Source organism: Rhamphochromis longiceps, linkage group LG18 (genome assembly GCF_057381845.1).
Source record: "Rhamphochromis longiceps isolate RC_006_pf linkage group LG18, R_longiceps_female_GT1.1, whole genome shotgun sequence".
Classification (NCBI taxonomy): Eukaryota; Metazoa; Chordata; class Actinopteri; order Cichliformes; family Cichlidae; genus Rhamphochromis; species Rhamphochromis longiceps.
The window spans coordinates 8,265,971-8,338,059 of NC_140574.1; positions in this window are offsets into that span (position 1 = coordinate 8,265,971).

A 72,089-nucleotide genomic window follows, 5' to 3' on the forward strand; every position below is an offset into this window, starting at 1 on the left:
AGAAAAAAGTTGGTACTATTATTTCTAAATACAAAAAATAATCCCACGTTAATTAAAATGCAAAGTAAAGCTTATTTAATAGAAATATTATTTGTTACAACATTTTGTAACAAATAACAAATAACAGTTTTTACACCTGATGCTTAAATCCACAAGCACACCACCTGTTCTCTCGTTTCATGATACACATGGATACTCCTGCCTTTCATTATTCAGAATGACAGATGACAGATGAATAAATCATAGAAATAAAAACAGAGTTTGTGTTTTATAATAAATAATCACCTATCATCTAACCTAGGTTTCTTATATAGATACTGCAGCTTTATATGCACCATACTGCACTTGAGGTTTTGTGGATTGATGTCCAGTTAATTTTTCACTTCAAAAAATGAACAAAAACAAGCCAAATAAAAAAAGAATAAGAAATTGCACATGACCTGCTTATCTCCAAACAGCAGACTGACAGTCAGTAATGAACTGGTAAACACAGCAGAAAATTTGATTATGACAAAGAAAGATATTTTGTTTGACAGACCAAAAAGAGAGACAGGTCTTTAGTGATCCTGGACCTGTTGGGGCCAACAGATTAACTAGAATTACCACTGTGTGTTTGTACAGTTCAATCAACCAGCAAAAATATGAATACTTTACACACGTCGTCATCCAATCAAAATCACAATCAAAAACCAAGCCAAAAAGAAAAATAGTCACAATCCCAATGTTATGCTGTTAAATAATGGCTAATGGCTAAAACTGCTTTGCAAAACATGACTTCAATATGACACGATGCAATAGTGGTATATAAATGTTATAGAGCTTACTGCAAGGATTATTTAAAAAGGAAAACTTGAAGCCTAATCTGAAGTAATGTGTGCTGAAAACAAAACTAAGAGTTGGTTCACAGGAGAGGAGCCTGAGAGCCTGAAGGCTCTGAGGTCCAATATGAGCATAAAATGCTCTTACTGGAGCCACTATCTGAACAATATCACGTTCAGATAGCGGCATTCCATTGAGGCAAGCAGTGCTTGTCCAGTGAAATCTAAAATGTAAGCAATTAAAACATCAACTCAACATTACAAAAGTTAAAGTATTCCCTCTATTTGGATGTCAAACAGAATTCTGTAAATTAGTGCCGTCTTGTGGTCACACTTGGCTATTGTCTCTGAAAGCAGGTTTGACTCTGCTTGACTCCGATTCCATTGAAAGCTGTAGGATCTGACTTCTTTTTGTCGCTTCACAAACAGTTGCTCTGTAAAAGTCAGTGCCTGTCACTGGATAAAGGACAGATGGAAGTCACTGAGACATCCTAGGTCAACCCCTGTGTTAAAAGATGTTCACTGTTGACACTCTGTGGTATTCTGCACCTTTTGTGCAATAACTTGACGTAAAAGGGAAAAAAAAAATCAAGCTACAGTTTAAACACTGACAGAAACCCCAGAAACTATCAATGAGACCATCTCTAGTACCAAAGCTCATAAATGTAGTGTTGAAACACAGATCAGTAATAGAAGGCACAATATCAGATCAGTGCTAGCATTTCTTCAGCTTGCCTGAGGGTGCAGCTGTCTCCATCAAGGACGAATGGAGGCAAATAATGGAGCAAAATTTGTATAAAGTGTCAGGCTGAGCTCAGGGATTTGTTGCCACACAACTCCTGCACACTCTTTGCAGTAAATTTAGATATTCTGTGCATAAAATAGCACAAGGAAAAACACATCCTGAAACTTGCTTCAAGGTTGAATGTGCTGTTTTCTTTTTGTTGTTATTTTTTAAGACACTGGGAGCAGATAACCCTCCATTTGAATTTATTCGTTACTAAAACCTGTGGATTGTGGCAACATCTGTGAACACAGCATGCTTGTTTAGATCTGTGAGCTTCCTGCTCCACAGGGACACTGTTGCACAAAAGCAGGACGAATGCTGTGTTGCAATTTTACATGCTCAGTTAGGTTTGTCCACCGTGTCAGCTTTGAGCTTTTCTGCTATGCCTGATTACTTTCAACAAGTTCCACTTCTCCAGTCATTTGATGTTGACAAGTTCCAGTGGAAAACATCACATGCTTTGATTTCTCGATTGATTTGCATAATAGCTGCCCTCTCTGTCACTTTTCTCTTTACTGTAATTTCTGAGGCCCTCAGACTTAGTGAAATAGAGGAAAGGACATTTGATAAATTTAACTACCATTTTTTTCTGCACTTTAAGGCGCACTTAAAATCGTTTTCAATTTTCTCAAAAATCAGCAGTGTGCCTTATGTGTGAATTCTGGTTGTGCTTACTGACCTTGAATTGATTTTCTATGCTACACGGCACTCAAAAATCTGTTAAAAAATGTTTTAGTACGACTTTGGTAAGCTACGAAGCCGCACCGCTTGATGGATTGTTGGAGCATTACGGCTACTGTAGTGAGGAGCCTCGCGGAGTAATCTGGGTCCAAAACTCCGTCCTCTTCAGGTCCCAAATGTCAAACGAAAACTGGGGCACCACTGAGAGTTAAAAACTGTCTAAATTCTTTAATCTTTAATAAAATGATCAGTGTTGCTGCCTTACCAGGTGTAACAATTAAGTTTAACATCCAGGCATCCATGAAAACAGATTTATTAAATTTAAGAGAGTTAGAAGATAGCAGGAAGTTAGCTCGCTAGTTTCCACCTAAACATGATATACCACGTTCTGACTGAGAGATTTCTGAAAAAATTAAAATGTACAGCTCTGCTGTCACTTCCAACATAAATGAAGACAGAAAACTAAACAGCAGTGACTTTTGTAGGGGTACTGAAATTGGACTAGCAGGTATATAATGATGTGCTACGTAATCGCGACACAGCTATGTTAGCATAACATAAACGCAGTGAAGCTGGAGGATGAAAGCTAACTTTTTTCCACTGGTTAAAAGTTAACCTGAGGGCTCCCGATGGTTAGGGACAAATGCAATCGCATGGCAGGATGCTGTACGCGGACCAAACTTCAGTCAGGAGAACAACTGAGATAATCCATCCACAATGCGAGGTTAGTCATTAATATACTGCAACAATATGGGAATAGAGCAGCTGCAAGAGAATTCAACATAAATGAATTAATGGTACGGAAGTGCAGGAAGCAAGAAGAATGAGTTAGTCAAACTTTACCTGTTTTGTTTCGCTTAATGCACCTCATGTATGAAAACAGACCCGTTCATCGACAGTGCACCTTATGGTCCGAAAAATATGGTAATGAGAAATCCAGTGTGAAACCTGTTGCCTGTGAGGAGAGAGGAGGTGTGCTGGCAGGGACAGGAAATGTTTGTGTTGAGCTTCTTTGGAAGGAGAGAAAAATGTGTCTTCATGTTTGCGCCAATAATTATTGCTTGACTCAAACCTGCAACAAAAAAAATCAAGAGACCTGGAAATCACTTCAGTGTGAGTTACCGTGATAAAAGTAACAGGAACAATAATGCAAGTTAACAGGTTTCACTGAAGCTGGGAACAGCTGCAGGATTCCAAGAGAGAAAAATAAAAAGCCGAGATGTAGAAAGAGAGAGACAGGCTTTCACTCTGAGTTATATAAATTTCCAGAAGTTGTTTCCAGTAATCGTTTCCATTGTAGATTGTGGTGTAACTGTGCTGCTGTTTACTGCTGATAAACCTTTGGAAGAGTCCAGTCTCCACTGGATTCTATCGAGGGCTGTCAGACAGAAAGTGTTGGCTGCACCAGGCAGCACAGGGCGTTTATTTTGGGTAGCAGTAGCTTTTACTCTTTGTCTCAGCAACAGGAAAATGATGCAGCATGTAAAGAGAAGACAGAAGCAGCAGACGGAGACGAACATCGACACCTCCGTGTCATCATATGCACATGCAGCTCGCTGGACGCTCTTATCTGCTGCAGCTGGCAGTGCTGAGAGTGCACAGCCTCTCACTTTGAATGGTCCCAGTGGAAATAAAACCACTGACTGTGGAGCAGCTTCTCCACTCGATGAACTTCGCAGGACTTCTGTTTGTGTTTCTCTGCTGTCCGTAGCCACGTCAAAAACTTTTTTGACAGTTTGCCCAGCAGTCACTCATCAACACTGAGGAGATAGAAGAGGCAAAGTTGGGACAAAATTTAAATGTATTTATTATATATGAAACTATAATAACTAACAATTCATTGAAATTCTTCTCATTATTAGCTATTTCATGCATATAAGCTGGATATTTCCCTCAGCAATGGCATAACACAAAGTGACAGATGACCATTCGAACTCACATTCACACCTTTAAATCAATTAAATTAATCCGATGTATGTGTAGCCCAGATGAAAAAAATCATACTTATTCTCTTTATATTAACTGTCCACATCAACAAGCGTCGTATTTCCTATGACCATTGAATGCACCTCTCAGTTCACCCCACGTGAGGGCACCTAGCTCAGCAACCAATCAGAGCCTACCCAGGCCGCATTGACCCTGTCAGCCAGGAAGTGAGGTGGAGGTGCATGGTGTCCCGGGTTTTTCTTATCTCAGCAAGCGGAGTGGAGGCATCTGCTACTCAAACCGAGAAATCCACGGACAAAAGAGAGGAAAACTCAGGATTGAGAGGAAGGAAAGCCAGCCTACTTACCTGCTGGAAGTCCGGAGTCGAGTGGCTGGATGAAGGAGAGAGGCAACGTCGGCTAACCACTCACCTTTCATCCGGAGAGCTGCTGCAATTCCAACGCCAGTGTGTGTTGGGCTTTTGTGAAACAGAGCAACGGTCAGGTTTTTTGGAGAGGACGGAAAAGTCCAAGGACCAGGACGATATTCTGGTTGTGATAGATGGCGAGCCAACCACTTTGAGGACGATCTACCCCAAAGAAGATACACACCACACACTCATACATTCCAGTTACACTCACAAGGACCTTTGAAGTTGGCTATCGCCAGCTTAACTCTAAATTCTTAAAGGGCCCCAACGAGTACTTTTATTTTGTTGAGTGTGCACACTATTTATTTTATTTTATACTTTATCTGTACAAATTGGACAAATACCTGTTATACTTTGTAACAATACAAGAGTGGCTACTCAAAAGTTAACATTGTGTCCAGGTCATTATTGCTGCTCAATACTTTGGCTCCATACGAATTTGGTGTCTTCTGATTCTGGCCAGGGTCTTATTACGAGCCCAAGTAATTATTGCGCTGTAATTCACCTTTATACCTTAAAGTTGGTTACATATGTCTTTGGACTACGTGAGAAAGGCAGATTACCTGGAGAGATGTGAATTCTGATGTTGCTCTATATCCGTTTGATGTCTTACAAGCATTTTCCAGAATGTTTTGCCATCAACTTTGTAAAATTTGCCAGTTTTATAATTAAAATTTGTTGCATTGCTCCCTGTAGGAAAAAACAAAACAAATCTTATAACGGATTTTTATGCAACATCATGCGCTAGGGATGGGTACCGGTATCTGACATAAACAGTAGTATCAGGTGGAATATTATTTCAGTGTCTCTGTGGTATTATTCACACTCAGTATTATTGCTCTTGCATCACTTATGGTTTATCATTTATCATTTATGGTTATAGAAGAATCCTGCATTCCAGGTTTAATTATATCCTTGTTAATCTGTCTGGTTAACCAGACCGAAAAGCAGCGCATATTTCGGTGCTTTTTTTTTCCCTGAGATGTCACACACTTTGGATTCCAGCCAATCGTTTTACCTTTGCGAGCGTAGTAGGCGGGCCCAGGTTCGTAGTTCTTTTGGAGCAGAACTACAGATTAAAAATGCCCAAAGCGAAGCGGTCAAAGTCTGGCTGTACTTCACAGCAAAAGATGCAAACTCAGCAGCCTGCAACAAGTGCTTTAAGGTGATACTGTGCAAAGGAGGTAACTCCTCGAATCCGATGAAACACCTGGCGACGTATAGCATTTTGTTAAAAGCCGAGAAATGCGCCGTATTTGATAGCTTGCTGCGAGACCTCACACCGTGCACATCTACTGCGCGTGGGTTTCCTGTTATCGGACCCGGAGTTAGCAACATCCCCCAAAAACCCGAACAGGAGAGTCCTGGCCCCTAGCCCTGCCAGTGTAGCAGAAATGATGACGGATGATGATGCAGCAGCAGCCGTTCTTCTCTGCGTGAGTAGCTTAATGTTGTTCGTGTGTAATTTACGTTGAGTAGGCTAACCACGTTATTACATGTAAGGTGAACTAGCAAACACCATCATAGCTATATGCGGCTGTCTTCTTGTTTGATGGCAGATGCTCCCTTCACCCTGGCCAAAAAGGCTAAAATGACCAAAGAAAAAAGTGGAAAACAGTTAAACATGAGAGGTTTTTGGACAAAGTTTGTTTTTTCCATTGTTTAAGCACTGCTTCCAGCCAAGAGTGATACCATAAATCCCCTATAGCTGCAGAAAAGGCTAAAATTGTTATCTTTTTACAAAAAAACAGCTAAACATGGGAGGTTTTTGGACCAATTTTGTGTTCTCCATTCTTTAAGCACCGGCACCGTTTCAAAAGTGCCGGTTTGGTACTGGTATCAGATAAAACCTAAGCGATACCCATCCCTATCATTCGCACATTGCTCAAGAGTTGTATGCTATATTTGATGTAATGCAACTAGTGAGTGACAATGCCAGCTCCTACTAACACCTAAGACAGAGGTTAAGATCAAAGGTCACATCACTTAGATTCATGCCAGCCATTACAAGAGGAAAAAAAAGTTGACACTGAGGGAGACAACAAAGGTGTACGGCGTGCTCTGTCCTTTCAACCTACAGCTGCGTTGGAACGGAAGAGTGAGGGTGAAAAAGCACCCTCCTCCAAAAAGAGCGTGCCAACCCTCGACTAAGTGACGGCAGAGTGAGGCTCTGTGTCACCCATGAGGAATCAAAGATGAAACGCAGACAACAGCCAGGCTGGTGTGTGCGTGTTTTGTCAAAATGGCCTTCATTGCCTGTTTGTGTGTGTGCTAGTAGGCTGGTTAATCCCCTCTCTGTCTGTGTGTCTCTGTTCTTTTACCGCTTCTCGACCTCTGCCCTGAGTCAGACAGCCTCAGTTTTTTGCTTTTTCAGGACAATTATTACTCGGTGTTCTGTGTCCTAAACTAAAAACAGCCTTCATTCATTGTCCCTCCATGTTCACTTCTCCCTCCACCTGTCCTGCTGTCTTCCTCTCTCACATCCTGCAGTAGTTAATGTTTGTGACACGTACATTGTCAGCTGTGCCATGGGGAGTTTTGCTTCAGTTTTGTCTGTTATTTTTCCAGCGTGGAAGCCCTTTCACTGCTCTTTCTTGAAGTTGAACTTCCAAGTTTGGTGATTTGAGAGGCATCTCCTCATCCATGCTTTGACTCTATTTTCTATCAGACAGTTTAAATAGTCCATGTCTGTCTCATTTTCCTATTCCACACAGGTAGACAGTCCCAGTCTGGGATATTAATGTCAACGCAGTTTCTCTGGAAGCGTCTTGTGCAGGCTGGAGGAGGTTGCTTGATGAAGCATTTTTTTCAGGGTCAGAGTAGGGTGAAGGTGAAGCTTTGTAATATTTAGCCAATACTGGCCCTGGATATAGGGCTGATGATTTTGATAGTGTTAGGCACTTTGCTCTGGCCTCTGTGCTCATGGAGGCTGTTGTTCTACCTGCTTTTGACACACTGAGAAATTTGATTAGTATCACTTTTCATCCCTGCCTGTCAACACTTTCTTTTTCTTTTCACATTAATTTCTCTTATACATACAGAAATACACACTTTTTTGGAAATATAAGTTCATTTATTCACAGATTTTAAGGCTGCTATGTTTTTCAAATAAACTGGACATTTTGACTTTTTTAGATCGTTAATTTTAAACAGCTTTCTGTTTTGGACTTGACCTCCTCATATTAGTTCCTGCTGGTAATGACGTTTAATCTTAGAGACCCAATTATTTCTAATATTCTCACTGACAACCAATGTGTATTTGTGAATTCAGACTCAGTAAGTCATCACTTATGTAACCCACAATAACCTGTGTCTGCCTGTGGTGATCAGTCTAAACTAACTGTCTTAATTTGTGTCTGCCGGTGGCGATCAGCTCCAGTTAACAGTGCTGATTTTCGTCTGCCTTCTGGCTGTCAGTCCAAACCAACTGTGCTCACAGAAATTTTCTGAGAATGGTGAAAACAGAATTATTTCAAATTCCTAAAACGTGTCCCTAAAAATATACAATACAATTAGAAATTCACGTTGGTCTTAGCTGCTCTCCATTCGGGGCTCTTTATTAATCTGGATTTCAGCTGTGAATCTATCTGCTCTCAGTTGTCAGGCACTTGTCTCTTCAATAATTTACTTTTAGGTAACCACTCTTTCAGACTCAGTGGGTCTACCTGCAGGTTTTCCTGAATCAACATGAAAGCAGAGAAGAAATAACTTGAGAAAACCCATCCTCGTCCCCACGATTGTTGTGGAAAAATAAACCAAGCATCGAAACCAAAAAGATTTTCTAAGATTTATTGAAAGAAACCTTTGAAATGGGATCAATAAAGCACGAACAGTATCTGTACAAGCATTAACAAATAGCAGCTTCTTTATGCCCATTATGTGCATACAATCTTTGTCCACTCAGCGGTCGGGAGTTTGGGAGAAACTCTCACCAATGAAGTTCATCTGTCAGAACTGCATTTTTAAATCATTTTTTATAGCAGCTGTCCACTGATTCACGAGTCCAGAGCTCCAAATAATAATATTTTATGGAAAAGTTTAATTAATTTTAAAAAGTTAGAAAAACAAAAATGTCTTTGTATGTTTACTTATTGAATAATGTCACGGTATGGCATGGCACACCGTGGAAGGAGTGGGGAAGGAGGACCCAGGCGCGGTGCTCTATGTACAAACAGTGTTTATTTACAGAGTGAAAACAACGTAACAATAAATCCCCGTGTTCTCCCAGACTCCCGTGTCGTGTCTCCCGTGAATAGTCCGTGTGCTCTCTGCTCCCGTGTCAGCACCCCCCGGTGCTCGCTGCTCTCCGTGCCTTCCACGCTCTTCCTGCGGGAAACAATAGCGCAGGCATACACTTTCTGACTAAACTTAGACAAGGTGACTAACGTGGAGTCTCATACAATGATCCCGCGTCGGTGGGAGCTCCAAGACTCTCTTAAGTAGCTCCCCCGACGAGGCCTGATCAGCAGCAGGTGTGTGGCTTCGGGTGTGGCCAGTCCCCTTGCAGGGCCACACCCTTCAGGCCTGACGCCGCCTATAAACAAGTGCTCAGCCACCCACACACACATATACACAAGCACAGGGAAGGGGGAGCAACACCAAAATACACAACAATAATAATAATAATAATATAATACATGACTGCTCAGGGATCCTGGGTCGCCCAGTCCCAGGACCCTGACAAATAATTTTCCTGTTTTAATTTAAAATGAGTATTTGCATATTGCATCATCATGTTCTGTGCATGGATGTTTTCCATCACTATCGTTACTTCTGCAATATTTTATTTAAATACAGTAGCCTTATTTCCAGTATATTTATGTAAGTAAGTATGTGTTTTTGGAATCTAAGGAGGCATGGCAATGAAAACACATTTATTTGTCTGCCAAAGAACATAATTTTTTTAAGTGTCATTAAACTCGACAATCACGCCTGAAATTTGCCAAGAGAGAGACAAAATGATGACTGCTGCCTTGTCACCGGTTATGATTTTAGTTTAAGGGGTCCCTTTTGCCCCCACGCAGTGATCATAGGTGAAAGTGAGCCTTACATCATTATGACCTAATTAGAGAATTTATCATATACAACGAAGAACAATGTGACATTTAAAGTGGACTACTGAGGCAGTTTCAGTCCATGCAGAGTCCTCAAAGTTTGGCCATCTGGTCTTCTAAAAAGTGACCTGCCGTCATTGTGTTTACAAAATGTAAATGTTACAAATATATATATTTAGAAATGCTAATGAATCCTTATTTATTCTTACAGTGTCGTTCTGGAACATTTTAGATGATACGATAAATGAAATATATAAACAAAACAAAAAATCCTTAAAGTTCACATGGTTGAAATCTCAGGTGGATGCAACGTTGATGGTTTTTTATCCCAGTGTCAACCATGGGCAGTATGTTTATGGACTGAGACCATAACAACCATAACCATAATCTGCTAATAAAGCTACCTAACGTTTGGCTCCCAAATGTGTCAAAATGTGGACAAATAATTATGTTGTATAGGTTGTTTAACATTAGTAAAACATGCATGTAGTGAAAAACTGTATTTTTGAAGTTATTAAAGGGAAGTGCCAATTATACCTGTAGTGATAACAGCAGGTAAATCTTGTAATTCATGATGCAAATCTTGAGTGGAGCCAACCAAGTGGAACCAAAGTACTCTAAAGTGTTGCACCTGGACTTCTTAAGGTGAAGGACCCCGCCCTCCCCTCAGATGAAATTTGGGAAGCAACATAAGTGTTTCTTTTTTTGTTATTCTCTTTTTATTAAACAACCTATATAAACACAAATAATCCAAAATAAACATATAATCAAGAACAGACGTAAATAATAAAAAAATAAATAAATAAAAATAAGAAAAACAGACGGGTGTACCCTCTAGTGTGTATGTACTCGCACACACATATTCACTCACACACCCATATTCTTAAGCATACATACACATACCTACTTACATATGTGTTCACTTGTAGTCTCATACATACTAACATATACATATAAACACATAACGATTCAGAAATGTGGCATATATAGTTACAGAGATTCAAACAAGATCGGGTCTCCTTAACCGGATGTAGTGTTTCCATTTACCCCAAATTTCACTAAATATATCAAACTGGAGTCTTTTAATGAAGGTAATTCTTTCCATTTTAAACATCCCATGTACAGTCTCATGCCAATCACCCAGTGATGGAATTTTCACACTAAGCCATTTCTTGGTAATAATTTTACGGGCAGCCAAACTCAGGATACCATACAACTGCTTAGACATTTTATCTACATTTACTGAGTATAAATATCCAAACAAAAGTTCGTCCCAATTAAAGGGAAGCTGCATACCAAAAATAATCTGCAACTCAGAGTGGATCAATACCCAAAAAATGTTGATCCTTGGGCAAGACCAGAACAGATGAAAATGTTTTACTCCTTGGGCCCCACAATTTCTCCAGCAATTAGAGTGATTAAAATAATGTTTACTTTGTGCAGGGGTAATAAAAAACCTACAGATACTCTTCCAACCGTAACATCTCCATGTATTAGAACTAGAAATTCTCCACTGAAAAGCGCACTGCTCATACCAAATGTTATCTGATATTGCTATATTTGTTTCATTAACATAAGTGTTTCATGTCTTCTGTTTCATCTGTGATTTCAGGTTAGTACACTATGAAACTACACAAAAATCTATCAGTGTATGCTAAATTTCGAACACCACTATTTCAGTTTCACTTTTATGGACATGATTGTTTATTTTAGTTTAGTTTTGGCATCATCATCACTGTGTTATGAACAATGCATTTTTTTTTTCTAGGCTTTGAAATGTGTTGAGGCCCAAGGTTTAACATGTGATTCAGATCTTTGTAATGTCTAAATTCATAAGCAGTCTTGTTGTGATGTGGTTAATAATCTCTGATTAGAAAAGTAATAGGTTACCAAAATATCTCCAGTTTGCGAGGGTGTGATTTATGCCTTTAAGTGAGATAAATAATTTCTAACTGGCTGAATTGTTTTGTGTGACTGAAGCCATGATACCTTGAAGTTTTGACTCACCTGAATTGATGTCAATGATCATTTAATTCATACAGTTTGAAACTGAAGACGAGTAAAACCTGTCATTGACGTACAGCAAGTGAAAACACAGGGAAAGGGAATATTTGTGCATTCATTTAGTTTTTATGAGTCTTTGTAATATGAGGAAATTTTACTGTGATACAACCAGTTTTGGGACCCGTAACATGAGCAAGTGGTAAAAAAGCAAAACAAAGTAAAAAAACACAGAGGTCTCGACAGGATAGATACCAAACCTGCAACCTCCAACCGTTTAACCACAGCCAGTGCGTCTTATGAAAGAGAAGTGCCCCAAGATAAGAACAGGTTGGCTATTGAAAGCATTCTGAACTACTGGAGAACATTGACAACCTGACCAAAACACACAATGCCATAACCAGAGTTGACTTGGAAATGCTCCCGTCGCTGGTACATGTCTTTGTCAAAGGTCTTTATAACTAAAGAATTTGGTTTCTCTGGTTGAGGGAAAATCAGAAAGCCCAGGTCCAGCTAAGGCTGCGTTCTGCCATCGTTGCTTTCACTAATGTAGAAGGTGTTTCTCTTGTTCTTGTTATATGTACATATGTAGTATATATAGAAGCAAGGCCAAATGTTCACATTGAGGGACTTGCATGCTCTAATGTGCATAATAAACCTAGCTCAAACAAATTGAAAACATTAATGAAAAAAGTTAATTAACCTGTATTTAATTCACACTGAACAGTGAACCACAGCATCCTCAGAGTCTCCTCTTCAGTCATTTCTTTAATCCAACATGCTTTAATCAGTGGTTTTAAAAGAAAATCCTCCTGACCAAATAAGTTCAGTTTACTCAGGCATTGTGCAGAGGACCATGTACTTTGATGACTTGGTGGCGTTAAGCCATTTCCAGATGAATACTTATAATTACTCCAAAGGACCAAAGAGATTTGAAAGGCTCCTAATTACACAATGAAATAAAGTTTTCAGAAATATGATCTAAGAGGATTTGCTCACGGTATTTAAAGTTGATGCAGCTCAATGAGACAAAACAGAGAATTAGTCTATACACAAACACATGGAAAGAATGAATCACACATTACTTACCCAAAGGCAGTTTTATGTGGTCTACATAATGTATAAGCAAGCATTTAAAATACAAATTAAACTAAAAACAACATTCAGATTTAAGAAGAAGAAATGAGATCCAAAATGAGGCAGAGGTGGATGCCTAAAAGTTGCCTCAGGCTCTAAAGGAGAAGGCTGGATGTTTAATGAGATTTTCTTTTCTTTTTGCCATTTTGTGTCTTTACAGTCATAGTGTATCAATTTGATGTTTCCTCCAAAACTCTCAAGAAACTCAAAAGGCATTCTTGTATAATACTAATCTGAATAAAGATATGCTCCATGTGTTGCAGAGCCACTCCTCATTTTCTGCAGGAATACATCCACAGAAACATAAATGTGCAGATTTCAGACCCCACGTGGAGAAGCTTAGAAACTTCTCAGCCGGGGAAAGTCAGTGAATCACTTCAGAGGACAGACAGAAGGCTCTTATTATCCAACACAGAGAGACTATTAGCAACCCACCCAGTTGGGTGTGAGTATAGGCTGATTGGATCAAAGCTGCCACTCCCGCAGTGTAGAGGCTAAAATAATATGAGCTCATTAAGAGTGTAATTTAGGATAATTAATGGCAACTAATAAACTCTCTCTGATCCTCAAGTAAATCAGTTTTACACTTTTTATCTCACTCTACAGTCACAGTCACTCTGGGCAATCAAAGTGAGAGCGTGCTGAACAAGCTCAGCAGGTATTTTTTGACAAGTATTTGTGATTTTAGGTTCGCAGCTTTTGAGGGTTGTACCTGTAAGGATTCTTGAGATGGTGGCCTTTTAAAGTGGCTTTAATAAATATTTTTTACAATACCCTATAAAATGACAGTGTAACGATGTTGTGTGAAGTCACCTACCGGCGTAATTATTACCTAAATCCGCTCCTCCCCACGTTTCAGCTGTGTGGAAACGCAACAGTTTTTGCTCATGTCGTATTGCTGCCCCAGCAGGCAGCTGCTTTTAGAGTAAAAGCCCTAAAATACAACCTGCTCAGTATCAAATGTCAGACAGACACTATCAGGGGCCAACTGGCGAATAAAAGCCATTATAGAGACACATTTCTCACATGGCTAGAGACCAAACAAAGTGTTAAAAGGGAGGGTTTAAAGGTTTAGGGCTTACATATGTCAGCTGGACACAAAGACACCAAACAAATAAAAAAAGAAGACCAGAAAGCTTATCATTTCCCTCCAGCAGCTCTTAGAATGCTGTTTCTAACTGTATTAAGGTCAAAGGTCAACTACAGTGTATGTATGGCTAACTCAGGAGACTTTTGGAAACATGGTAGTGCACTAACTGGAAGGTTGGTGGTTCGATCGCAGGCTGTGGTGTTATTAATATGTGGGTGACATCAAATACAATGGTAATACACTCATTTAATAGTGATATGATAAAAGTTGAGATTTTTGTAGCACAAAACGTATGACTCCAGGAAGCAGGCAGTAATAGGTGGCAGTTATGCAAGGCAAATGGATGAAGGTGAAGCCAGGATAAAATAATTCCAAAGGCCCTGGCCATAAAGGGATGTGATAAAACATGGTGTCGAAAGGTTGTGTCATGGAAAGTGGTGGGTCAGAAGATGAATCTGTTGACTGACCTGGGCCAAATCGTTTTGAATAAATTGGAAAATTTAGCAGTATTATTTTATCATCTTTTTCAGCATTTAAATATTTGTGTCCAGCATGCGGTGACTTGGGGAGCTGTATTGTACAAAGCTTTGCTTAAAGTGATGCTACATATGGGCATTGCTAATAATTAAAGCTGTGCAACAGTAGAGTGCACAGGACGCTAAAGCGTTTAAGATTCATGCCTATTCAACAAATGAGGGTCAATGCACTGCTGGCTGTTACAAAGGCAACAGTCTGGACCCCCCCTTTCATAGTCTTTTTTGGAAAATACCTAAACTTTATAGTATTATACCAGAAAATGGTCTTCTGTGTATGTTTTTGCATGCTTTCCTTTTTTGATTTCATTCCAAACTCTATGTAAATTCCCAGAATGAAACTGCATATATTTTAATATAGTTTAACTGCGCCATTGTCACTTACACATACTCTGGGGGTTGTGAGTCTAAGCAGATTTCTGAGACGCTTCAGCACCATGGACAGAGACAGAGCTGACGCCATTATTAACTATCACCTGCCTCCCATTATCTGTTAAGCTGATAATGATGTCGTTAGGGAGCATGATTGGCAGCTAATGGAGCAGCTGTTTCACCCAAGTACTAAACACCACACCTGCATCTCAAAAGTTAAAGCTGAAAAAGACGGTGGATGTCGGGCTCTCTGAGGAGTCTTTGCTACACCTGAATGTTGACAGCAAGCATTAAAAAGCTTTGTTTCCAATTCTCCGTGCACTGAAAGTCCAAGGTCATTTCACACTCGGAGCAATAAGAACAACAGGGGTTGTTTTTGTCCTGTGGGAGTTAGACTTGTACTGCGACTGGAGCTTGTTGGAGCGGACGGATGTCCTTGGCTAAACTCCAGCTCCACTGTCTGAGCAAATAGGATGCACTCTGATAAAAGACAAGCTGGCTGAATTTAAAAGTCAGTTAACGTTCATATGTGCACCAAGAAAAAAGTATTCTGAACACAAGATCACTTTAATCTTTATTCAGTGCATTTTTAGAACTTTAGTTGCAGACCAAAGCCTTTTTTTGCTCAGAATCAGTTTCACTTTGCTGCAAAGTGAAACGGATTCTGCAGCCCCGGAGAACAGACGGAGGATGGTAACATATCCCAGACCTGCTGTCTGCCTAGAGGAAGCCAGAGGCATGTTTCTGTTTACTGCAGGGCAAAGTCATTATTTCATAATTACTTAATGTGTAAAAATGTGTCGACCGCTGCAGTGATCTAAAATAAAGAAGAAGAAAAAAAGACTTACAGAAAAGGCTAAGCATGTGAAATTAAAAACCACGAAGTGCTGCAATTTCAGGTTTGAATTAAACATCACTTAGATTGGAGAGTGGGTGGAAAGGGTTCAGCTTTTGGAGGGAGTGCTCAAAGGAAAGATGAGGAGGTTATTGTAGGGTTGAGAGGAAGCTGCAGCAGTAGCAGTGTGCTGAGCAATGGTGAATTTAGATTATGCAGGTCTAGTTAAACTCAGAATATCTCAAAAACTTCTGAACGAGTTGTCTTAGCAGACGTTTGTAGTCTCAGAGGAAGAATCCTCAGTGACTTTGGTGATATTGTGACTTTTCTCTAGTGCCATAGTTAATATAAGCAGTCATGCATGTTCAACATATAAACAAAATGTGACAGAATACAAGCAAAACAAAGCTGCAAATAATAAAGTCAGCATATGTACAAATAATCACTATCAGCCAAAAGCTCAGGCTTCAGAGCTGCAAGTGAGAGCAATAGTTGACTTCTAATTAGATGCACTTTTTGTAAGCTGTATCAAGTTATAGATGAAATTTTTAAAAGTAACATTTTGATTATTACAGCCAATAAACCGTAATACCATAATCAGACGTGCTTTATCAAACTTTTGTAGTTGATTTAAAATTAACTGACTACAGAAATTTAAAACATCCACAAAAGTATTCTTCACCTTATTTTGGTGATTTGCAATTTGGCAACAATTACAACTTTGAGTCTTCTTTGATAAGTCTCTTAAAGCTTTGCATAACTGGATTCTGGCACTTTGTCCCATTTTTCCTGGCAGATCCTTTCAAGCTTTGTCAGATTACATAGGAACCATCTGTGAACTGACATCTTCTGGTCTCTCCACATTTCTTCTTGAAGGTTTAAGTCTGGACTTTGGCAGGTACACTCAAGGACAATCTGACTTTCCTTGAAGCCACTTCAGTCGAGGTCTTTCCTGTGCAACTTTCTCAGCTCGGAGTGACTCAAATACTTTTTTATTTTTAATACCTTCGCAGCATTTGTATAAACTAATGTGAACGAAGGGGAAAAATTGAGTTTTTATCGCGAAATGAACAATATTACGTGTACACAATTTAAAACAGTCTGAACACTCTTTGAAGTCAGCTTACCTTGAATATGAATTACATTTCTGCTAACTTTGATTGATCTATGATAGGTTTCTGTTGAAGGAGTGACATTGTTTTTCTCTTTCTCTCTATCTGTTCAACATGTCTGCATCCCCTGAACTTAAAGAAGTATATCTGCAATCTCCAGCTGCACATGTACAGTGGGGCAAAAAAGTATTTAGTCAGCCACCGATTGTGCAAGTTCCCCCACTTAAAATGATGACAGAGGTCAGTAATTTGCACCAGAGGTACACTTCAACTGTGAGAGACAGAATGTGAAAAAAAAAAATCCATGAATCCACATGGTAGGATTTGTAAAGAATTTATTCGTAAATCAGGGTGGAAAATAAGTATTTGGTCAATAACAAAAATACAACTCAATACTTTGTAACATAACCTTTGTTGGCAATAACAGAGGTCAAACGTTTACTATAGGTCTTTACCAGGTTTGCACACACAGTAGCTGGTATTTTGGCCCATTCCTCCATGCAGATCTTCTCGAGAGCAGTGATGTTTCGGGGCTGTCGCCGAGCAACACGGACTTTCAACTCCCGCCACAGATTTTCTATGGGGTTGAGGTCTGGAGACTGGCTAGGCCACTCCAGGACTTTCAAATGCTTCTTACGGAGCCACTCCTTTGTTGCCCGGGCGGTGTGTTTTGGATCATTGTCATGTTGGAAGACCCAGCCTCGTTTCATCTTCAAAGTTCTCACTGATGGAAGGAGGTTTTGGCTCAAAATCTCACGATACATGGCCCCATTCATTCTGTCCTTAACACGGATCAGTCGTCCTGTCCCCCTGGCAGAAAAACAGCCCCACAGCATGATGTTTCCACCCCCATGCTTCACAGTAGGTATGGTGTTCTTGGGATGCAACTCAGTATTCTTCTTCCTCCAAACACGACGAGTTGAGTTTATACCAAAAAGTTCTACTTTGGTTTCATCTGACCACATGACATTCTCCCAATCCTCTGCTGTATCATCCATGTGCTCTCTGGCAAACTTCAGACGGGCCTGGACATGCACTGGCTTCAGCAGCGGAACACGTCTGGCACTGCGGGATTTGATTCCCTGCCGTTGTAGTGTGTTACTGATGGTGACCTTTGTTACTTTGGTCCCAGCTCTCTGCAGGTCATTCACCAGGTCCCCCCGTGTGGTTCTGGGATCTTTGCTCACCGTTCTCATGATCATTTTGACCCCACGGGATGAGATCTTGCGTGGAGCCCCAGATCGAGGGAGATTATCAGTGGTCTTGTATGTCTTCCATTTTCTGATGATTGCTCCCACAGTTGATTTTTTCACACCAAGCTGCTTGCCTATTGTAGATTCACTCTTCCCAGTCTGGTGCAGGTCTACAATACTTTTCCTGGTGTCCTTCGAAAGCTCTTTGGTCTTGGCCATGGCGGAAGTTGGAGTCCGACTGTTTGAGGCTGTGGACAGGTGTCTTTTATACAGATGATGAGTTCAAACAGGTGCCATTCATACAGGTAACGAGTGGGGGACAGAAAAGCTTTTTACAGATGACGTTACAGGTCTGTGAGAGCCAGAGATTTTCCTTGTTTGAGGTGACCAAATACTTATTTTCCACCCTAATTTACGAATAAATTCTTTACAAATCCTACCATGTGAATTCATGGAATTTTTTTTCACATTCTGTCTCTCACAGTTGAAGTGTACCTCTGGTGCAAATTACTGACCTCTGTCATCATTTTAAGTGGGGGAACTTGCACAATCGGTGGCTGACTAAATACTTTTTTGCCCCACTGTACTTGCAATCTATAAATTTTGGCCTTTAGTTTGGTTTTTTTATAACGGCATTAAGAAAAGATTTTTATTTTGCATTCCGTAAACAGAAATCTCAGAAACACAACGAGATGGTGGTGAGGTGTGTGTTGTAGGAGTGACAGATGGGTTCAAGGTGGGGGTAGGATTACATCAGGGATCAGCTCTGAACCCCTTCTTGTTTCTGATGGTGATGGACGGCTGACAGATGAGGTTAGGTGGGAGTCTCCGTGGACTATGATGTTTGCAGTAGCAGAAGTAGTGAAGGTAGAAGAGTTTAAATACCAGGGGTCAACAATCCAAGGCAATGGACAGCACACAAGAGAAGTGAGGAAGAGATTGCAGGCATGGTGAGTGGGTGGAGACACGTGTCAAGGTCTACAAAATGGTAGCGTGAATCACAGTGATGTATGGTTTGGAGACGGCGGCACTGATAAACAGACAGGAGGTGAGCTGGAGGTGGCAAAGGTGAAGACAATCAGAGGCACAGCTCACTGTTACGGATGACTCTCTAGTTGGTTGTGATCTGTTCCTGAGTTCACAGGGGTCACCCTCTGATGATAGGTGCAGGACATGTGTGAAGTATAGGGGGTGTGGCCTCCTCCATACCCCTGCCCCTCTCCGTTGGCCTCACTTTTGCTGCCCAGCCTTTGTGCTTGGTCTCTATTCTTTTTTTGGTTGCATGTTTTCTTCCTTTTGTTTGTAAAACGTACAGCTTATTGCACCAGCAGCATCTGCTCTTATATAACTATCATTAGCTTACAGCTTTAAGTGTTTAAGGTCTGTGCTAACTAAAAATAAAGACAAGATGATAGTTTATTAAATTTTAATGAAATTTGCAGATTGGTTCAGTGAAGTTTAATAAACTCCTTGCTATCTAAAATATAACAGGACACTGGAGTAAATTCTGGAGCATCTCACACTTCTGATAATCAGCTGTCTGCTTGACGTTTATTCAGCTGTGTAAAAACTATAACTTTAATCTCAGCCAAACCGATTTACTCAGGAACAAATAAAATACTAAAAAAAAGCCAAACAATAACATTGTTAAGTTATCTAAGTGACTTGTATATATTTAACCTGAGTAGCGAAAGACGGCGGTGGGTTTGAAAACGATCTGCCGGGAGTCCGGTGTTCTCACGGCTCTAGTTAGCCTTGCCCCCGGCTCGCTATCGAGCTAGTGGGTAACAGACGTCTCCGAAAACGTCGGAGCGCTTTTGAAAATATTTGGTGTCTTGATAAACTGAGCAGATATTTGAGGTTTACACAGCTACATTCTCGCCTGAAAATATGTTAAACGTTTATTTTGTAACCCAGAAAGAATAATAAGAGTAAAATTAAAACTAGCTAGCTGCCGCCATTGTTGGAAACTGAGCTGGGCTGCGCTATGAATTCTGGGACACAGTTTCTTCTTCTTCTTCGGGGTTTAACGGCAGCTGGCATCCTTGTACATGCAGTGCTGCCATCTTCTGTTTCAGTCCGTTATTACACTCTTAAATCCTACTACTTATTCCTGCGTCTTTTGGGATCTTACAAAGCTTCAAACGACGCGTCGACTATTAAATCAGTCGTCGACGATTTTGATAGTCGACGTAATCGTGACTAGTCGACTAATCGTGGCAGCCCTAATAGGAATGACCAAATACTCTCCACTGCCAGACTATAAAACTTGTCAGATGATCCTTTCAAAGTTGATCTCTTTATCTCCAAGTGTACGAACTGCATTAGGTCTCTGATCCATCAGTGTAGCAAAGACCATCTGAGACCTCGGCTCATTTTCTAACATAGTCATATTTTAATGCTTGCCAATTTGTTAAATATTTGGTAAATATTCTATTTACTTAAAGAACAAAAGTCCCCAAAATACTGAGTAAGTGAGCACTATAAAAGGTAGACAAAGGCACTCACGGATTCTTCACTGAGTGAGCTGCTGGTGATGTTTATTTATCCTGGTTTAGCCAAGTGATAGCACTCCTGCTATGAAGGGAGCATATGCCATCAAACAAGAAGACAGCCGCATGTAGCTATGATGATGTTTGCTAGTTCACCTTACATGCATTAATGTAATAACGTGGTTAGCCTACTCAACGTAAATTACACTGGAACAACATTAAGCTACTCACGCAGAGAAGAACGGCTGCTGCTGCCATCATCATCCGTTATCATTTCTGCTACACTGGCAGGGCTAGGGGCCAGGACTCTCCTCTTCGGGTTCTTGGGGGATGTTGCTAACTCCGGGTCCGATAACAGGCAGTAGATGTGCTTGGTGTGAGGTCTCGCAGCAAGCTATCAAATACGGCGCATTTCTCGGCTTTTAAAAAAACGCTATGCGTCTCCAGGTGTTTCATCAGATTCGAGGTGTTACCTCCTTTGACAGTATCAGCTTAAAGCACTTGTTGCAGGCTGCTGAAATTGCATATTTTGCTGAGAAGTACAGCCAGACTTTGGCCGCTTCGTCTTGGGCGTTTTTAATCTGTAGCTCTGCTCTAAAAGAACGGACGTACCCGGGCCCAATGATTGGCTAGAATCTAAAGTGTATCACAGCTCAGGAAAAAAAAATCACAGAAATAAAGCACCGAAATGTGCGTTGCTTTTCGGTCTGGTTACTACTGTTTATGTCAGAACCTAGTCCTTATACCTGAATATCTTCAGGTTTTTGTTTGTTAAGCCACTTAATGCTGACACATGAATCTTTTTAAGCATGAAAACTGCCTGAGTCAAGGGATAAACCAGTATTGTCTACAGAAAGTAGACAACTTGGCAAAAATCACTTTTAAACTGTATCTTTAGGCAGCCTGTCTGAAAAACACGTGATTTTTTTTTAGTTAACCTAGAGCTATTAGTTAACACAGGTTGACACATGTAAAATAGCATTTTTACACCAACAAGATAATTCCCACAGAATTATAATCCATGCATACAGTACTATGAAAAAATACTTCTCATACTATAATGTCTTAATGTTTAACCATATCAGTCTAAGCATCCCTAGAGTCTAGACCCTGACATTGTTGAAGCAATGTTGGGTCATCTTGACAAAAAATGGATCAAAAGGCAGCCTACATCCAAAGAAGAGCTTTGAATGTCCTGCAAGCCTGGAGAACTCTTCCTTTCTACTACTAGCCAACGGTAGAGTAATTTCAAGAAAGTTTGTTGAAGAATAAATGTGGTCATATTAAATAATGAATTTCAAGCTTAGTAGAGTTGTGCAAAGTGTTTGTTGCCTTATATACTGTATTTCCATGTATGTTTGCGCGTTTCAAACAGAGAAAAGAGGTGGCTTAAGACTTTTGCACAGTATTGAAAAATTTCATTGAATACTAGATGTCTGTTTTCCTCTAGCTTGTCTAGTACGTTAAGGTTTGAAGCTTTGAGTGATACGTCCTGACGGCTTTGCAGGAAACAAACTGAACCTTAACTTGAATGCAGTGCGTCTAGTGTGTGTACCAGCAGGCTCATATCTGCTTGTTTCACTAGTTCCCTGCTGAATATTTGGCAGTGTTACTAAACCTTCCACCTGACAGGGAGATGCTATCATTATGTGTTGGAGGTATGAACATTTCACCCCAGAAATTTCTAACTTCACTTTTCACACTGCATTCTGTGAGGTTTTATCTTATCAAATGTTTCTTATTCTGGGATTTTGGGTGGGTCACTCTTGTCTGATTTACCATTTTCGCTGCTAAATCTCAGTTATTGGCTTGCTCTGTTTCCATGGGAACCATGAATGGACAGGAGCATGGCCAGAGGACCTTTCCTTCTTCTCCTCCTTTCTTTTGTGGTGGCAGATTATTTTTATCATGTCATGGGCTCGCCAATCTCATCAAGTAATAAATAAATCATCGTTTATATTTCATCCCTGTGTTGAACATTGCACTTCTTCCCTCTGTATCATCCTTTTTCTCGTGCTTTGAAGTTTAAAGCCAAGACAAGCGACCACATACTACGTGAATTAGATATGCCCCAGTTTAGCCTACAGCCTGAGTTTCCACCCACATTTTCTTTAACCACGTTTTCCCACTGGGGCTGCAGATCTCTTTCATCTGCCATCAACATAAGCGGGAAGATGACACATGTGCAGCATGCAGCAAATCACTACGGGCAATCCAAAAAATTCATATTCAGTACTTAGTAATTTAGCATTTGAAAATAAGTTTGACCAGCCAAGTGGTAGAATCAGTGGTACAATCTTCTGTCCTTTATTTCCCCTGATGTTGAACATGACAAAAACAAGCCTTGTTTCCTTGTTTTACACATTTTAGTCCCGCATCTGCTTCACGTTTAATATGATGAATCAGCTGAGAGCCGGCAGGAAAGAGCTGAAACGCTGCCTGTGATTAAAGCAGTTTATTTCAGGTCTCACAACTGCTTAGAGTAGTATAACAGTTGATGTTAAATGGTTATGCGCTGCACGTGAGAGGCTTTGGAGATTTGATCAGTCAGTTTTAAACATGCTGGTGAAGTATTCTTGGTGTTGGGTGCTGCAAATACCAAAGCTGCTGTTATGGATAACACTATGACCTTTTCATTGCAAACAGGAAAATTTGGAAAAAAAAGAAAGAAAAGGAAAAACTGCTGTTAAAGATGTTTCAGAAGCTTTGTAGATAAATGTTTTCTGTACATGTAGGGTCAAGCAAGAGGTATACACTTCCAGGATAAGAATTTTATTGTCACTGGAATTACTTACAGAAAAGCAGGATGCAGGGGACAGTGACTGATAAGAGCACAAATGTCTTTGGCACCTTGAGAGTTATTATTATTCCAAAGGAGATGTAAGAGGTGAAAGAAGAAAGAAAAACAGCAACACAAAATGTACGCCAGCAAACAAGATCAAGCAGAGGGAACGTGGCCAGCAATGCGTGTGCCGCCAACACAGTCTTGTATCCAAATGTAAGAGCTACATGACTCCGAAGTTTTTTTTTTTTCTTTCGTTGCAAAAAGAAAGTGAGCAACAGATTTCACATGATGAGTAATTGAGGCAAAAAGTGTGGGACCATTATTTTTTATAATTTCTTAGATTTGTTTTTGATTTCTGCATAGCGTGTATAAAACCTTGATGTAACACCCACTGAAGTCGCCCACTGGTTTTGGTCTCAGGATTTTGAACCAACCTTAGTGATTCGGCTGCACGAGTGGTGGAGTGCTCAGCTAAAGTTACGGAGCTTGGTTAGCAAGTTACATCCATAAACTGTGTGGGGCAATGCACAGAGAAACACACCGCCTAATTAGCTAATTAACTGAAAAGCATAAACTTCTTGGATGGTCTGCACCTCAAAAACAACCGACAGTATGGCCCAGCAGGTACTAATCAGTAGACTGTTGGAAAACCTGTAACCCACCTTTTACATTGACTTTGTTTGTCACCTCTGCTTGGTATTCAGTAACTCTTTAGTTAGGCACAAAGATTTCACCAAGAAAAGGGTATGAATGGACTCAAATATATCACATTAGTCACCTCTGTTTTCCACCCCAACTATATGCCCAGAACAAAAGCTGTGTCGCACATATATTCAACCATATCTGTTTCCACCATTGGCAAATAACCATTAGGCCTGAGATACACTGCTTACCTCGTATATGAGTGACATTCAGGCTTCATGCTTTTTATTTCAGCATCCATGTGCACAACCTTTGTTGAGCAGGACGATGACGCTTCACCACATGTAATTAAAATCTTTATTTTAACCTGTAGTGCCAGTAGTATATTTCATCTACCCTAACACTGGAAACAATGGTAGAAACAGACGCACAGCAGCATGTCATTATTTGTCTCACATCTCAGTGATCAAAGGGAGTTTTCGTTCTCGATCCTGCAGCATAAATGACCAGGACATACGCTAAAAATGTCCTTCACACCTTCTCATCTTAATGCTCTTCAGTTTTGTAGGTCATTAAAAAGTTTTTCAATGTGTGTAATTTCGTAATTCGTGCCCACCACTCGGTTAACACTGGCTTACAAGTGAACTATATGAAACCTTTTTTTTGACTTTTGCACAGAAAGGAAATGTCATGGTTTGCATATAGCTGGTGTAAATCTCATTAGGTCGCATTGAAGTGGCTTCACTACACTGTTCTCATACAAAAAAAGCATTGGATACTACACAGTAACACCTCAGCTGAAGTAAGAAAGCTATGACGATGAAAGGAATGGATTTTATTTCTATCTACAATATCAAAGGTAGTAGTGGCTTGATAACAGGATAGTTCTTCCAATCTCAAAATGTGATCTTCTCCTACTTAAGTCATAAATTTGGCCAAAAAAGACAAAACAAAATTATACTACTGCGGGATGAAAAGCAAATTTTCTCTGCCAACATGTCCTGATGATTGAAGTGTCAGATTTGAAATTGTGTCATTCTAGAAGAAATGGACAAACAGTGTTTCTTGTTCAATATAAACGGCTTGTTTGCAGGAAAGTGGCAGAAACAAGTTGGCATGAAGGTATCAGCAGAGCGGTGGTGCTAATTTTTAAGTTATGAAGATGTCTCTGTACACCTGCACCAGAAGAATAGTTTCATGAATAACAAAATGAGAAAAGAAAAAAGGTGGGGTGGACAGACGGAGTTAGGCTGAAAATAAAAGAAGAGATAGGAGAAGAAAGAACAAAACGGCAACGACTGAGTAGGACGAGTGCACAGTGGGAGGTGATGAGGAGAGTAGAAGCAGCATGTTGACTCCAACCCTCTCATTATAAAGGTCATTAGTGGTTCCACTGCTCCGGGTGGTGATTTATAACATAATTTAGATCAAAAGGCTGTTTAACTGAAAACCTCTGAATTATAGTTTAGAGAAAATAAGGTCATCAGAGAGCGAAGCAGAGTTATGAGGCAGTTCTTTCCCTGCAGTGAGCATAGCTTTCTACTCTTGAATTTAAAAAAAGCTTTTATCTTCAAACAGTCAGATTTCCAAATGTCTGAAGCTACATAATTACAAAACTATCGACTGTGTTTAATCAGTTGGAGCCTTTGTAAAACCCAGACACTTAAAACGAAAAACAATTGTACAAATGTCTGTGAAGGTTCTCAGTCATCCAGGTCATCGTAGTCAAAGGAGCTTGCAAAGAAAAGCGTCTGGACTTCTTTAAGTTGCTTGAAGACGTTTCACCTCTCATCCGAGAAGCTTCTTCAGTTCTAAGGTCAAATGGTGGAGAGTCCCAGATATAAACCTAGTGGGAGTGACCCCCCACAGAGGGACAAAAGGACCCCCTGATGATCCTCTAATCGCCTGAGCCAAGGTGGGAAACTGGGCGTGGGTCCCAATCAGCCAGAGTTTCGGGTGTGTTCATTGTGAAACCTGGCCCCACCTTATCATGCGAATTCCTGAGGTCAGATGGCCCAGGATGTGAGTGGGCGTTAAGGCGTCTGGGAAGGGATCTCAAAACTGGATTATAGATGGCAGAGAGTTGGTGTCATAAACCCCCGCCTCTGTTCAAAGATGGTCGCTCACAGTGGACATAGATGGCTTCTTTCACTCCTCTTTCAAACCATCTGTCCTCTCTGTCCAAAATGTGAACATTGGCATCCTCGAAAGAGTGTCCTTTATCCTTAAGATGCAGATGGACTGCTGAGTCTTGTCCTGTGGAGGTGTACAAATGTTTGAATTAGAAAGCAGCCAACTGCTCTTAACTACACTAAACATAAAGAGAAATTTTCTTTTGTGTTCTCATCTCTTTGTTTCCATCACCTCTGCTATCTGATCTGGAACCAGCCATTGATGAAGAGAAATTGAAATTCATAAAGTGTCAGGCCAATTCCCACCTCTCTTCAGTGTGATTATTTATTCAGTCCCACCTCTTGGTCATGCTTTCTGTCTAATTTCATAAACTTGGCAACACATTTGACTCTTTCCCTCATTCAGCAGTTCACCTGCCTCACTTTAAATGTTAATTTCTCCTCTTGGCAGCGTTCATTATGTGTGTAATTGTCCTGTTTCTTTATTGACTGACTTTGCCTGCAGCTCAGAGAGCAGAACGGAGCTGCGGTGGAGTTGTTAATGACAGCAGAGAAGAGCCACACGACTGAAGGTTCAGTCGGCTCGCTGATAAACTGCTGTTAGCTAGCGCACTGATGTAATCAGCCATAATAGATCCAGATGTTTCAGCACGCTTTTTCATGCTGCACTCCTCAATGCATGAACCTTTATTCCCATTATCCTCTTCTGCTTCAACCAAAGCTTTTACACATTACAGCAATTCTTTGTAGAAAAAAAGAAATGTGGCATTTCTGACACAAGATTCAAGAAAACTTTCCAGGTGATAAACAAAATATAAGCCAGCAAATTAGGGTTTCTTTGTTTTGTTTTGTTTTGTTTCTTTTTGCAACATAAAGTTAGTTAAAGCCATTAAAAGTTTTGAAATGTATATGTATTTAAAGAGGGGGGAAAAAGGAGATGAAACAAATGAAACGCAGCAGCCAAAAGGCAACATACCGTTTGCTGATCATATGTGAGGCTTGAATTATGCAAACTGAATAATTTATATTATTCAGACAACAAGAGAAAACAATAAAAATGCATTCCAGTTTTTTTTCAGTGTGAATAATAAATGCACAATATTTTACCACACTCATCTTTCGAGTTCATGACAAATCAAACTATGACATGGATTTAACAACCACGAGTGGGACATCTAATCTGATGTATTTACACTGTTTGATGATAATACCCAGTGAAAACCAAGACGCACAACTGTTCTTTCTTTGCCACTTGTTTTCATGCCACTTCCTCGTGTCAGCTCGTGGACATATTGTCATGGTCCCTCCTGACCTCCAGGTGCAGCGCCTACCTTTCTCCTTTCTCCTTCCTCTGACTGCTGTTTCTCTCTCCTGTCTGTGAGTGTGGGCGTGACTGGAAACTAACCAGTCTCTTTTGGTGGTTAGCGTGGTCTTGAGAAACCCTCAAGCCTGCACACTTCATCATCCACAGTTTCCTGCCAGATTGGTAATCTATTCACCCGCGATCTAGAAACAAAGATGTTTGAATTAGTACATTCCAGAAAAAGTAAGGAAAAACAGGATTTGTTTTGGTTTTTAAGCTAGTTAGAGTCATTTATCTATCGATAGCAATACAGCGTAATACGTGGTTTTGTGTTTGTGTGTGTGTGTGTGTGTGTGCTTAAAACAACAGTGGGATGGGACAGGCGTGGAGGCTTAGGGGTTTGGGGGTGCTCCGCCCCCAGGCTGGGGCTCTGGCTGGGCCTTGGGTCCTGGTTGCTGTGTCACCGGGGTTGTGGGCGGGTGGGTGCATGGGGGCTCAGCCCCGGTGCGGGGGACCTCTGGTGCATCGGCCCAACTGGAGGGCTCGCTAACTGGTGGGGAGGCTGTTACATCTCTACAGGAGCTCACTCTGCAGGTGGGGGAGATATAGGAGAGGTGGAGAATGAACTCAACCTGGGTGTCTAATGTCTTGTGTAGTTTGGGAGATGATTGGATGATGGGGTGGGTGCAGTTTTCTCTGCGGTGGGGTCGGGTGGGCTGCCCCGAACTCTGTGGGGCGGGGTGGTGCTGCTGCTGTGGGCGCCGGGCCGGATGGGCCCGGGCCCCTTGCCCTGGTGGGATCCAGAGTGTGGGGGTGCCTACTGGTGTCAGCGGGGGAGCTGGCCCCAGGGAGGGGTCACTTGCCCCTCCCTCTCTTCCCTCCCCATCCTCAGCTGCCTCCCTTTTCCGGCTCCATCACACCCACACACACACGCAGTGCTTGGGGTGCAGGTGTGTCACCAGGGTGCAGGGGAGGCACTCCCCCTCTGTCCCCTTCTGGCCACCTGTGCCTCAATTTTATTCCGCAATCTAGACATTCATATTACTCACACTCTCATAACATATACATATAGGGCCTTGGGGGTGGGCACATTATACAGCATCCAGAGGATGGTCTGTGTATTCAAACCCACCTCTGGCGCTGGTGCCCTACCCTCAATTTAAAATGCATATAGACACTGAGGGTTTTTGGGTGGAGCCGTGCTGCTCTCTGGCAGGAAGCACCATGCCCTCCTGTGTTTTAAATGCACTTTAGAACAGCACGCAGCAACACTACATATGAGCGGGCGGAGGGAGGTTTGGGGTCTTCACTCACCCCTATTCTGTTAACTGTCGGGGCTGGGAGGAGGTGCTGGCCATTAGATTGGGGTCTGGGATGCGGGGCCTCCCTGCTACTGCAGATAAGGAGGCGGTCTGCTTTCCTCCACCCCAGAGAGAAGGGTTACATCTCCTGGGTCCGGGTACGGTTTGCTCCTCTGGGGGCGGGGGTACCCGGACCTGGGATATGGAGTGTGAATGTGTGTACAGTGTCTATTTGTGTCTGTCTCCACGTCGGGTGAGTGCTGAGTATTTGTTTGTGTATATGGGGGTGGGAATGCACGTTTGTGTCTGCGTGCACCTGATTGTCTGTGTCTATATGTCAGCTTGGGTCTTAGACTCCACCTCTCTGGGAACATCTCAGGCTCTCCGAGGTATAGAGACCTATCTCCCCTCACCACACTCCCTGCCGGTGGCTGATGCCCTCAGACGTTGGTGTGTTGGTGGTTCTTGGTGTCTGGGGCTGGGCGCTCATGTATATACCGACTCATTCCTGGTGGCCGATTGGCGGGGCCTGGCGCCTGTGGCCCAGCTGGGCCCCTTCCGGTGGGTGGGGTGCCCTCAGGCCTCAGGGCCTGTTTTGCTTTACTTACCTGCTTCTTTGAATCTTCATGAGACTTGTACTTACTCCTCCTTCTTCTGGATAGTCTGTCTCATGGTTACCTGCATACCTGCTTGACTGCTGAATAACTTATCTGCTCACAAACTAAAGACCCTAGGAAACAGAGGAAAACTGTAACTGCATCCAAGTTAACCCCCTTACCTGGAAAATTACTTATCCACGTATCTGTGAAATCAGGTCCGGATCCCAACAATTTCTGAACTGAAGGCTAACTGTAAACAATACTTACCTGATCCAAATCCCTGTTGTTGTGCTACCTGATAATTTTCCTTGCCACTGTTCATCAAAGATGTGTATTAAAACTACATTTGAGTATTTCAGGCGAATCTTGACACATTTATTACAAACAAGCTTTTGGTGCCACGCCTCACCTAGAGTTTTTCCTCAGAACTCCAAACGACTTGACGAGCACACCATTTTAATGTTGCATTCCCAGCAGTGCCAAAGCAGTAGCGACATTGTGAGGTACCCAGCCTTAATTTACTGAGCATGTTGCAAGACAATTACAACAACTGACTTTAATCCTCTCTCACTGTGTGATGTAGAACCACCATGTTGATTGCCAGATTGCTACAGTTATTTAGTCATATCTCATCGAAGTTAAAGCAAAACTGCTAGTGTACAGCCAACATTAGGGGGTCGAGTGGTTCAGCTTTTTTCCTTATGTTGTTCAGCATAAAAACAGTTGGGTTATAGTAAAGGACATGTCCTTTGTTTAGTTGCCAATCAGTAAGCTGTAGTGTAGTGAAACTCAATTCCTTCTGATTTTTCTTCTCTTTCTTGTTTCTCCTAAGTTATTTCATTTATTTATTCATTCATTTATTTTTGGAGCTGAGCATGTGTTCTGAGAGTCTGAAAGCTGTGAAAAGCTTAAAAGTGCTTAATGGGATCACAAAAAAAGCCTGACTTGATGTGGAATTGAAGAAAAAGAGAAACAGCATGTGTTGGAGCAGGTGCAGTGAAACGCTTCATATTCAACACATCATATTAGCAGCGAGTTTGGCTCTGCTTTCACTCCTCATCTCGAATTCTCGCCTTTCCCCGCATACCGTTTAACGCCTCAACAGTTATGAAATCATTAATTAAGCCTGCATCAAATCGACTCCCTCAGAGCCCAGGCTGCGTGTGAGTGCTTGTGTGTACGGACTCATGTGTTCTCATTTGTGTGCTCACGGTTGTGGCTGTGTGCTGGGCCCTGCAGCTGTGAACATACAGAAAGTTCTCCATGTTGAGGTCTGGTGTTCAAAGCTCATTGACACAAAGCTTGACTCCTCTGAGGGGGAAATGCAATTAAATTGTTTTATACTATGAGCTGAATTAAACATGACAAGGAGCTGTTTCTGACTAAATGACAACAAACACATAAATCACTTCTTTGTACTGACAAGCAGTAGGAGATCAAACAGACCTTTATGATGGCAAAATATGACCTTACCTTCAAAGCTGCTTCACGTTCAGACGATTCACTAGACTCCTTGTAGATTTATGTTGGCCTTTTATGGCTTAAACCAGACCAGGCCTCAATCCAAATAGGTCATCTGTCAGAGAAATTGGCTAACATGATACCACAAGCTAAAGAGACACTTGGAAACCGAATCTACCTCTAACAGAGTGCTGAATCTGGATCAGCGGTAGGGAGACAGTTTGTTGGACTGTGTGGGAAGTGTCTAATGAGTCAATAGCAGAAAGTTGGTGCTTTAAAAAAACAAAAACAAAAAAAAGTGCGTTGTGCTTGGTCTAGATCCCACAAATGGTAAAAAACAACAAAACAAAAGCATCAATCAAACATTTTATGATACATCAGATTATAAGTACAGCAAATTTGTACAGATATGAATGCAGTTGTGGAAAGTATTAAACCATTTATTACGTATTTTGTATAGATATTCATTATTTTCACACCAATCCAACTGCTTTTGGGCCAGATGATTAGCAGGTCTTAATGCTCAATTCCGATTTTTTGATCAAATCCGATTTTTTTGTCTGCTTGTTCACACTACAAATAAAATGCGACAGCAAACGCGCTCTAGTGTGAACCCTCAAAGCGGCCCGCATGCGCAAAAGAAGACGTCACACACAACGTGCTCTGTTTAGACCCAGAGCAAACAATAATGTTTGACTGATGGCCTTAATATAAAGACTTCGGACTTTACATTTCCCAATTTTGCTTTAAGTTATTTTGTTATTTACATAATAATGTAAATAACCTAATAATGATCCTTATTGCTGTTTTAGAGAGGAGCGGTGCTTCAAAGGATAGCTGCAGATTTCTGTCAAAATCTGCAGATTATACAGTACAAATAAAATGTTCACGTTTCTCCAACGTTGTCTTCCCAACAGTTTCACTGACATCTACATTGGATGGCCAGGAAGCGTTCGCGATGTCTTCTCGGGCGCTTCTCCGGCACTGATAATTGGCGTCTGTCTTGTGTCAGTGACGTAAAAGACGGATTTAATGCGACCTGACCGTTCAAACAGCAGTCGCTTTCTAAAACATCGGATATGTATCTGATTCAGTACCACATACGAAAGGGACCCATATCGGATTTGAAAATATCGGATTTGTGCCGTTCACACTGTCATACCATGATCGGATATGGGTCGCATAGGGTCAAAAAAATCGGATTTGATGCGCTTTCGCCTGCAGTGTGAACGTAGCCTCAGTGTCTAAGGGTTATCTGCCATGAAACATCCAAAACATTTGTTTTGGACTATTTATCTTAACATGATGCAGCTCTATTACCTTTGTATTTTGTATTGTGAGTTCAGCACTATGAAGCATTGAGATGTAGTCATTAACTCTGCAGATTTAAAGAAACTTGTCTCGGTAAAAAAGCATGGAAATTATTACAAAAAACCCCCACTTCCAATTGCTTTGATTAAGGTTTTGCCACCTTGTTGTTAAGTCAGTGATTCATTCAAACTTAAGGGGATTAACTGAAAAAGAACCATATTCCCCCAAACCACAAACATTCATCTGTCAGCATAATAATTAATTGGAAAGTAAAGAGCAACAGTATTTGGACCATTTCAGATTACAGCTCTGTAAGAGAGCTGTTTCAGCAGGAAATGTGTTTCTCCTCGCTGCCTCACAGATGCTGCACGCAGAAAGTGTCATGCTTCAACAGACCACGCAGACATTCTGTCAACATGCTGGTAAGCAGTGCTCAAACTGAAAACATCTGTCAACACGGCAATAAACAAACTCTCACTGATTCACTTTTAGCCTGAATCTCTGTCATCTGACTGGATGTAGTAAGATGCTAAAGTGGAAGATAATTATGAGCTTTGGTGTAATGATGGATATATATATATATATATATATATATATATATATATATATATATATATATATATATATATATATATCTCCAGCTGCTTATGTCCTCCATTCCTGTGCAACAACATTTATGTAATAGAGGGTATATAGAGAGGGTAAATCATATGCAGTTTTTACACCATTGTTTGTTTGTGGTTGCAATTGATCTTTTATGTGATTCTTTTTCCCCTGACTGCTACATCACAGTAGTTTAAGAGATAATCAGGTAAGTTTGGGTATAAATAGTAACCCTAACAAGCAGCTATCAGGGTCAAAGAGTTAAAGAGATTAAAAAGAAAAATACATGTTGGCTTTAGCTATAATCTAACGGAGGTTACACAAAAGCAAGTACAAGTTTTTTTTGTTTTTATTAAAACCCTGAATGTGTCAGCTTGCCACAGCATGAAGATTATTTGCAGTGAGCTTGTCTCACTAGCTGTCAGTTTACTCAGTATTAAAAAAAAGGATGCTTTTTCCAGGCTTTTTTTCCCCTGACTTTAACAAATATCGTGCTAGGTATACGAAATTCACAGACACTAAAAGAGCTGTCATATCCAGCAGATTGCCCTCAGATTCGCCATGTTTTATTAAAATAAAGGAGGCTGAACTTATTTTTTGTATGATATTGTTTTATTTTTCAATAAAATCCATTTCATTTTTACACTTTTTTTACAAGTAAACTCTCTTTCAGTTTAACTTAAGGACACAAGATGTCTTCATTATAAAGTAAAGTGATGCAGTAGCTCGAAGTCAAAACAGCCGTGTATAACCTGTAATATCATGTATTTTGCATGTAACAGTAAGTAAAATCTGTGTGTGGGGAAGGCTTAATGTCAAACAGGGTGGTAAAGCTGGTGCAGGTGTCAGAATTTAACACTAGAATTCAAAGTCAAAGCTTGAAAAGCAAGCAACTTAAAGAAGTCCAGACGCTTTTCTTTGCAAGCTCCTTTGACTACAATGACCTGGATGACTGAGAACCTTCACAGACACTAGAATTCAAAATTTTTATATGGTGCAGATAAATCTGTCTTTGAACCACATGCAAAATTGTGGTGGTCATTTCATTGGATAATAACAATTTGCAGAACAGTTAAATTCATATTAGATTCAAGCTATTTTTATCTTTCAAAAACATTTAATTAAGAATCAAACCCAAGTTGGCTTAGTTATAACTTATTAATGTAAAATCTATCTGAACTGGTCTTGTAGTTTAATATTCGATCCCATCACAATATCCCTTTTCTCAACCATAACCATAGTGACCACATTACCACAGCCTTGCATGCACATTTATTGTAAAAGTGTAAGAATGGTCGACTGTGGTGGACCTGTTCCCATTAATAATTAATTGTGTTAGTTGTGTAATAATTTAAACCTTCAGCCCAAGAGGGCAGTGAAACCCTTCTTTCAATATTACTACCATCTACATATCAAAGTGACACATTTTACTGTTGATACGCGGCAATATGATAACACTCTGCCTTAAAGAAGGAAAGCTCAAAAGGTGTTGCTTTGAACGAAATAAGACCAGACTGACTAAAAGTTTTCATCAAGCTTAGGATTATGCTGATTATCTTTGCTTTCCAATAATGCAAATCAGCATTTCTGAAATTTTGCCTGGATGGTGAATACCCATGCCATTAAAACTCAATTTGCACAGATTTGAAGACTTTAAAATTAAACCTGAGAGAATCTTGATGACAACATCAAGGTTATTTTTCAGGCTGAGTGGCGATCCCAATCACGGGTTAACCGAACTGCTTGTCTATAATCGGTGGAGGGTCCTAAGAATCTAACAAGAGATGACGAAAATGATGAAAGAAAGTTTTAGCAATCAGAGAATCTAAAAATACTTAAATCTACAATAAAATCACAAGCACAACTCAGAGCAGCTTCTTTTTCAGTAGCACACACTGCAGATTTTTTTTTTTTTTTCTAAAATGTAATCAGAGCTCTTTGATTGAGCCAAACCTCTAAACTGACACAGAGCCTCTTCTGTCTCAGAGGACAGAAACTGAATGTTAAACTGCCAAACAAAAGGATGCCAGCAACCATTCAACACAAAGGGGCAAGGACAAAGAAGGGAATGATGTCAGGAACAGGTGGAAAAAGATTTTTTTTGCATCTGAAAATATTTTTATGCATTAAACAAGATCGGAGAAAATCTGTTAGGACTCTGTCATCACATCCCAAAGTGAGGAAATGGACACAAATGGTCCAGTGGGAGCTTTTTGTGGAAGCTTTGGCCATTTCACAGTGAATGAAGAGTGAAAAGTGTAGAAAGCATTTGCGTGTTTCTCCAGGTTCACCCTGAATGAAGCCATCATAAGGATTCCTAGTCAACAGAGAGCCCTTGAAAGAGGCTTTCCTCTATAAAATTAGACACTGGTGGGGCTTGATCCCACAACCTTTAAGTGACATCTCAGGTTGTCAACTAGAAGGCCAATGCGACATCCATTACGCCACAGAGCCAGTTGGCCCAGACAGCCAGGGCCAAAAAACACTGCTGTATGACTCTAAACCCCAGACTTAGCATTTTGTTTTTTTTTCAGTTCCTTAGAATCAGTTTTTAAGTAAGATGTTTGTGCTGTATATGAGCTTTTGAAATTCTCACATTTTGTTGTAAAATTAATTATTCATAATAATGAAGAAGCAAGTTCAATAACAAAGATCTGTATTTACTCATTTCGTTGCTTTCTTGAGCGTTCAGGCTGCTGGTTTATTCTTTACATGACTTTTAGTTTGCCACACTGTCAGACTTAGTAGTCACATGATTAGTCTAGTCCAATCTTCTTTTTTTTTGCTTGCCTTCTGTGAGCTACTCATCTTCTCTTTTGTGTTCTTTAACTCTCAGTGCTCTTCTACCATTCTGCCTTTCAGCCCACCTCCTACCCATTTCCACCTCACCTTGCTCTCTCAGAGCCTCATCTAAGTCTCCATCTTTATCTTCACAATCACCAGCATCTAGACTCCGGGGGGTCCTGTCTAAATTCCTGTTATTGTTGGAGTGAGCCCTTCTGTGGTGGTTCCCTTGAGTCTAATCCCAACAAGCTTTTACTTGGATTCTGTATCTCAATAGAGCATGCTTATTTTATTCAATTTATTTGCATTTCATTAAGGAGCAATCTTGAATTTTGAAGCTATTATGTGTCCCAGAGAAGGCATTTGATTAAAACAAATAGGACTATAGAAGTTGTCAGGTATCAGACGATGTTGGTTGCGAGTTGTCACTGTCCTTGTCATTCTTACACACTGTCTGTCTCTACGTGCTAGCTCGGAGATAGCCTGCTTACCTGTCCAGAGCATCCCCCGTCTCTTGCTAAGATAGACTCCAGCCTCACTGGGACCTTTAAACGGATAAGTAATTAACAAAACTGAAAGATGGACATTGCTGCACATTTATGTAAATAAATCAGACACATCATCCGATCCTCTTTTTTTAAAGCTCTTGTAGATTCTTTCGTGTTAATGGTGAGTCAGATTTCACTGAAAGGCTATCTCATGTAACTGCAGTCGGTAATGTGTTTACAGTAAAAGTGTTTATAGCAGCAGACTGTCTAGACTCGGTGAGATCTCAGGTCTTTTCACTCCAACACAATCACTGCCTTGCTTCTGGGTTCACGGGGAGCTCATCAGAGGATTAGATGACTGAGATGTGACCTTGATAAACGTGAGAGAGAAAGAGAATAAATGTGTGTGTGATCTCCCCGTGGAACTCCATTCACCAGCTGAACACACAGCTCCAGTGTCCTGTCTCACTTCATTGACCTCCTGCCAACAGATGAAATCTGCTCAGTCTTTTATTTCCAAACAGGCACCTTGAAGGCTGATGTGTCGCACAAAAACAACCTTTATTCCTCTCCTTCTGTCTCTTCTCTGTTTCTGTGACTCTTTCATCCTGTTCATGTTGTAATATATTAAAGGAAAGTTGGCTGAATGTTGTCCTTTTGGTGTCTATTTCTTTCTCTTATTACCTGAAATCTGTGCTTCATCTCTTTCTTTCTCTACCTTTATCATTTCCTCTGGTTGCAAATCCATTATTATACCTGAAAGCAGTAGGAGTGTGATAGAGTTGTGGGGCCACGGCTGTTATAACCCACATTAGACACACATGTTAAAAAAACATATTTGTGAATCTGCTAAAATGTCTTAAAGTATACCTCACTAGAGTTTGGCAACAATGTTACATGTCCCACTCAAATTAGCCACTTATCGGCAGATTTGATTTGATTTTTAATGATGAATTAACTTCTTTTGTATTCTTGAACAATGAAAAGGAAAATGACACATATATACTGCAACATGGAGTACTACATCTTAATTTGACACCAGTATTAAGTTATTTAAAATGATATCACACTGCAGTGACTGAATAATATAATGACCAGAAGTGTAGGGTATAGTTGATCTTCTTTCCAGTGAAAAAACAAAGTTGTTTGATAAAATGCCAAATAAATACCGGCTCCAAAATACAGCCTCAACAAAAACACCTAAGTACACCTGTCATTTGCTATTTGTTAACACAAAATTCTAAGCAGCTAATCAGACGTATTGCAGCAGCTCGGTGCATTCATGGATGTAGACATGCTCAAGGCAACCTGCTGAAGCTGAAACAGGGAAACAGGCTGATAAAGAAAGTTGATTTTAGAAACTTTGCGAGTGGCCTGATTGTTGGTGCCACAAAGGTTGATCTGAGTATTTCATAACTGCTGATGAGCAGTTTCTCTGTTAACTCTAATCCACCTCTAGGGTTTACAGAGAACGGTCCTAAAAACGAGAAAATATCCACTGAGCAGCATTTTTGTGAGAGAGAATAAGTTGTTGATACCAAAGATCAGAGGAATAACTTCCAGACTATATAAAGCTGATAGGAAGATAACAATAACAACTCAAATAACTACTTACTCCAATGGAGGCATACAGAAGATGAACTTGGAATGCCAATCTGGACCGGTAAGAACAGGCTCACTAAAATTAAAGAATAAAACATTGCCTGGTCTGATGAGTTTCAATTTGTGCTGCATTCGGAGGGCAGGTTCAGCATTTTGGTGTAAAGAACAAGGGAGCATTGATCCCTCTCACTGTATCAGCTGTCCATGCTGCTGGTGGTGTAATGCTGTGAAGGATATTTCTGACCCCGTAGGTAGGTTGTGGCATTTAAATGATGCTCAGTTGAAACTGAGTATTGTTGCTGACCACTTCCATCCTTTTGTGACCACACTGTGGTCACCTTCTGATGGCTGCTTCCAGAAGAATACGCTCAAAGCTCAAATCACCTCAAATCAAATGGCCTTCACAGTCAGCAGATCTAAAGGCCCCTCTGTGATGTGGTGGAGCGGGAGATTCATATGATGAATGTGCAGCTGACAAATCTGCAGCAACTGTGTAAAGAGGAATATTTCCATCACCTTGTTGAATCTATGCCAGCAGTTGCCAACCCCCGGCCATGGACCGGTACTGGTCCGTGAGTTGTTTGGTACCGGACTGGGAGAGTTGAGGCTGGGTTTTAGGGATTTTATCGTTAACTCTGTTTCCCTGGGTCTTTTCCAACTCGTGTTGTAGTTGTTTGTCTTATTTTGAAAGAAATATTCACAGGTTACCATAGCAACCAGAGAGCATTAAGGGCCAGAGAGGAGGATGTTGTTGGCGCATTTCAGGAAGACACTGCTAATAAAGTTACACAATAACACAGTGAATTCGTGTTTATTATTATATTTACAAAATACCACAGTTTTTGTCTTGGTCGTATCATTTTATTTCGTTGTATTTATCCGCGACACCTTAATGGCTGGTCCGTGAAAATGGACATGAAAAAATGTGCAAAAAAGGTTGGGGATCGCTGATCTATGCGATGAAGAAGTAAGTGTAGATTTTAAAACGGCATCACTGCTTTTCTGTGATTGTTGCAGTGTGTTTGGAGTCTTTCACATGCCAAGCGTCTTCAGACTGGAAGCCTGTTCTCTCCTATTTATTAATGTCATCTCACCAACACCCCATTTATTCAGACAGGCTCGCATGTGCACACACTCCTGCTTCAAGATGATGCCACTGCGGTGGTCACGGCCGGGTCCGTGCCATCACTGAACCCCATTTCATGCTAGATTTTTGTTTCCTCTGTCCAAACATAGTGCTGTCAGTATTCATCAGGCTTCTTTTCATGTTTTCCAGTTCATATTGCACTTTTGTGACCAGTGTTTTTCTTCTTTGACATTATCTGCAGACCTTGTCCTTGTAGCTTGTCATTCACAATGACCAACCAATAAAACCCAAGTTTCCACTGACAGTATTTGTGGCAACGAAGAGCACTTACAGGTTTTTTAAATCCCAAAGGTTCATAGACGGCACAATGTTTTCAGAGTGGTAAATCTAAATTCTAATCTTGGAGATATGGCTCTTCTTGCAGAACCACTGCTGCAGCTCTGTTTTAGCTTATGTTTGAAAGCCCTGTCATTCTCAGACAGACTGTCCCATCTTTATCAAGTATCTCACTCTGGTTTAAATCTTGTTCAGGAAGTTCCTTAACATGATGAATTACGTTCCTTTAAAAGCAACATTAAGTTTTTTTATAGCCTTGCTCGTGCATTCATTCTTAATTGCAAATCATCTGTTTTGACCCTCTGATGTTGCATTTGTGGGTAAATATTTTATAGCTGTTTATTTACATTTAAGATCAAACATTCCATACTTCAGCTTATAAATAATACAATTGTAAGATGATTCAATTTTGAAGATGATGTTGGTACTTTAGGGGGAATAAATCTAGTATTGTTGTTTATGCAGTATTATGTTTTTTTACCAAAGCAATTTCCAACAAGTTCCATATGTTTTTATGCCAGAACTGTTTCACTCTAGAGTTAAATGAAGCTCCTCATCTCAGTCTTAACAAAAACAACCAAATAATGTCATTTAAAATGTATTTCCATTTTTCTAAGTTTCTGTTATACATATATTCAGCATGTCCCAGTGTTTCAAACAATGAGATCTTTTTATGTACTAAAAGCTCGGAATCGAAGCTGCTCTAAATGCTCTGTCTGCAGCTTGTTTGTCTACTCTTAGATGTGTGTGATGTCACTGAGAAAAGATACTTGCCATGGGCTCAGTGTTGTGTTTTGTTCTCCTTTTTTATGGCCCAAACTGCTGGACAATGCTCAAACGTTCTACACAGAAAAATGTAGTGAAATGTTGTGCACTACTTCCAGATTTGATGGCTTCTGTTTTAAAACTTACGTTTTGAGGGGTAGCCAGTCAGATGAAAGTTGTTTTAAGGGTGGCTGTAAAGGAAGAAGTGCTACAATCGCTCATTTAAGATGATCTGAGGGACTACACCAACACCTAGTGTAATGGCGTTTGCAATAAGAGTTTTTCTACTCTGGCCCAAATCAGATGATGAGTTTTTAATCTTGTTGTTTTCCCCTCTCATTTGGTTTCTTTTCACACAGAGAAAATTCAAAGAATATTCAGTTCGCTTATTGGCCAGATGAGTCTTTGGTGGGAGCAACAAAAGCCCACAAAGGGGGAAAACAAACCAGAATTTGATTTAAACGGACTAAACACTACAGGTGTGAAAATACTCTTAAGATAAATATGAAGCAGTGTATGATGCAAAGCTAATCCAGTAGAGTTCCAAAATAAATATATGGCTCTACAATGAGCACAATAGGTCCTCTTTAAGAAGCTAAATCTCAATTTGCAAGTAAAAAATCATAAACACTTTGTTTTGCTGTCAAAGAAGGGGCTGAGTTTTGTAAGAAAGTACAGCAAAAGCACCAGCATCAAATGTACATTCCCTTATCCTGTACTTATCCACAACTATTAAACTCTGCACAGGAGATAGAAAAAGAAAGAAAGCCACCTTTACAATGGCTTCAATTTGATTCTCCACTCTTTGCCCGGTCTGTTTCCTGCCCCTCTTCACGTGTGGAAAACTTCTGGTGTCAGATTTAATCGCTTCTGCCTTCAGACAGATGGTTGGACAGAGAGACAGTGCTGTGTAGGCTGGAGCTTGGTGGATAAAGGTCATGGTTGAGATGAAGATGTAATGATTTTGTTTTGCTTCTGTACCACATTCTGCTTGTCTGGGATTTATTTTAATTCCTCACACAGTATTGGTTGTCTGTCTTTTCAGCACTGCTGCAAACTCTTCTGCGCTTTAATTGGAAAGAGACAGACATTTGTCTGGCTTAAAGTCTGTTCAATCCTGGCATAATCTCTTCTTATAATTTTAATTGTGCTTCAGTGTGTGTGTCTACATCATCTGTTTGCATTAAATTTAATTTGTCAGTTAGGTTTTTGGACTTTACTAAAATTAATTTGTTTTTTTCCCCTTTAAGTTTAGTCCCTCAGCATCTGAAGTGTTGCATAATCACTTGTTTATTCTTGTCAGCTCAGTGCTGATGTTCAAGGCAGGTGAATGTGTTTATGTCAAAACTGGGGTGTATTTATGTCCATCGGTTGGATATGCTTACTGTATACTGAATCCTGTAGAATTTATTTCAGCGCACACTTAACACCTCTCTGTGAGGCTGTTCTGAGCACAGATCAGTCTGAAACCACACAACTGACAGTGTAAACAACAATAAGCAGCCAAAGTGTCAGCAACTCTAACAGCTCTGCCAATATGGCCCGGGATGAATGTCATTTATTTTCCATAAACATTAAAACATAATAAACAGTGTGGGCTGTGTGTGAAACAAGAAGTCTGTGTTTCCAGCCTCAAAAGTGTTTGAATTATATGACAGGAAATATAGACCTGAGCTCCCCTAGAAAGCCCTTTTTGGTCCCTGTGTGAATGGCATAGCCACTCCTGCACTTAAGACTACCATAGTAAAATGAAAATCACAACTCTTACCATCACATCCAGGATGAACAGTTTCCTTCTCTGTGTTTTCATTTATTCTGTTTCTTGTTGGGGATTTTGTCATGATTCCTCCACCTCCTGGTGCTTGCCTGCCATCACTCTGTCCTCGTTTTGCTGGATCCTTGACCCAGCGTTTTGTGTACTTTTAGAATAGAATAGAATTCAACTTTATTGTCATTGCACATGTCACAGATACAAGGCAACGAAATGCAGTTTGCATCCATCCAGAAGTGCTTTAGCCATGATATAGATATATTACAATATATATTAGCAATAATATAGATATGTGAGTATATTACAGAAATGGGTCCATTATGGTATGTAATATGTACATTTATAGTTAATGAATATTCTATAACTATATGTATGTACAGGCTGTAGTGAGTACAAGCTATGCACAGGCTATGAACAGGATATAAATATGAAAAACTATACAGAATATGAGATATACAGTTATACAGAAATGTGAACTATGCAGGTTATAAACAGTTTTAGAATTAAAAACTATCGTATTGTACAGAATGATTATTTACACAGAACTATACAGTAGTGCACTTAAGGTAAGTGAGATATGTGGATAATTTCTACAGAGGCTATATAAAGTGCTAGTGGTTGTGAGTGGTGGTTCAGTCCATGTTATTATTGTGTGTATGAGGGTACAGTTGTCAATTGTGTGTGTAGGTGGTTGTTTGTGTGTGTATGTCCAGTCCATGTGTTAAGATGTCAGGAGGCAGGAGTCTGACAGCTGTGGGGAAGAAGCTGTTCTGGTGGTCTCAGTCCGGAGGCTCCTGTAGCGCCTCCCAGAGGGCAGGAGGGTGAAGAGTCCATGTGATGGGTGACTGGGGTCTCTGATGATTTTCCCAGCCCTTTTCAGACACCGCTTCCTGTAGATGTCTTTTATGGCAGGAAGTGGTGCTCCGGCGATGCGTTGGGCAGTTTTCACAACCCTCTGCAACGCCTTCCGGTCTGAGGCAGAGCAGTTCCCGTACCAGACTGTTATACAGTTGGTCAGGATGCTCTCGATGGTGCAGCGATAGAAGTTCACCAGGATGTCTGAGGACAGGTGGTTCTTCCTCAGAGTCCTCAAGAAGAAGAGGCGCTGGTGAGCCTTCTTGACCAGCTTGGAGCAGTTGGTCGTCCAGATGAGATCCTCGGAGCATTCCTCCTGTTTGGACTCCTAAGTTCTTCTTATCATTATGTGCAATTCAATTCTTAGTTTGCCTACTGTTTAGTTTTTCCACATTTGTGTATTTCCTTTGCATTTATCCCCTGTTACAGTTACCCGTGTGCCTTGTCTGGCCTCCTCCCTGTGTTAGGTGTTATGTTTTTGTCTCAGGTGTTAGTATTCAGTTACTTTCCTCTAATCATGCCAAATTTGCCCAATTATTTACACTTGTGTTTCCTGCATCACCTTCTCTGAGTGTCTCTGGATGTATATTACCCTTCGTTTGCCTCTGCTTGTTGTAGCTTCATAGAGTTTCTAGTATTTTCCCTAGTGTTTCCTCTGATTAACCATGGACTTATTATTTGTTGTTATTATTATTATTATTATTTGGACTTATTATATGCTACACTTACAATAAAGGTTCATCTTTATTTTGATCCTTCATTGCTCAAGAGTCTGCTTTGGGGTTCTCATTCATCATTAAGCATGACATCGTTCTCGTTATCATATGCGCATGATGCGCTTACCTCCTCAGACTCCTGCTGCAACACCTGTGTCACATTAAGTGCTCATCTGGAGTTTATAAATTTGGCTCACCTCTGCGCGCATTTCCAGATTGTTATCCTGCTCAATGTGGTAGAGTTACTCACACCATCTTGACTTGCTATGTAAACTTCACCTCGCTTTGTTACCATTTCTTACCTTTGCTTGTTAGTGTGCCATAGGAAACCTACATGCCACACCAGTCTGTCTGCCTTTCTGCCTTGCCCGACTTACCTTTGCTCCCTGCCGAAGAGCACACTTGCTGGAAACAAATCTGTGTAGTGATTTTGGAAATTTGCCCACCTTTGGGTCTGTGGAATCAAAATGAAGAAAAAAGAAACAAACAAGAACCTCACTGATCAATTCATTCGCTGAAAATATATTGTAAAATATTGACCTGTTGTGCTTGTCTCTTTAAACCTGTTGGAACAGGCTTTCTCTTCAGTAACAAGTTTGCATTTACCACATAATAGACAGTCCTATTTTTTCAAACTAATGAATAGATGTGGGACCAGCTTAGTATCAAAAACAGGTCAGAAAATGAAGGACAATAACAACAGTATCCCTATGGGTTAAAACCTTTAGTCTAGTTCTAATTCTTTTGTTTTTAAATATTTGATAGCAAATTTATGCTAAGGTACAAAATTTAACAATCTCTGATTTTTTTTCTGCGTTATTGCAAACAAAATGTGGTGGTACCTTCAAGGCCCATGAGTTTATGAATCACATCCTTAGCATTTTTAGTACAAATGAATGCTAGACAAGGTGAAACAACACCTATCTCAGTGAAAGTGGATACACCTTAAACATATGTAACTTTAGCTCCTTTTTTCCATCCTCCTTTTTTGTGTTAGGCTTCAAGCATGTAAAGTTGAGTTTTTAAAACAGAATTTATTGGGATTGAGTGACTTTTGGAGCCAACCTCACGCGCCCACTCTGTGAACTGTAGTTTTTGTCACTCATAAGCTTTGGGGCCTGTTGCTTGACTTTTGATGTGGCTCTGTTTCAGTCAGTGCATGACTCTGCAGTCGATGATGCCTATAACATGATTGATTAGTACATGTACAGCATGTTAATGGCTTGCTGGCTGCTTTCATGGACTGTTCTCTGCAGCTATGCATATTTATTGTTCATTGATTTTGGTGTCAGCAAGTTTTAAGGAGTACACCTCCCGTCTGTGCATCTGGTTCTTCTTATCAGCTCCCCCAATTCCCACCTATGGCATTTTTTTCATATGTTACAAAATGAATCATGAAAGTAATTAGTTATGAAACTTGAAATATGTCTTTTCTTCTCAGGAGTAATATCTGATTTTAGAGACAGGAATAACCTAATAAACTTTCAACCCTCCTGAGGCATTTAACTGATAACTGAAGTGCTGAAAGCATTAATAATACAACTAAAATTAAATTATCTCACTCATTTTAAATTTAGAAATTATGTGAATGGTTCTATACTACAGCTGTATAACATAAAATAACAAGATATGATACTTTAAGTATTGTATGAAGTATTGCGACAAGCTGCTTGTTAGCATTAAAATGTTTCCGGCTTGCCTTCTGTGCCAATGCAGCTCAGACGGCTGATAGCAGCAGCTAGTTTCACAGTTTGATGTGTGTTAGTGCATGTTTAGCTGTTTTTTTGTAAAATGATAACAATGTTAGCCTTTTCTGCAGCTATAGGGCATATATGGTATCACTCTTGGCAGGAAGCAGTGCTTAAACAATGGGAAAACACAAACTTTGTCCAAAAACCTCTCATGTTAAGCTGTTTTCCACTTTTTCTTTGGTCATTTTAGCTTTTTTGGCCAGGGTGAAGGGAGTATCTGCCATCAAACAAGAAGACAGTCACATGTAACTACGACGGTGTTTGCTAGTTCACCTTACATGCATTAATGTAATAACGTGGTTAGCCTACTCAACGTAAATTACACACGAACAACATTAAGCTACTCACGCAGAGAAGAACGGCTGCTGCTGCCATCATCATCCGTCATCATTTCTGCTACACTGGCAGGGCTAGGGGCCAGGACTCTCCTCTTCGGGTTCTTGGGGGATGTTGCTAACTCCGGGTCCGATAACAGGCAACCTACGTGCAGTAGATGTGCTCGGTGTGAGGTCTCGCAGCAAGCTATCAAATACGGCGCATTTCTCGGCTTTTAAAAAAATGCTATGCGTCGCCAGGTGTTTCATCAGATTTGAGGTGTTACCTCCTTTGCACAGTATCACCTTAAAGCACTTGTTGCAGGCTGCTGAGTTTGCATCTTTTGCTGTGAAGTACAGCCAGACTTTGACCGCTTCGCCTTGGACATTTTTAATCTGTAGCTCTGCTCTAAAATACCGTACGTACCTGGGCCCGTCTACTATGCTTGGAAAAAAAAAATGATTGGCTAGAATCCAAAGTGTATGACATCTCAGGAAAAAAAAAAAGCACCAAAATAAAGCACCAAAATGTGCGCTGCTTTTCGGTCTGTTTACTACCGTTTATGTCAGAACCGGCGCCATCATGACACCGGATACAGGTACCCATCCCTAATCATAACAGTTCAAATAAAACCTAAGTCAAACCGCTTATTCTACTACTGACTCTTGTTCGGTGTTGTTTATTGGATTGGATGTTTGGAATAAAAAGAAACAAGACATTTAGCCGTTTATTTATTTAACAAACAGGGGCCTCGGTGGCATGTGGAAGAACCATATGCATGGAACCAAGTCCTCATGCTGGTCGCCAGCTTGGTCACACACCATTATTGAATGGCATCCCATTCTTCAAACAGCATTTGTCATCAGTCAGCCATTGTGGTTGTGTTGGTGACTCTGGCACAAAAATCACACTCAAGCTGATCCCACAAGTGTTATTTTGGGTCGAGGTCAGGAATGGATGCAGGCCATTTTATCCTCTCCATTCACAAATTATGGAGGTAGACTCATAGTTTGGGCCCAGGCTAATGATGACAAGCCTTGTTTTTCCAATTAGGGAGATGCCCACCCACACCATCACACTGTCTCCACCAAAGGCTGTTACTATATTAGTGAAGCAATCAGCACACTTTGATCCTACAGTCCAACTGCCAAGGATAGAATTTGGACTCATCACTGATAATGTTCCTCCAGATGTTCAGATTCCAGGGCACATATTGCTGACTCAAGTGCAAACAGGACTGATGGTGAAGGGCAGTCATGGCAGGCTTCCTGGCAGCCCTGTGATACTGAACATTATATTTTACAGTTTGCTCTGGGTTGTCTGGGTAGAGAGTCGTCGACCTGCGAACCTTAAATGCAAATCTATAGAAGACTGTCTACGATTCTTAAGTGCTGACAGATTGAGAAAAGTCGGCCCATCAGTTTTTCTGGCCTGCTAGTGCAGTTTAGCTTAAGCTTATTATTTAAGTTCTACGGGTTTGTGTGTTTAGTACTTAGCTTCCTATTATTTAGGTGGTTGTTGTTTTATTCCCTTCTGTTTATAAGATCTATCTATATTGTGCTTTGTATGGGTTCCTTGTGATTTGCTGCCTTGCTTTGTTATTGGTCTTGTCTGTGTTTGCCATCTTTAGTTAGTTCCTATATTTTATTTGTGCACTTCAGTTCTTGATGTGGGTAGTTTTACTAACTTTGGTTGTTTTCATTGTTTATGTCCCATCCCACTCATTTCCTCATCCGTTCATTATTTGTTTCACTCTTCCATTCTTTATTGTTGTGTTATCCCTCATAGCTGTGTGTGTCCTCTGCAATCTCTGAGAGTTTGTACTTCCCAGCAATTTCAGTTTTTTGATTTTCTGCTATAATAATAACCTGTTTTATAATTCTCAGCTATTCTTACTAATCATTAGTCAGGAATGAGCAACTACTTTCTAAGCGTGATAGATAAAGTTTGTGTGAAACAGCTTTGACTGTTTGTACCACAGCAAAAACAAATCCACAGCCGTGAGTCTGTAACCTAAAACTGAAGTGCCATGTGGCCTAGCTTGGCATTATAATAACGCAGCTGGTCCTGTTGGTGGGTGGGAGGCTAGTGAAGAATGATGTCCTGGGTTTTGCAGTGTTGCAGTTATTATGTTACATAACAGTCATTACATTGGGAGTTTTTGCAGTGATGCATGTGTCATTAACTAATGAGAAAACTTGCATATGAAATTTGTTACTGGAATCTATCATTCAGCATCTGCTTAATCAAAGCAAATAAATCTTTGTTTTTCAGCAGGTTCCCAATACAAGTTTTTTTGTTTTGTTTTGTTTGTTAGGAGTGGTTACTCTTCATCACACAAACCACAGCACACAGCAGCATGTTGATTCTTCCACCATGTGTGTGCTTTTTTTTTCTGTGTTATTTTGATTGCCGGCCAAATGAACTTGAGACATGGCATCCTTCTAATTTTCATTCTCTGAAATAGAAGCTTCTGAGGTCCAATTAGCCAGCAGGGCCATTAGCTTGCCAGTCCGGCCTTGACGAGGCAGCGGGGGCCTTCCGCTGTTTTTCACTGCAGGGCCTAATGATGCTTGTCAGAATCAGCTGATCTTGGAAATACATTATTTCTTAAAACTACAGTCAGAGCTGACAAATAAAAAATAAAAAAGACTAATTTAGGACACGGTTTTAGACGGTGATGGTTATTCATCTTTCTGAAAATACCAATGGTACACATTATTCTGATACGTCTTTCAACCTTTACCGCCAAAACAGCCTCAGCAATTAACACGCTTCCCTTCAGCTACTTCAAAAGCGATTTGGTTTCTTTTGTCTGGTATGAGCATTTAGAAGAAGCTGAAACCAAAGGATTTCTTTTACAAGGCTGTCTTTGTGGGTTTTGGATTAGCATATTTTACGAAGGTCAAGGCTAAAGAGGATGTTTGAAAGGCCTGATTTCTACTTTGGCTTGTCAAAGGTCAGCATGTGATGACAAAGTGCTTGTAGCTGACCTCTGATATGTGGGAAACAGATTCCCGTGAGTCACAACACACACACAAATCATTAAGCTCTTATTAGCTGCATCACTAAAAGCTTTTCACATCAATAGCAGGTCTGGGCTTTGTGCCATACAGCCTCTCCAAACATGCAAGTCTGGCTGATATTTAGGATTTACAGCAGGGATTCAACTCTCAAAGGAAGTAAATGACCAGCTTGAAGATGGACGGAAGCAAAGTGGCCACAAATGAGATAATTGTTGCGTGTTAGAGAACGCTCGGTGAGGACAATGATGGGAGTCGAGGCGTTGATAATTCTTTCAGGTATAAGGCTCCAGTTCACTGTGATCTCTGTATTTTTATCTTCCTCATTCACATTCCAGACGAGATGCTCAGACTGTGTCAAATGGGTAATAATTGCACAGAGTGGAGAGAGTCCCACAGCCAATGTGATGTGACTGAGCCCTGTCCAGCACTAAGGATGGGAGGAGTAGTAGAATACCAACAGTATGCAAACCATAGCTATGTTTCATTGCAGCAACAGATTGCCATTGGGTGATTTCAGATGAAGCTGAGACTCATGTTTTGCGATATTTTCTGTGTAGCTTAACATTTATGAAAAAATACACAGCCAGTCAAAAGCTACTGATTGTGGGGAAAAAACAATAGCTTTTAATTACAGTATGAGCTCATTTCTGGTCTAAAGTTCAGTATAAACTGGCAGCAATTTATTTTTGCACTACTGGTAGCAGCAAAGAAAAATATATTTCTGTAAGCAAAGCAAATGCCACAGTTAGTCATTTTGAAAAAGGTCTGTGATTTGCACATCCAGCACAGCAGTGGGATCTACTGGTAGTACTTGTTTATGATGCTTGTACTGAAACTCTTTTCCTTTTACCCAAGTGTGTGGACTACATTAATTCCTGGGCAAAACATTTTGCTCTTTGGCTGTTAAATGCTCAGCTAACTTGTCTCCAACTTTGTCTGTCTGCCTTTTGGTACTGATGAGGTGGAGGATTTATCTGAACCTGTTTTGCTCAACGCAGGTGCCTGGAATTGACCCTGATGAGCGAGGTCAGAGTAAACCAAAACGGTACATTTGTGAGTAGATAAAGCAAAGTAATGAGTTCAAATATGCCAAAAGCTTTCCGCTGAACTTCAAAGAGCTGCTGAGTTATATTTGAGACATGTTATTTTAGAAATACTCATAGAAAATGGGAGTTTAATGCATGATGTTCAAAAATGCGACAACCTTTTTCTAGTTCCACCAAATATAGTGTGTTTTGTATCATTAATTTAAACATTATAAACTTTTAATTAAGGCTGGACGCACCACATCCACAGCACTCCAGGTCAACAAAGCCAAAAAAGGTGAGGTAAAAAAGATGCAGAAAATTAAAGAAAATAGTTAAATAAATGGCACCCCTGTGTACTTTTAAATAAACTTCAAAATCTCCATAATGTATTTGAATTACCATACCATGAATACCATGATCTTTCCACTCAATTTACAAGTGATAACATCAGTGCAGTTTCCAATTATTATCATTCATGCAGCTGCTAGCAGTCCCTTAAATTCAACATACATCTGTAAGTAGTACTATCATGCAAGGTTCTGGGATGATAAAGTCTTGGAGTGGGGCATACAAAAACACACTGCAGCACTGCAGCATAAGTCATTGCCACATCTGCAACAGGGAGAAACTTGAATATTCTCTGAGGTTAAGGCAGTAAGCTGATTTACTGTAGAAGAAAGAGCTCTGATAAAACTAGAAGTATCTATGTGGCAGTACTAGTGTTTTTGTTGCCTAAACTAGACAACAACAACATGTACGTGCCCAAGCTTTTCTGTAAATAACTTTTCAAACATTTTCATTTAAAAAGCACTAATAAAATCTACATTAGGAAGCAGGTTGGGGTTTGAGATAGAAAAGTTTCTCACTTTTAACACACACACATTGGGAAATATTTTCCATTTTCTGGAGCTGTGTTACTAGGCAGTAGCATAAGGACCTTTCCCCAGCCACCTCCTCCAGCTCATTCAGGAGAACAACAAGGTGTCTCAAGGCTAGCATGGTCCCTCCAGCTAGAGCAGGGCGATATGGCCAAAAATATTTATCACGATATATATTTGAAAATTTGCGATAATGATATAACCGACGATATAATTGATGCGAGACAAAATACAACTCCACAACATTACTAGCGCAAAAAGACAACCTTCCATTTATTTTCACTTAAACAAGAAGCTGGTTTTTATGTACATTAAAGCTTTATAAAAATGTAACAGTGCAAATGCAAATTCCTTGCTGAAAGTTTAACCAAAAGGCATTTCCAGTAGAAATGGGCTGACATATCCTGAGCATAACCATGTATAATATCCACTGAAGTTAAAAAGAGGTGCTTTGCAACATTAAACTGCAGTGTGCAGTACGCATTTTTCGGACCGTAAGGTGCACAGGATTATAAGGCACATTAAGCGAAACAAAGCAGTCAGATAAATCAAACTTTATTAAACTCATTCTTCTTGCTTCCTCCACTTCTGTACCATTGTTTCATTAATGTTGAATTCTCTGGCAGCTGCTCTATTCCCATGTTGTTGCAGTATATTAATGACTAACCTCGTATTGTGGATGGATTATCTCAGTTGTTCTCCTGACTGAAGTTTGGTCCGTTTACAGCATCCTGCCATGCGATTGCATTTGTCTCTAACCATGAAGAACCTTCACGTTAACTTTTATAAGTGGAAAAGTGTTAGTGTTCGTCCTCCAGCTTCACTGTTTATGTTATGCTAACATAGCTGTGTCGCTAGCGATCACGTAGCACATCATTATATACTAGCTAGCCCAACTTCAGTAACCCTACAAACGTCACTGCTGTTTAGTTTCCTGTCTTCATTTATGTTGGAAGTGATAGCAGAGCTGTACGTTTGAATTTTTTCAGAAATCTCTCAGTCAGAACATGCAATATCATGCTTAGGTAACTAGCGAAACTAGCGAGCTAACTTCCGCTAGCTTCCTGCTAACTTCTAACTCCGTTAAATGTAATAACTTTTGTTTTCATGGATGCCTGGAAGTTAAACTTTATAGTTACACCTGGTAAAGCAGCAATGCTGATCGTTTTATTAAAGATGAAAGAATTTAGACAGTTTTTAACTCTAAGTGACGCTGCAGTGTTGTTTGACCTGAAGCATACGGAGTTTAGGACCCAGATTACTCCCAGATTTAAGAGCATCTTAGTCCGACAAATATGACAATAACAACGGCCGCTTGCATGTTCTGCAAAAAAAATGTGCTTTGTCGTGTATCTGACGGACAAACACCAAACCAGTTCCACATCACGGAAGTTGCACCATTTTTACAAACCAATTCTGGTTCATCTGTTTCACTCAACAATCGGCCATGTGCGTATGAAAACAAAGGCACTGCGCATGCGCGTTTTACTCCCATTCTATCGCGATATTTCATTTTCCTATCGTTGCCTAACATTATACCGGTATTACCGTGAACGGTATAATATGGCCCAGCCCTACCTCCAGCATCTCTTGGGGCTACCCCATGTCTATTAGTCTCACCCAAGAGGCATCATAATGAGATTAGAGCAACTTCAAACAGCTTCTTTAGATGTAAAGGAGCAGCGTCTCAACTCTGAGGCCCTCTGAACGACTGAACTTCTCACCTCTTCTCATCTCTAAGAGGGAGGGAAAATTGGACAGCTTCACTTGCAGATTCAGCACCAATCAATCTCTCAGTCTCCTTCTCCGCTCACCCCTCACTCGTGAACAAGATTCCTAAACTCCTCCACTTTGGGCAGCAACTTCCTCAACCGGATTGAGCACTCCATCCTTTTCTGGATGAGAAATATGGCCTCAGCCTAGGAGGTGCTGAGTTACTGCTGGTTCGTACTTGGCAGAAAACAACTCCAATGAAGCCACCAGAGCAATGTCCTCCACGAAAAGCAGTGATGAGATCCTGAGTTTCCTTCACTTAGCTCCACCTAGCAGTGCTGTACATTGTACATGTATTTTAGGGTTTAAGGACTGTAGTCTGGGTGAACTGACCCTTTAATATTTCTTTAAGCTTGCTCCATAAAGCCTTGAGCTCGCAAGAGTTCATTCCAAAATCACTTAAATGGGTTCTTAATTGTTGTACACAGCAGTCATTCAATCACAATTAGATTCTGATCTGCTCAACGTCAACATAATGGTCCCAGCTTTCATTTCAATATTTATTCATTACCGAAAGAAACAGATGACGTGGTGAAGGATTTGTTTCCTCTTCGGTTGGGTCAGGGCAGCAATTAATTCTACCGTGACAAAAAGTGAATATTAAGCAGCTAATTAGTCTTTGCAGAGTGTAGCTGTGATTAAACGACTTGCTGAATCTCAGATGTTATTCAACACCTTAGAGGAGACTGAGACGGAGGAAACTTAAGATGATATTTTAAAGAGAAGATGTAGACAAGATATAAGACTTTCTCATGGTTTTGTCTGTGAACTCTCTCATTTCCTTGGTCTTCAGCACATGATTTTCCTCCCTGGATCCATAGAAGAAACAATCCTTTAACACTGAACCTGTAGCTACTGAAGCACTAACAGCTTCGCTCTAATTCAATATAGTCCTTAGTGTCTCTATTAAATCAGCATTAATTAGTTCAGTTGCTGCACACCACAATTCATACGACCTGTGGACTAAACAAGCAGGTCGGCAGTTACTGCCAAGGATCATTACAGCAAAATAATTTACTTCTTCCGAGCGTTGGGCTTGGAAGGAAAGTCACAATTCAAATACAGCAGTGCAGGTAAAATATCATGATGCTGAATCAACAGAGGAATGGTGACATTTTGATGCTGTGGCCTGGGACAGAGGGCTGAGAAATGGTGCAGATAGCCCATAAAACTGCTGAATTTCTCTATGATTGTTTGACCTTTTGTAGGAAAGTGCTGATGGAAAATGAGGTGTTTAACTTATTCTCTGTCAGTCTGAACATTAGTGTCAGCATAGATTGAGTCTGACCTTTGGCGGGCCTGAGCTGCAAAATGACAGAGACCTGACAGTTTTACAGTGTTATCATTTTAAAAGCATCACATTCTTCTTCAAAGAAACTGCAGTGCAAGGTGTCATTACCCAAGGCTTGAGTAAAACCTTGGGCTTAGTGAGATCCTACGTACAACAAAGATGTAAATGTTTTAGATGAACTGGCAATGACAGCATAGAATAAGGAGGAGCAGATAATCACAACAGTTTTCAGAATTTGATGCCATCAGTAAAGCTACAGATATTTTTCTCACAGTCTTAATCTTATTTCTAGCAGCAAACTTGAGTCTTTTGGCTATAAAAACATGTGTAGTTTGGCATCAAAGTACTTTTAAAGTTACTCTAATCAATATTTGATATTCAAAAAGAGTTAAGTTTCCCATGTCAATTGTGTTACTTGTTAATTTCATAGTGAAACAACACATCTATGGATTTTTCTAGCATTTATCATCGCACTATTTAACTGGAAAGCAGCAAATAATAACATTACGTTCAATACACACTGATTTCTCATAGATACTCATAAGGTGTGCTTCTCCGTTTACGGCAACGGTGAAGTGGGTTTCTCTCACTCCTATCTCTTTACATGTGATTCTTGTAAAAGTCCCCCTGAAATGTATATTTAAATGCGCTGGGTAACTGTAATGTCTAAGTAGTTTTCCAAAACATCCAGTTTGTAGCCAAACACACAACTTACCTCAGTTTTTCAGTCTTCTGGTGTCACCAGCTCCCATGCTGTTCTTCCAGGATACCACAGCATAGTGCATTGTGCTCACTACAGCTGACCAGCTGTGGTTCAGTCTACAGTAGGGCTGCCACAAATGATTATTTTGATAGTCGACTAGTCACTGATTATTTTTGCGATTAGTCGACTAATCAGATCATGCATCCATTGGACGTAAAAAGTACAGCTTATTGCACCAGCATACATCTGCTCTTATATAACTATCATTAGCTTACAGCTTGAAGTGTTTAAGGTACATGCTAACTAAAAATAAAGACAAGATGATAGTTTATTAAACTTTTAATGAAATTTGCCGATTGTCTCGGTAGAGTTTAATAAACTCAGCCGTCTGCTCTTTTTCCCTAAAATTTAACAGGACATTGGAGTAAAATCTCTACCATCTCACGTCTCTGTTTACAGTTTTTAACTGTGATTCTTATAGCACAATTTCTAAAACTATTAATACTTATAGCAAAACCACTCACTGAGTTTGCAAAACTAAAAGCACAAACACTGCTTTGCACTCAGTTTGCCATTTTGTAACACACACTTTGCAAACCTGTAGTTACAATCCACTGCACAGCACTCTTTTTGCAGAACTGTAAACACAACTCAATGCTTTACACTCAATTCCCAAATGATCAACGCACTCCTAGCAAAACTATATACATTTACGGCCATTATTTATGCTATTTTGCCAACTGTCTGGCACACTGTCACATGTGAAAACTTTTTTAGATACCGTAATTGTCGGGCTATAAGCCGCTACTTTTTGCACAAGCTTTGAACCCTGCGGCTTTTAGTCAGGTGCGGCTTTTCTATAGATTGTCCATGATTTTTGTGATATCGTAAGACGATTTGTTTTGTTTGTTCCGCTGTTGTACGGCACTACGTTGCCTGGCGGAAGGATCGGGGTTCAAGAGTGGTATGTTGGTCACATGTCCATCCGCCAGGCAACATAGTGCCGTACAAGTAGCGCGAAAAACAAACTTCAAAGTAGCGCTATGCGTTCAGCGGGAGTCGTGGATGACGAGCGGCGATAAACTTGCGAAAAGCAAGTTGTGCTCAACTCTACCGGTGGATTCTGACAGCGTGGAAAAGTGTGCAAACATCCACGATCACCAACGGATTTCGAAGGGCTGGACTGCTGCATGATGAAGAGGAGGACACCGCCACGGCCCTTCAGAGGGTGTTCGACTCTGACTCTGACACTGACAATGACAATGAGGATTATCTTTGGTTTTGAAAGTGACAACGAAGGAAAGAAGCTGAGAGTGGATGACGAAGCCATCCTGAGCCTGTTCGTTTCCGACACTGGAGAAGAGGACTTTGGTGGTTTTAGTGCGCAGGAAGATGGTGGTGAATGACTGACTTTTCTTCTTGTTAAAGCCGTGTCACTGCACCTGAGCCTAAAAGGTAGTCTGAATCTATTTTTCTGGTGTGCTGTAGGTTACTGTTATGTACTACATTTGTTACTCATTTATGAAGCACAGCACATGTGCAAATATGTACCCATAACTTGATTTTCAAAATATTAATAAAAGGGGTGTGTCTCCAAACAGCCATCTCTTTCCTGACAATTCGCTTTGTGCATATTCTCTTACATATGATAAGTCAATATTGAAACACCTGCGGCTTTTGGTCAGGTGCGGCTAATGTATGTACAAAACAGGATTTTCCCCTGATTTTAGCTTGTGCGGCTAATATTCAGGTGCGCTTTGTAGTCCGGGAAATACGGTAATTAGTTCACTTTGCAATCAGCCTAAGCACTATAATGCAGGTAAGCTCTGTGTGTGGAGTACAATGGAGGAAGCAGGAAGAGTGAGAAGTAGAGGAGGCCAAGCAAGAGGACGTGGAGGTGAAGTAGTAGGATGTAGAGGACGACAAGGACAAGGAGGAACAAGAGGAGGACGAGGAGGGGGGAGAGGACAAGGAGGGGGGAGAGGAAGGGTAAGAAGAGTAAGAAATAGAATTGCTGATGACATCAGAGCTACAATAGGCGACCATGTAATCAACCGTAGAATGACCCTGAGGGAAGCTGGCCAACGGGTTCAACCTAACTTGAGCCGCTACACTGTAGCAAGCATCATAAGGACATTTTGAAATGAGAATCGGTTAGTATAGTCACTTTGCACTAAGATTTGTAGCACTCCCATATGCCAATGAGAAACACTACAATACTGTAATGTAAAAATACTGAAGTTGTTACTTTACAGAATTGCTAGACGACCAGATGCTGGGGGCAGAGGAAGCATGTTCACTGCAGACCAAGAAACCCATATAGTCAATATGGCGATTGCAAATAATCCTATACTTGGAAATAAACACTTGTGTTTGTTTTGATGTGTGTAAATAAACACCAGTACTTGAAGTTTGGATCCCTCCATGTTTACAGACCTATGACAAAAGTATGAGCTCAAACTGACATAGGCTACGTCCACGGGTATTTTTGAAAACGGAGATTTTCCGTTTTCGTTTTAAAAATTAATCCCGTCCACACGTAAAGGCAGAAATGAAGGAAAACGCTGCTAGGAACATGCCAAAGCAACAGGTGGCGATATATTCCTAACCGTGCAGAAATGTTGGCCAATCAGAAGTCTAGAAGCCTCGGTGGGAAAAAGTAAACAAAGCTGGGGCATAGAAGCAGAACCGAGTCGTATGTGTGGAGGGACAGTAACTGTGTGTATATGTAAGCATTTAAACACTGCAGAGAGTACAATTAACAGAAACAATATTGTAGAAATTCATTTCACCGAAACAATAATGTGGCGCACAGTGTGACGTCAAAAAATGCGCACACCTTTGACGCTGCGTTTTCTGCATTTTTCTCGTCCACACCTAAATGCAAAAACGGAGTTTTCAAAAATATCCACCCTGGCCGGAGTTTTTAAAAATCTCAGTTTTCAGTGACCAAAAACGCCGTTTACGTGTGGACGAAAGGTGCAAACGCATAGAAAAATCTGCGTTTTCAAAAATACCCGGGTACGTGTGGACGTAGCCATAGCCTACTTTGAGCACAGAGAAAGCAAAAGCCAGATGTGTTTTTTATTTATACCATCAGTGTTTAGTTGGTGCATTGTGTGCTTATTAATATGATGGCTTGTGTTAACTGTTGGATACGAAAATACCATTTTTACAAAGGTGTGGAGAGTTAAGCAAGGGTTATTCGCTTTTACAAGGAAACTACAATGTTTTGCTGATTGGGTGAAGGGTTTTCTTATTTGTGTGTAGAGTTTTGCAAAAATAGCCAATAGTTACAAAAAATGTGCTCAAGCCATCAGAAAAAACTGTAATCAGTTTTCTATTTGACGTTTATTCAGCTGTGAAAAACTATAACTTTAATCTCAGCCAAACCGATTTACTCAGGAACAAATAAAACATTAATAATAGCCAAACAATAACATTTTTAAGTTATCCAAGTGACTTGTATATCATGTTTAACCTGAGCAGCGAAAGATTGTGGGGGGGTTTGAAATACTTTTTGCCGGGAGTTCGCTGTTCTCGCCGGATCTAGTGAGCCTTGAACCCCGGCTAGCTATCGAGCTGGTGGGTAACAGACGTCTCCAAAAACGTCGGAGTGCTTTTGCAAATATGTGATGTCCTGATAAACCAAGCAGATATTTGAAGCTTACACAGTTACATTCTCGCCTGAAAATCTGTTAAAAGTTTATTTTGTGACCCAGAAAGAGTAATAAGAATAATATTAAAACTTAGTAGCGGCTGCCATTGTTGGAAACTGGAAATTGGCTGGGCTGCGCTATGAATCCTGGGATAGGTTGGGCCACGCTGGGGAAATGAAGGACGCATTTGTCGACCGCATTTGGAGGCGTCTTCTAATTTGGACAGCCTTCGTCCCGCCGCTGTGATGTAATCGGCCTACAAATGCAGCCTCCGAAGGATGCGGCCCCCTAATTTGGAAACAGCTACGATACCGGAGACTGCTGCTTCTTCTGCAGGGTTTAACGGCAGCTGGCATCCTTGTACATGCAGTGCTGCCATCTTCTGTTTCAGTCCGTTATTACACTCTTAAATCCTACTGCTTATTCCTGCGGCTTTCGGGATCTTTCAAAGCTTCAAACGACGTGTCGCTATTAAATTTGTTGTTGACGATTTTGATAGTCAACATAATTGTGACTAGTTGACGAATCGTGGCAGCCCTAGTGTACAGATTTCTTTGTTTATTTGTTTTTAAATGTAGTAATGTAAAATTATCTGCATGATGGCCAGATGGAAGAACAAAAACATCAAGTGTCCCTTTTTCTTCATGCCATCAGGAGAATCAGCTGATTTCATTTTGTATGCAGAGATGGGAAGTCTTTAGGAAATAGAGCCTGCTCATCTCTTCCCTCGCTGTTGGTTTTCATGTCCTGCATAACGCAGACAACCAGGTACTTGTACTCCACCACATCAACATCCTGCCCCAGGATACACCACGCATAATACTCAATCTATCCTAATATAAATGACAGACCATGTGTCTCTGTTGCTCTAATAACTTTATTGTTTCGGTTGTTATACAGTATTTTCTAGTTATCTTGTCATCTCTTGCCTTTTCTTTTGCTGCTGCTGTGTGTGTTGCCTCTGTAGGGAATGACTAATGCTAAGAATTTTGATAATGGAAGCAGAAACCTTCTCACCTGCTGTGGAATTGAGGTCAAAGCTTTCAAGATTTCATGAGATGTGTTTTGTGGAGTACACCTGAAATCACATCAGCAGTGCATGGACACCTTTTGACATCGTACATCCCCCAGTTCACCCCAACCCCTCCCTTTCTCGGTGGTCAGTAATGGATGTTTACACGGGAGAAGGAATGGTTTGCTCAGATCATCTCTATTACTGTCAGTAGAGAAGATTGGTGAAGGTGAGACAAGTGTCTGCTGTGACAGCAAGAAGCCCGACCGAGAAAAATGACAGACAGGAAGACAGGAAAAGGAGGAGTGAGGGAAAGAAGAAAAATGAGCTGATGTGAGAGAGACAGAAAGACAGTAAAGAGACAGTGTAGATGGTGTAACAGGAGGAGAGGCACAAGAGGAAATTACATATGCAAAGCAGAAATTTAATCTGAATGGATAATGTTGCCTAAGGCAGTGCAAAATGCATTAAGAGTTAGTGAAGAGCTGGACATCATGTTAATACCAAGGAGTCTGAAGCAGGTTATTAGAATGAGTAGCTGTCAAAGTGTGTATGTGGGCAATTTCCCTTTCATGGGTTTGAGGCCTGAAACCAGTCTGCCAGTACTCCAGCTTTATAAAATAACTCCAACCACCCTGTCATGCAACACCTTCTGAACAGTTTGACTACAGGACTCTTCCAGCCAACACTTAACATTCGAAACAGCTTTTCTAATTATAATTTGTAGCATGGTTAAACTACAACAGCAGTCAAGAGCAGTTTGTGACTTCACATCATGAATGGAAAGTGCCGGGATCTGGTCTGCGAATCCACAATAATCTAAGTAACACTGCTAGGTAAGTGACAAACCAAACCAATCATATAGCCCTCTTGGCAGAGGTGGCACGCATGCCTTAGGTGAACACTATTACAATGGACCTCTATAGAAGTCAGTGATATAAAACCTTTGTGTGCCGTACTTGTGTTTATTCTCTTTTAGCTATTTTTAACACATCAGTGAGACCATTTCAATGAATCCAGCACTATTCTGTTTATCTGTAGTCTTCTTCACACGTTCAACCATATTTTAATCAAATACTATAACTCTTCACCTCACCCTTGCTGTCACTAATGGCCCAGCAGCAATATATGCAGTTATTACTAAGAATGCATTGAACAATCATCCATCCATACCTTCAGAATGAAATGATTCCCTTCCTCTCTGTGATATTAAGTGCATGAGTTTTGTTGGTGAACAGAGGCTAAGGCTGAGACTCTACAGACCTATTGCTACACTAAATAAGCCAAGTGATATGGGGATTTTTTTCTTGCTCACTTGGCAGAGCTGGGAGAATTTCTATCTGACTACTAGAAACTAGAGGTTTGAATGTCACTTACTTAATTTGAGTGGAGCCAGCAATTTACTTTGCACAGACAAAGAACCTTAGTACTGTGGTCCAGTGTTGACATTTCAGGTGGTTTAGATAAATAGCAAGACAGGACGCGCGTTATTTATTCATGTGCAGGATTAATGATGTTAAGGCATATTTTGACCCAAGCCACAAGTTTTTCCTAAACCTAACTAAGTAGATTTTGGTGCCCTAAACTTAATGAAAGTAGTAATGTAAAAATAGCTACTTTCAGGTGCTTTTTACTATAGAAAAGGAAGAAAAAAAAGGATGCAGAAGTAGGACACCATGGACACAATAAAGATTCAGTAAAGAGCACTATAGGAAGGTTTCAGGAAAGAGGAAAACAAAATCTACCAAGGCAAAGAGGAGACCAACGAAAGAGCAAAAAAGAACTGGTGGTCAATAACATGGAAAAGATAATTGGAAAGCCGGAGCTATTTATACATATGGGGGCTGACTGGAACCAGGTGGAAAAAATTACAGTGGGGCAGACAGTTAAAAAGGTAGGAAACAAGACAAAGGGAGGGAGCAAGAACAAAGACACAAGATTAGTAATATAAATATATTTCTAACTTAGTGCATATGTACCTTGTATTTATATATCAGAATAAAATAGGAAAGCAAAGGATAATAAATTCAAATTATTTCCCAAATGGAAAACTAACCATGGCCTCCTGATAGACAACCTTGAGATTTACTCCACCAACAGACGTTCAGTCTCCAAATACAGATTTTATTGCTCCTTAAAAGATGAATGCTGTCACAATATTGCTTCAGCTGTTGTTTAAAGGCAGTTACACACCCTTTCAACCATTCAGAAAAAAACAGTAAGGCCTGTGTTGAAGAAACCTGTGACATTAGTTGTGTCCCACAAGCCAGTTTCTTGTCCTTACCCCATCCAGTGACAACTGAAGTTTTCTCTCTTATCAGCTTGTGGGAGCAAATCTTTTTGTAGCCATAACTTGACTTGAAAGTATTTGCTACATCAAAAACCACTGTTCCACTTCCACTTCTGTCGTTCTGTGGACACTGTCCTCTTAGCGGGTTTATAACCTGGTCTTGTCCAAATCCACCAGTCTTTTCAGGGTGCTCAGTAACCTGTGGACAATCACTTTCCTAATAGCAGGTTTGGTCCACTCACCAACTTCTTGTCCTTTCACACTTTCTGGGCAGCTTCTCTCTTTTAGCAGAGTTTTGTTTCAGATGAGAGCAACCGCCAGTCACAGCTGACAGGCTGGAGATGCTCAGAGGTTGTTAGGACTTTGAAGCCTCCTGCTGCGAACCTCAGGGTCTAATATCACGCTTCACAACACTCAACAGGCGCCCCAGCTGGATACAAACCTCAAAAATCAGTCAGTCAAACAGGCAGTCACCCGCTCAGTCATTCACTCAGCCCTGCAGTGAAGCTCAGGGCTAATGTCATGCTCCACAACACTCTCAGCATCCCGCTGCCATGAAAATAGCCAGTTATTTCATTCATCAGTCAGTAAAACAATGATATTAAGTCAAGCTGGTGAACTATCATCCTAAAGCACTGAAAACAGCTTTTCCCAATTCAAAAAGCAAAATATGGACTGTAATTTACACAGGGAAAAGACCATTTATTTCCATAGAAGATAAAGATAAAATAACTTCTTTATATAGGATAGTTTATAATTGTATATATATTTCACAGATAGAGATCTTTCAACACATGAAAGAGTTTCTAAACTACACTTGTTTTCTTACCTACTGCTCCATGAATCCATCTCAGCACGAATCCATCTTAACTACAATTTGAGGTCAAGAAGACCTGTTTTAAATGTGAAATGTTTGTTAGTACCAAATAGGCTGCTCTGAATCTTTTAGAAACTGCTGATCTACGGTGGTTTTCCCACAACTTTCTCAAAAAAAAAGAGAAAATGTCCAGTGAGCAGCAGTTCTTTGGGTGAAATTGCCTTGTTGTCAGAGGTCAGAGTTCTTTGAGCTAATAGAAAGGCAACAATAACTCTAATAACCTCTCATTACAACTAAGAAATGTGGTAGAGCCTTGTAGCAGATGGGTTACACCATCAAAAGACCATACGGATGCCAGTCTGGACAGATAAGAATGGAAAACAGAGGCTATAACTCACATAGGCTCATTAAAAAATAAGAATAAGATAAGACTGAAACCATTGCCTGCTCTAAGTCTCTATTTCTGTTGTAACATTTGGATGATCTGGTCCGAATTTGGCATAAAAACATGAAAGTAGGACCCATCCTGCTTGTATTACCAGTTTTGGCTAATGGTGGTGGTGTACTGGTGTCTTAGCACACTCAGGACCCCTTAGTCCAAACAAGCATTATTTAAATGCCACATCTTTACTGATAATTATTGCTGTTCAATCCTTTATGACAACAGTCTACCAATCTTGTGATGGATAGGACGCCATGACACAAAGCTCAAATAATCCACCGTTACCAGATCTGAGTTCAATAGAGCACATTCGGGGTGTGGAGGAATCAGAGATTCAGCTGACAAATCTGCAGAAACTGCAACAGCGATATAAATAAGCCAGCTCTGAAGGCTAAATGGGGTCCAAGCCAGGACTATCAAGCTGTGCCTAACCAAATGGCTAGTGAGAGTATAAATTCAGAAAACTTTGGCTTCATTCCAGAGAAAAGATAAGTGGAAATACATTTGTCTGTCCTCAATAGACATTTTAATTTATCTGATCTCATTGTCCCCACAAGCTCTTTAAATAGACAGGCCTAGTTAATGGTAAATGATTGGATTTATCTAGTGCTTTTATCCAAAATGCTTTACAATTTGCTTCGTATTCACTCACACTCACGCAGCTCAATATGCTTAAATGACTATTGGGTGCAGTGTCTTGCCCAAGGACACTTTGACAAGTGGATGAAAGGAACTCGCGATCGAACCTCCAACCTTGAGCTATAACAGACCATCCGCCCGCTGAATATAGATCAGTTAGTTTCTCAAGCAACAATTAGTCTTTGCAGGACTTGCTGTTTATGAAAATAAATTTTTAGTCCTAATAGGTTCAGACTAAATCTGCATGTAAAAAAAAAAAAAAGCACCTATATGCCCATGTGCCCCTGCTTGTAATCAATTCCTGAATGCTTAAGAAGGTAAAGAATGTGTTTAGTATTTCAAGCATACTTGCACAAACAAGCTTAACCTGACTTGTTCATGCAGCTTAGTTATTCAAAGAGAACGCATACTGAAACTGTAAGAGCAGTGATGTACTTTTGTTTACTATCTCATGATGCTCATGGAAAGCATATGATAGTTTGCTGTGGTACTGTATGAAGAAGTGAAGCGTGGCAGAGAAGCATGTGAAGGTGGTGCAGGACATGTACTGTATGAGGAGAGTGAGACAGTGGTGAGGTGTGCGGTAGGAGTGAAAGATGGGTTCAAGGTGGGGGATCAGCTCTGAGCCCCGTGTTTGAAGAGTTGATGGACAGGCTGACAGATAAGGTCAGGCAGGAGTCTCCGTGTATTGAAAGTGTGAGTAGGGATCAGATGGGAGAGAGCCTGGAGAGGTGGAGGTATGCTGAAGTATAAGAAAAGAAAGAAAAAAAATGTGTGTGTGAATGAGATGAAGGTGTCACAGTGAAGATGCAAGAAGTAGAGAGCGTTCAGTCAGGGTGGAGTGGATGGAGATGGTTGTCAGGGGTGATTTGTGATGAAAAGCAGCAAGAGTGAAAGGGGAAATTTGCTAGAAGGTAGTGAGACCTGCAATAATACCTGGTTTTGAAGACAATAGCACTAACAAAAAGATAGGAGGTGGAGTTGGCAGAGCTTGAGATGTTGGGCAAAGATGGAGTGAAAAGGAAAGGTAAGATGGAGGAATATGATCTACTGTGGTGCCCATAAAGGAAGTAGCTGATAGAAGATTTCATGCTGATCATCATGCCTCTTCTCTGCCTAGCTAGAAACAGCTTATCAGCGGTTAAATCTCTACCACTCACTCTCCCACCACCAACACACTCATGAGAAATTCTGTAAAACTATTGCAACATCTTATTTTCCCTGTGGAAAACATCAAAATGCTGAAGCACCTTACCAACTCCATATCTGTTTTTATCTTTTTCTGCCCTGAATGTCTCAGGCAAAAAGCATTCAGCTTAAAAGAGAGTTTAATCCAAACAGCTAAATATAAAAGTACATAGATAATAAAAATGGAAAAAATAGATGACGCTGTTGTGGCTGCAGATACACATGTTAATGCTGACTCCTTTAAACCTCAATTCAGGATGCCAGTCCCCTTTACATCAAGAGAAATGAAAGTATTTTGCACACTGTGAGATAAGCTTTGAATCAACATGACATTTCAGCCAAGCACCAGAAACTCTGTCACATTACCTGATCTCAGACAACAAGAAAAGTAATTGTATATCCTTCATATAGTTGAGAAAGCTTAGAGAGCTTTGCTGTCTCTTATCTTGAAAGAGCTGTTAGTGTGTCATGCAAGATAAACCAAACGCTGCTTCTTACTGTAAGTGAAGTCAATGCACACCATTCTCATGTATATTTTTGCACCTCTGGACAGTGGATGATTAAATCTGATATGATTGAAGATCTGAACCACAGCTTTAACAAATAAAAGAGCATTTCCATGTCTGAAGCCTTTCAGATTAAATCAGATACGTTTGTAGACCTGCAGCCAATTTTAGACATTTCCCTGTTTAGACTGTTTGAATAAATTCAATAGATACTAATAGTCTTCAGAAAATAGTTTTTAATAGTATACAAAAGGAATGATAACTTTTTAGACAAACAGGAAAACACGTCTAGTATCGATATAACAGAGGTCATCTCAGCGGCAAAAATAAATAAATTAGAAATACTTAAATAGTCCTTTTCACCTTCCCTGAGTCAGCTGGATTACATCCTGTTTGGGTAATGCGCTAATAAGCTAATGAATGGTTTACAAGCTGCATTGGTAATTCATTCAGATATTAACAGGGATGCTAATTTTAAAGAGCTACAGACATACTTAAAAACTACTCTACTGAATCCTTTAAGCAGCCAAAGCCTTAAAAACTAATAACTTAATGCTTTAGGACAATTTAAAGGGTTGAGATACAAATTAAATAACTACATGCAATGCACAATTTTCAGTCACATAGCGACTCACTACCTTGGCAGGCAAATCATCACTCCATCATGATGGCCAGTAGTGGACATTTGGTAGTACTGTTCTTCTCACCTGTGGAGCCGAGACTACTTGAATCATCTATCCGTGGAGGAAAAACAAATACATGAAGAGAAACGACAAATTTTGTGGAGTTATGCTCTATATTCTGCCACAAAAGCTTTATTTAAATCCCTTAAAGTAGTTACTATGTATTTTCGTCTTGTAGAGAATCTCTCTTCTTATACTGCATCCAAAAGGAAAGTACAGACAGCTACATGTATTTCCTATTTGGATGGGTAAATAATGCTGCCGTGTGAGAGGTGAAGAACAACAAATTGTTCATGATTAAAGCAAAGGTAAGCGCTATATGGCTAGCTTAAGCAAACTACCACAAATAAATCTTTAAAATTTTGTTCACTTTGGCTCATAAGAAGCAGTGTTATGTTCACTGGGGTTGTAAAAAGCAGGGATTGACTTGACTTTAACCTCTTAAGCCCCAAGCCTAACTGATCTCCTCCTGCCTTTTGCCCCCGTATCAGGGGGCGTTGAGGCTTAAGAGGTTAAAGTGATTAAAGCGGGATTTATGCTGCTGTGTTAAACTTACACCATAGGTATAACTTAACCACAAATTCTTCTGAAATCTACGCCTTACCTTTCTGGGTAACCTGAGGTGAACTTCCCTAGAAATACTGAAATTACAATGACTGTGGCCCCTTCAGTACCTTTCTTTCCCTGTATTTCCGGTTACTTCTTCTTCTGCAATCATTTTTCAAATTGAGTGCAACAAAAAAACAAAGCAAAATTTCAGAGCAACAAACAAATATGAATGTTGGTAACGGCCTCAGTTACTTCAGATGGGTACATCAGGCTCTACATAGATTCAGCACAGAAGTACAAATTATGCTCAGTACTCACCTTAACAGCACCTGGACCCGTAAACATGGACAAACGCTGTTTCAGCTGTGTGGTATATTGGAGACATGACTTGAAGAAGAAAGCCTCCTGTAGGAGCAACTGTGGGACAAACACGCATGAATTCCTAAGCCCATGCATGCGTGTGTTGGCATACTGTGTGTCTGGTTTGCTGTGCTTCTGTCTCCTATTCTGTCTGGTAACAGTATTTTTTTCCTTGCAATAATCCACTGTACATGTCGACTGATGATAAGATTGTGGCAGAAATGAATTGAATTCCTCCAGAATAATTTCATCCATTCCCGGCTCTGCTGGCTGCCCACCCATACAGCTCTCAGTCTATCTGGCTTCTTTTCAGTCCTCCTGCATGTCTGCTCCCCATGTTAACCAGCCAATATTCTGGGTAATTGAGCTATTTTGGATAAATGTTTTTTCTTCTCTGCAATATGGCATAGCTGTACTGATAGTGAGGGGGAACTGTAAAGTAGCAGCAGTGACTGTAACGAGGAACAACATCAACAGTTTAAAAAGCATTGTGCAATTAAAAGTTAATCCACATTTAATGTATGCAACATTAGACACACTCACTTCTTTCTCTGCATTGAATGTTGAGACACAGAGAGGGAGATTACAGCCAACATTCAGGTGGGTCTGCATGGGTAATTCCTTACCAATGTTAAGCTGTTGCTCTCAATAATGGATGATTTGTTCTCAGATTTTTAATGAAGATGGTAAATTGAAATGCTATTTTGGGGTTAGTGAAAACCTATTTCCCTCCTTTTCTCAAATGAGGTCATTAATGAATTAAAATAGCGAGACGCAGGTGAAATCAAAGTAGGCTACAACCTAATGATTTATATCTCCTGTATTAGAATATATTACATTAACTGCATGTTGCTGTGAAGGTATTTATAGGAAAGGAGAAAAGTACGTATATCAGGTTATGAGAAATTGTAATATTCAATATTTATAATGATGCAGAGCTTCCTGAAAAATCATAAGATGATAACAGTTATATTTTTTATGTAATTCTCCTGAAGAGAAACTGTGTCACTTTGTGTTCATACAGTGCATTCGCAAAGTATTCAGTCTTTCACATTTTGTCATGTCACAGGCTTATTCTAAAATAAATTAAATACATTTCCCCCTTTAAAAATCTAAACAATACCCCACCAAAGTCAAACATGTTTGCTTGAAATTCTTGCAAATTTATTAAAACATGCAATAAAATATAACATGTACATAAGTATTCTCTGCCTCTGCTCAATAATGTGTTCAGCTCCTTTGGTAGTAATTGCAGATTCAAGTCTTTTTGAGTACAATCTACAAGCTTGGCACGCTTATTTTTGAGAAGTTCCTCCCAATCTTTAAACTCCAGGTTGGGCGGAGAGTGTTGGTGTCATAGACATGTTCAAATCTCTCCAGAGAGGTTTAGTCGGGTTCAAGTCTGGGCTGTGGTTGGATCACTCGAGGAAATTCACAGGGTGGCTTAAAAGCCACTCCTTTGTTATCCTGACTGTGTTCTCAGGGGCTGTTGTCCGGTTGGTAAATGAACCTTCACCCATTTCCAGGTCCTCTGGAGTCCTCTGGAGCAGGTTATCATCAAGGATGTCTTTGTATATTGTTGCATTCATCTTTCCCTTGACCATGACTGAACAAAACCTTTTTTAAATTTTACTAACTTAAGTTATACTTCTGTCACCAGCTCTCATATTTCAGTTGAGGATTCTTCAAATGCCATATATTTTTCCTTCAATGTTGATGGCAACACATATTTGTAAAAAGAACCTTAATTTTAAGTAATATTCAAGTACATATATATGTTTTTATATACAACATAGCAAGCCAGCTGACAATGCATACAGGGTGAGTGAGCACACCAGAGAGTTTAGTGGAGAAAGGGATGAGCAAAGACGTAAATGTATCTCAGAATTGCTTGTGGGAATGAGCTACACACAATAAAAGCACAGGCAGGTGCTAGAATACACAGAAGAAATAGAAAATTCTGAAGATGGCCTGAGAGCAATAGACAACCACTATGGGTAACATAAGAGTCTGGCAAAAAGTGGCTGGAAAAGCTGGGGTAGAAAGAACTGCAGGAACAGGAAATACAAGCAAAGACACACAATGATAAAATGTTTGTGTGGGAGACAGAGAGAAAAAACACACAATATTCTGACGTTAAATCATACTTTTGGTCATTTAGTTCCCTTTTGTCACTGTCAGAAACAAAGGATGACATTTTGTTTATTTATTTATGGAAACAATAAATAAACAAACCAACTGGATTAACATTATTGTATTAACTAAGAGAAAACTATCAACAAATTATTCTATTAAATTCCAGCATCACAAAGAATTAATTCTGCTTTGCTCAGTCTTTCTGCTTTGTAATTTTGATATTTGTTTGTTTAGGATTACAAATGCATGGATTAGACTGTGACATGTTGGCTTTATTACAATGTGAGAAGTTTTTACTCTGTGGTGTGTAAGAGCTGCTGTCTGTTGCTGTGTAATCCATCAGTAAGCAATGTTAATTCCTGGAAGAGATGAACTGCGGTGAACCAACCAAAACCTCAACTGTCAGATGTTTCTCGGAGGTTGCTGCCAATCACATCAGCTTTGTTCGAAAACAACAAAATCCACCTCAAACGCTCGGAAAGACAAACCAACAGGATTAGCGAAGCTGCCGTCTGCAGCTGGCTAATATCAGTGTTTCGAGGATAAAACAGAGGAAAGTTATACCAAGATCACTTCTAAAGCCTTTTGGATCTCCTGTCTTTTGTGGCCTGGTTTCGTAAGTCCGGGCTTACAAATCACCTTCAGGCTGTTTTTAACAATATCATGTTAAAGCAATATACATATTTATAGCAGCAGCCAGGAGCAGTTGTACAAGGTGAGGGAAGGTCAGGGAAGATAATGCAGTCATGTTTAGTGATATGGTCAGCCTCACCTCCAACAATCACAGAGCTACTTCAGTTTCATATATGAGGAAACGTTTTGTTTGTAAAATATTTATTGTTTTTTTTTTCAGTTGAGTATTACCTTTGCTTAGGTTGTGTTTTTCCTAGTCTGCCTGTCATTAGGTCTCCCACGTTTTTTGTCAGTTTGGTCTGTCGGGTTTGTGCTGTAGTGTCCCAGTGTTTAAGCTTCCTCTTTTATTTTGATAGTCTCTCGCCTCGTCTATTTTGCTTCCCTTCTTACTCATTAATTACTCAGCTCCCCTCTTGCTCAGTTTTCCTTAGTTATTTGTTGTGTCATCCTGTTTGTTTGCCTGAGTGTTTTCGCTGTGTATTACATGCATTGAATTTCTTCAGCCACCTGGATTTGCAGAAGCCATCCTGAAAACATCCATAAAATCATTCCATGGCAAGTAATTAAAGCTGTTTGGGTCTTTAACAAAGCTTTAGGTTCTTATTTATGATAAAATTCACAAAAGACATGAAAGGCACAAACTGGAAGATGATTATTCTTTGGAAACCCGTATTAAAGCTGTTCACTGCTGACATTTAGGTTGGATGTATTGAACTTAATCTTCTTGTTTGGTGAGCATAAATGAGTAATATCATGTGTCAGGATCCTTGTCATTATTGCTCTGCTATTTACTCTGCAAAGTAAATAAACTCAAATTTCATGCTCAGCAAGCATCTGACATTTAAAAGCAAAGTCTGGAGCAGACCGGAGCTTTGCACCATATTTTCTTTCAGAAATTGGTTGGAGACAGGGAGCCACTTTTCATCATACATTGTTGATATGCCTCTTTGTATTTTGGAATATAGTGTTAAAAGACCATCAAATCTAGATGCACTATTCATAGGAAAATATTGTTGGTACCAAGAAAAGAAAAATGGTTTCATTGTTATGTGGGAGGTTTGGGAGAACTTAAAAGGCAAAAATAAAGTATCATCTTTACAATTATTGTAATAATAATTGTTATCATAAGATTAGGGTTGTGCATAATACCAGGAGTTACAGTTATACCCCTCTTATATCCTTATATGCCACTAAAAAACTCAGAAACCACATTTCCTTGGCATTATAATTAAATAATGCATTTTAGAAAGTTGTTAAAAATGTAAACATTAAAAATCTTTCATTTGAAACATTATTAATATATTTGTTATAAAGTATTAAACTCAGTATGTGCTCCTGGTGCTCTCTACCTACACCTACACCGTCACATAAAAAGATGTGAGCAGAATAGAAATAAAAAAAATCACAATTGTTTTGTTTGTGTCTGTAGATGAAGCATCAAGTTCCCCAGACAAACTGGAATAATGATTGCTGGCTTGTTGTTTGGGTTAGTAATACATCCCCTTAAAGACGGTGTTCACTCTGCAGGCTTGCAAAGATTTCACATATGACTTTCTAAAGAGATTAGATTTTCCCCAGACTCCTTCCTGGTTCACCTTCATTTTTTTAAAGTGACTGGGCATCACATTCAACCTCCCACTCAAGCTCGAGGCAGCCAGGTGCCCCAAAAGTCATAGGTGCGGTGAAATCTTTTGGTGATTGGATTAGCTGCAGATTTGCTGGGGCATTATCAACCAGTATGCCAGACTATACTGTATAAACACACAGTATGAAAAGTAAATGTTAGGCTGCCACTGCAGAAGTAACAATGCATACACACTTAAACAGTGTCCAAATAGCCATTGCTGTAGTGTCCACATTACATTTCTACATCAACCACTAAAAAACATTGTCCACACCAAAAGATTCAATAAAATGTGGATTTTTCTGTCAGAATCTACTTTTCTTGTTTTCCTATAGGAGGGTTCATTGTGTTAGCAGTGTGCAGAGGCAAGAAACAGTTGTTCATTCTACACTGTGTGAAACAGCAAAATGAACATGAGTGTTCAATCATGACACTGAAGCTAATCACAGGTTATAAAGTGCTTTGAAGCACTACAAATCACAAGTTATCATTAATGAGTTAGTGTTAATAAGGCCTGCCATATGTTGCCTTTCACACCATTTTTTTTAAATATATGACCCACATGACATTTTACCCCCCTGTGCCTGAATTCTGCTTCATTAAATTGTGGGAACTTATTGAGTTCACATTAATGAGCTTGCAACCTGTACTGGGAGGTCAAGTTTCTGATCTATGAACCTGTTAAACTAATCTACTTTAAAGTCCCCTGCTGCGTAAAGTACAGTTTTACAGACAAGTGCTTTTTTTATTTTAATCATTATTTTGATTTACTGCACTTTGTATATAATTCACCATTCATGGAATATATTTCTGAAAGAATCCTTAGTTTGCTTTCAATAACTAAAAGTTTTGCATAGTACTGAATTTCTAGCCAGGAAAAAAAAAGACAGAAATTATTACATCAAAGTGTGTTGGCAGCCAACACTGTGACTCTTGGGCTATTGAATGCCAGTTGTACTGTTCTGCCAAAGTAAAATCTGTAACATGAATAAATTAATTATCTCTTGGTAAAACTGGAACAAGGCTGCCTGAGGATTCACAAATGCACTGTAATGCATGGAAACTGAATGAGTTGTGAAAATAATAATAATAATTTTAAAAAAAAGGGGGGGGGGGGGGGCATTTAAATCACACTTTGGACTTTTGTGAATGAAATATTCAAGTTCTTCACTAACATAAACTACACAATTTGTTGAGAACAAAATGATGAATCAGGCTTCACTTAGAACCAAATTACACACAAAATCAACGTTGAGATGACTTTTATGTCATGTGTAGATCATGTCTTTCTCTCTTTTTAAGTCTAGGGTGGTTTGGAGTTGTTTTCAGCTCTGTTTCAGGTGGAATCTTGGTCTCCCGTTTGTCAGCTGTCACACTTGTGTCTCATTGGTCTCATCATCTGCTGATATTTAAGGAAAAGCTTCACCACCCAGTCTCTCGGAGACAGTACTCCACAGCAGACTGGTAATTGGGCTCTTTCATAGTTCTTGTACAATTGTGCAGCCAAAGGACAAACTACCTGCAACTCCTACTCACCTGTCCCCACTGAGCTAGTCCGTATCTTCTGGAAGTCCTTGGCTAAAGACACACATCACCAGCCTACTTGCCTGTCCACCCACCAACGATTCCAGCAACCCACAGAGATTTGACCAGTGGCTCTCTGCACCACCTTCTCCTCCCTCTACCCAAGTAAGCACCATCACTAGTACTCATAAACATGAGCTGGAACCTTTTATAAGTGCCTCATCTCTAGATTCAGTGAGGACCGACACGCTTCTCTCCCA